Source organism: Dreissena polymorpha, chromosome 6 (assembly GCF_020536995.1).
Source record: "Dreissena polymorpha isolate Duluth1 chromosome 6, UMN_Dpol_1.0, whole genome shotgun sequence".
Lineage (NCBI taxonomy): Eukaryota > Metazoa > Mollusca > Bivalvia > Myida > Dreissenidae > Dreissena > Dreissena polymorpha.
The window spans coordinates 99,345,026-99,414,234 of record NC_068360.1 but is presented as its reverse complement, the minus strand read 5'-3'; the positions used below and the strand labels follow the sequence as shown (position 1 = coordinate 99,414,234).

The window sequence follows — 69,209 nt, the reverse complement described above, 5'->3', positions numbered from 1 at the left end:
TTCGGCTGAATATGAATTTTAATTCACGAATTATCGTAGAAAATGATATTTTCACGAGTGGCGCAGCCAATATATTTTCACGAGTGGCGCAGCCAATATAATTCTCCGTTGGGCGACCGAGATTTTATTACATGTTCAAGGGAAGCTTTTTCGTATGTTTTGATAAACATTCAATGCAAAGTAATCACCTTTGGTAACATTTGGGGGTCACTATCGGAAAACCAAAAATATCTTCAAATAGTTCCGGTCAAACAATGAAAAGTATAGATAATTTTTGCTGTTCTTTATTTATTATCCCAACGCTTTATGAAAATCCACCGTCTGTCCGTCCGTCCCGGTCACTATCTCCTCCTACACTATTAGCACTAGAACCTAGAAGATATGAGCATATGTGCGACCCTGCACTATTTGGAATTTTGATCTGACTCCTGGGTCAAAAGTTATGAGGGTTGTAGTCAGAGATGTTCACTCATTCTTATGCCCCTAGTATGGTGCATTGGCCATAACGTTTGCAATATTGAAGATAACAACTTGATATTTGGCATGCATGTGTATCTCATGGAGCTGCACATTTTTAAAAGTGAAAGGTCAAGGTCAAGGTTATCCTTCAAGGTCAAAGGTCACAAAAACAAATCAACGGGAAGTAATAAGCTTTAAAGGGAGGTAAGTAATGAACCTGCCAAATGAAATATTTTTTTTTAATAAATCAAAGCGGTGCAGGAAGGGGCATTGTGTTTCTGACAAACACATCTCTTCTTTTATGTTACTTTATCCAAGGGAAGTAATACGCTTTTAAGATAGGAAAGTAATGAACCTGCAAAATGATTTCTGACAAACACATCTCTTGTTTTATGTTATTTTACATTAACATTTTCATTTCTACACCGATTCACTTTCAATTGATACTGAACATCTCTTATCTCTTAGGACAAATTATATTTTTTTCACAAAGACAGTAAGCTTATACGTGTTGTAATTATTCAACTAAATGTTTACATTATGTATAAAACTCATCCATATGACATCCTCACTAAAACATGCTGTATTTCATTCCTTATTAAATTTATATTTCTTCGAAAAGATGTATGTTTTGTATTTAATTAAAACTCATGCTGTAATTGCATATTTATGTTTATGGCGATGAGTTATATATATGCTTAAGTCGAAATAAACTATTCTGTTCAGTTCTGTTATTATGACACTAGGTCCCCTGGGTCAAACATGCGGCGTGGGGATACGGCCTCTGCTGCGCCATTTCTAGTTACTGTTCGAAACAGTTTTTATTCACTGATATTTCTCTAAACCCTATCGGAAAGCATAACATAAATGCATATATGAATAAAAACATTAAAAAAGAATGAAAGAAAGAACATAAATTCAATATGCAATGATTATGCAGAACCCGCCATGGCTGATCGTCCTTTTCCATAATATCGCCGTCTTCTTTTATCAATTTTATTTTTTTTTTTCACAAAAAGGTAGTTCTGTGCATTTGTTAGTTCACATATTTAGGTCATTCTTTGTATAATGTTTTGTTTTCAGGTAAAACATATGTTGACTTATATGCAGGTGTTAAATCGTATTTCTCTTTTTACCTATTGCGTTTGCCTGACAGGAGTTAAATGCAAGAACGTTTAAAACATCCTAAACACGATTACTGTTTCATTTCGATATTTTCTGAAGATTAGCACATCGTTTGATTGTTCAAAGCATGCGCAAGAGTCCTATGTACATGATTTATATTCAGCGTTTTATTTCGTTGTCATTAATTCAGGGACACAACCGTATGAAGCGTTACACATTTTACCAGATATACGTTTTTAATGGCATTTAAAACTCTAGAAGCTTTAAAACATGCGTTATGTATATATGTTCTAATCAGGGTGCATGCCAGTTTGATATCATTTAAGAGAACTGATTATTTTAAAACATAACAAATATACTGAAATATAGGGTCCAGTTAATATACATTATCATTTAGACATAAAGCTTCGTTTTATAAGTTGTTATAAGGCTTCCTTTTTAGGTTATTTAATAATCCGACAGTTGCGTTTGTTGCAATTCTAATATTCTATTGCACGATAACCACATTTTGTTCAAGGTCAGGCATACGCGTCAAGGTTCAGTCCATAGTTATTGTTTTAAAACTGAATTATGTTGATTTTTCCAAGGTCAAGGTCACACTTTGAGTTCGAAGGTAAAATGGCCATAAATGAGCTTATCCGAGCCATAACTATGTCGTTCATTGTGAGATTTTTAAATCATTTTGCATATTTGTTCACCATCAATGGACGGTGTGTCGTGCAAAAGAATAACGTCGATATCTCCAAGGTCAAGGTCACACTTTGAGTTCAAAGGTCAAAAATGGCTATATATATGAGCTTGTCCGGGCCATAACTATGTCGTTCATTGTGAGATTTTAAAATTATTTGGCACATTTGTTCACCAACATTGGATGGGCAGTGTGTTGCGCGAAAGAATAACGTCGATATCTCCAAGGTCAAGGTCATACTTTGAGTTCAATGGTCAAAAATGGCTATAAATGAGCTTGTCCGGGCCATAACTATGTCGTTCATTGTGAGATTTTAAAATCATTTGGCATATTTGTTCACCATTATTTGACGGTGTGTCACCCGAAAGAATTACGTCGATATCTCCAAGGTCAATGTCACATTTAGTTCAAAAGTCCAAAACGCCATAAATGAGTTTGTCCGGGCCATAACTATGTCGTTCATTGTGAGATTTTTAAATCATTTGTCACATGTTTTCACCATCATTGGACGGTATGTTGCGCGAAAGAATTACGTTGATTTCTCCAAAGTCAAGCTCACACTTTGAGTTCAAAGGTCAAAAATGGCCATACAAAATCTTGTCCGGGCCATAACTATGTCATTCATCGTGAGATTTTAAAATGACTTTGTACATTTATTTTGTTCGCATTCATTGGATGGCGTGTCATGCAAAAGAATTCAATAGTTCGAAGATAAAAATGGCCATAAATGATAATGGCATAATAATTCTTAAAAATCGCCATAAATTAGCTTCTCTTGTTTTGTGAAGACAGAATGCAAAATAGTCTGTGTCAATGCAGCATGTGGGGGTATACGTCACGTCTGTGACAAAGCTCTAGTTTGTACAGAGCTTGTACACTTCTATATGTGTTTTGATTTTATAAAGAACGATTTAAAATAGCTATTTTCGCTTTAAGCAGAAAAAATAATGTTACTTTTGTTTAAACGGAAGATTGTTGGTCTCTACGCCGTTTATATAACCATAATTCAAATTAAGGTCGAACGCTTGTCTCAGAATTTTCTGTTTGTCGTTATATTTCAATAAATACGAAAATGCAGAAGTTTACCTGTTTTCAAAGCAGAAGCGCTCATACGAGATTTCGTCGAGCCAACAGCTTGTGGAAGGCATTAGCGTTTAAAGGTTGTGGTTTGAAATGAACACACGCCATTCAAATTTATAAAGAGTGTGTCATAGCACACGGGTCGAGACTTGTGTGCACGTTGTATCATCCTATTTGCGATCACCATCATATTAAATGAATATTGTTGGAATATTAAATGAATATTGTTGGATTATTGAATACCTATCTCAATAAGAATATAATTTCATGATGAAAATTCCCTGTACAAAACTTTTGATTTTTGGCACCATATACAAATTTAAAGTAAACAATAAGATACTTGATGAAAATTAAATAAAAAATAAATATGCGAGCAATACTTTTTACTCACGCTTTAGGTCGTCATAAAGACAACCCTGTTAATCCGTACTTTGTTTATGCATTACTTGTATCCCTAGCAGTTCACACGGTGTCAACAACTCTGACCTTAACATAGAGTACTAATGCGCTTTTTCAGCGTAGCTGTTTTACGCTGCTTTTCACCATGAATATTTACGAATATTTCATAGGCTAATTTGAGATAAAACCACTGAAATTTGGCTACATCACTGTGTCTGTGCTCTGCGCAAAGGATGTAGCACTGTTCAGTGTAAAGAATTCCGGACTATTCTCTGTGTGTTAAAAAGACATAAATTTTGGCCCAGTTACATTTACGCATTACAATCCACCTCGAAGAATTTCAGGGTCATAACTCGATCACTAAATCGTCAGGGGAATATATAATTGACTATCGATAAACACAGTTTTGCTTTCAAGATGAGAAAACAAACATTACGGAAATTGTTTAGTGTCACGATCAGAAAAAATCGTTAATTATCTAGCCAAAACTGTTTACCGTGCTCGGTCAGCATGTTTGGAAATTGTTCCTGAACGCCTGGATAGTTACCTCCCTCTTTTAATATTACACTCTGAAAATATAATCGTTTACCAAAATATATTAACGCTAACATTGTATTGAATGTGTGTGTATGCGTGCGCGTGTGTGAGTGTGCGCGTGTGTTTGTGTGTTCGCATATGATTGTGCGCATGTGTACCTGCGTACGTCCCTTTGTGTGTTTGCATGCTTGAGTATGGAAAAGCTAGCGTAAGCATGTGTGCGCCATGCGTATGTTTTTATGTTTGTGTGTGTGTATATGTGTTTCTTTCGATAGTGTACGTGTATGTGTGTCGTATTGTATAAGTCCCTTCGCAATTGAAATTGTAATGGAATTGTTTTGTACTGGAGGTTTATTTTTCCTATATTTAATATTACACAATTTTGACATTGGATGTGCAGATGCAGGAAAATGTATCTGTGTGCAAAACAGTTAATCACATGTCTAACGTTTTTCATACTTCCTCGATTGATCATCAATCTTTAGTAAAACATTGAAAGACATAAAATTGTTTTTGAAATAATCAACGATTCCACAGTAAGTCATCCGTCAAGCAATATCACTCTAAAATATAAATAATGTCATAAGATTAATCAATCTAGAAATATAAATTTTCGTTAAAAGTAGTGCACTTTAATCCCGTATAATTTTAAACTTGCTGTAAATATATTGCTGCTCCGTGTGCTAAGTACGTACCATGAATGCCAAGTTATTGCTCTGATGACAGGTCGTCACTAATACCTAAACATAAAACTTTATGATAATATTAATTTAATTAAATTCTTTGAACATAATTAAACACTAATCCGTTATGTTTGAGTTGTCGCCGATTTTAATCAAAATTTGCCAATTCTAATATTTCGTAAATTACCATACTGTATTTTCTACATTTAGCAGGTTGGACCAAAGTACATATCGCAACAATCCCAATCCTAATCCTAATAATCGCATTCGTCGTCTTGGGGATTGTGCTGCATCGACGTCGTGCACAAGGGCAATACGGAAAACCTGGTAAGTAACGAGCAGCTTATATGAATAACTAAATAAACTAACATAAATTTACCTTCTGTATCTTTCTAGTTCACTACCGACTTTACAGGATAGGACTTTAGGTTAAGCCTCTCATCTCCGAATACGTCTGAGCGTCCTTCCGTCAGTACGCCGGAATTTCTCATTCCTGCAATTTCGCAAACTTTTGGAACTTTGTGTACTTATAAACTGTGGCAATTATGCGCTAGATGATTCTTGTTTGCGTGCAATCAAAGCCTTGTTTAAATGTGTGCATAGATATAGAATCTGGCACGATTTCTCATATCATACCATATTTATATTAAACGAGTTCAGAATTTCGGCGAGCTTACTTACGAAATTCCTGGACGAGTTTAATAAAATATGGTATGAAATGACAACGAGTGTCCGATTTTTTTATCACATGCTTTTCAATGAGCAAATTAAATAAATATTTACGCAAACACAATTATAAATCCCGAATGTTGTTTACATTTCGTGACGTCTTTTGACGTTGCAACGTCATTTAAAGCAAAATAACAAAATGTGATTGGTCAATCGAACGAAAATAAGCAAATGAAAACGCTTTAAAAGCATATTACACAGTGTAAGATAAAAATATTTGTAATGGTTATATAACATGGGAAACAGGGTATGACATGTAATCAATTAAGCTTTTATTGTAGGCTGTTGAAATATTTATATTAAAAGCATTCTTTCAGATCAATTTCAAAAGTGTCTCAATATGCTGTGCTGGTACAAAGTAAAATGTCTTTGGTCTTGAAAAGGATATACCACGTTGGTATAGCTATTCAATTAATATAAGATTCGGTGTCATCCTGCTGACAAACAATAAGTTTAATTTTGCGAATTACCCTTAAATAAGCATTATCGAAAGTGGCCTGGTTACAGGTTTTACTTCTCAATATCAATTATACGATCAATTTCTTAAGTCGCATAAGAGTTTATAAATGCGAAACATATATTAATATTAATCATCATCATTAATGTAATCATTATCATCATCATCATCATCATCATCATCATCATCATCATCATCATCATCATCATCATCATCATCATCATCATCATCATCATCATCATCATCATCATCATCATCATCATCATTAGCAGCAGCAGCAGCAGCAGCAGCAGCGGTGGTAGCAGCAGTATTATCAGTAACATTAGCATAAGCAGTGACAGTAGCAGTAGAGTGATTCTACTCCTTTTATTAACGTTTCGATATGCGCCTTTATTAAAACATTGCAAAAAATGGTTTTCCTATATTTGAATATTTTGACAACACATTTTGAATAGTAAAGTTAATGTTTTTGAACGTCAATTTCGCTGTAAATGATTACGTTGTATCAACTATCATTATTATTATTTCCAGCGACAGCAAAAGCAGCGGCAGCAGCGGTATCAGCGGTAGGAGTAAAGTAGCGGTATAAGTAGCGGTACTAGTAGCGGGAGTGGTGGCGGAAGAAATAGTATTAGTAGCAGTAGTAGTAGTAGCAGCAGTTGAAGTAGTAGTAGTAGTAGCAGAAGTAGTTACGTTGAGGTAATCTTCGCCTTTAATAATATTGACAAAGTAAAACAACTTGGCAGTTATTATGTAAAATACTTTTGTATAGATCATTTAAACTTTTTTTTAATCAAACACATTATTAAGCTGCAATGACCCGCGTCATGCGAACATGTGCGTTATCATATACGGCCAGCGTAGCTCTATTTTAGCTTGTGCAGTTTAGTCAGGAGCTACGTTGTGCGCTTTTAAGTCATGCACTGTTTTCTGGTCTCATGAGCGGACGTGGTAGCTCCTGACCATACCATGCGGATGCGCCGGATGGTCTAGAGCTACACTTTTTATACACAACCATCAAGTCGATACAATTGATATGATTGATATGATTTTTCGAAGACCTGTTTCTGTTTGTGTAAATTAGCTACGGTTTAGATAAATGCGGTAACTGGTTTACAAAATCACAACTAAATGGCATACCCGGTAACTACTGTCGCATAAATGTGACATATTACAGATTTTATTTATCGGGCTCTATGACTTGTTCACGCGATACCAATTTAGTACGCAGTCGAAAGCTATAACGTTCTCACACTATATATATTACGTGTGCATGCAATTGCTATGACGCACGCACACACTATATATGACGTGCGCACGCGATTGCTATGACGTTCGCATGCGCTAGCTATACAGTGCGAACGGATATCTATGACGTGCAAATGCGATATCTATGACGTGCGCTGCTGCGTGCGCAGCGCACGTCATAGCTATGACGTGCGCACGCGATAACTATGACACCAACACAATGTTCTTTTACTGACTACGGTATTATTAATTGGGGATAACAGCTGAATGCGATTACACTGTGCAATTGGCATAACACTGAAGATAATACGTGTTTACCAAATATCAGCAGTTTTTGAAGAATAGCATGCGGCGACGCATTTCTAAAAATCAAACTTGGAAATCGAACGCAAATGCTAGATATATATGTATGTAATCATCCCAAATCATCTTAAGAGCGGGACTAAAAGTGTGTGTTTTTAAATAGTTTTATTTATATTTTAATGAAGTGATGTGTGAATATATTAGTCGTTAAAGTCAATTTTACTTACATTCGTACTTAATTACATTGAAATTTGAATTTGAGCTAGGATACACGCAATAATATGCCCATTCATCCATCGTAAAATGTTTTTCTTACGAAGTACTTACTTGAACTATGTCTGTTTGATAGCCTAAGGTACTGCTGTACATCCATGGTCATCCATTACTAGCTTGACTCAGCTGATAATGTTTTCTTAGATCTGATACGTTTTGTAATTGGCCATTGGTAATTGTTCCCGTGCGTACGTCATAATTATCCGGTGTTGCACCTCATATAAACCGCTAAACAAAATATTTCATATGCCCATTTTATGCTATCGTACACAACCTTTCATGATGGAACATATGAAATGCAGGCGCCTCCAATATGTGAAATTGTGGGACTTCGCGCGGTTCTATCTGAAAATTATATCGCTATATTTTCATTGAATGATTAAAATTGCAATCATACTCATTTTTATTGTGCGAAAATGCAATTATATATTTAAGCACTAAACATACTGTCTCAACAATTATTTATGGTTAATATTTCGAAAACAAAATACAACAAGCGTGCCATAACGTTATTTGATTCTTGATTCTTGAAAAAAAATGCATAAAACAAGAAAACACAAAGTTCTTCAAAGGCGAGTTTCAATCTCAAAAACACATTATCGACAGTCATTCCAGTCAATGATAATATTTCAGTCAGCACACTCGCGATCAAGATTGCGGATATAACCATTTAATTCAGGAATGTAGATTGTCTCCAACGGGTATAAAAGGTAGACCCCCTCCCAAGTCGAAGCCTATAGTTTGTGCCTATGTGTTTCTAGTTGCAATTCCTGGTGAGTACAGTTCGAAGTATTGTAAACCAGACCATCCGTAACACCGCATCTGCACTATAAAAAATGTAATAAAAAACGTCGAAAATAAATTCAATCGACGAACCATAATCGAAAAATGCATGTCCGAAAACATATTGAGGTACTTCTTTTGAACATGAAATGAAATATGCATATCGTTCGATTGCATAAAATTAAAACCAGTCACCAGTAATCTAGCAAATGAGCAATCAATATATAATTTGGTTAACATAGTGGTTTACAATACACTATTGCAGTGCTTTAACTTGCTAATCGATCATTTAAACTTTCAAGATGGCGGATATTTGCAACATTTCGCAGACTTGTAAGATTTTCGGAAAGTAGCGAAGAGATTTCGTCAGTTACGCTTGATTGGTCATTGTCGGCTCGGGTACTACTTACATGTACCCCGTGTACTCTTAAGTACATTTTTACATGTACCCCGGGTACTGTAAATATACTAAAACGTACCCGGGAATTGTTTACGCTAAATTGGTGGTTGTCTGCTTTTTAAAAATTAATTATGTTCACATTTATGTCATTTGTCTTTTAAATGGCCTCTATATTATCGAAGCTCATACTCTCTCATGTTGATGCAGTTTACAAAAAAAGAAGTTTGTTTAAGATAAACAATATCGTTTAACGGTAATCGGTAGCGCGTTTTACGACAATGGATTTTGAGCTGGAATACAACTCGGGTACAGGCTAATATAAACGGTGTACGTTTAAGTATATTTACCGTACCCTGGGTACATTTAAGTATAATTAATATTACACGGGGTACATGTAAGTTGTACCCGAGCCGACAATGACCAATCGTGGAAAAAGTAGTTCTTTCAAAAAGTTTAGTAATACTCGACGTTTATGTTTAAGGAATATTTTGTTTAAGAAATAATTCGTGTATGTTATTGTTTGTTGTCGAATAACCCGCGGCCGGAAGTTTAGATGCAAAGGGGCCGAGTGCGAAGCACGCGTGATTTAAAACCACGCATATTAACTTCCGGCTGGGGTTATTCGACAACAAACTATAACGTACACGAATTATTTCGATTCTAACAAGGTTTTTACTAAAGATTTATTTAGTGTATCTTATTTTTCTTGTGTACTATTAATTGTTATATCTCTCTCATAAATACGCCCAAAGTGTGTTGTCCAATAACACACGGTCGGAAGTTCTTCTTTGTTTATATGAAATTAGGCACGTAACGTGTTAGAATTGGGTGTCTCATATACATATGGTGCTTGTTATCTGATTTTGGCTCCTTTGTAGAGGGTATATATTGCATAACCTTAACAGCGGTTTAGCTCAGATATATGCGCTAAGTAACTTGGAACATAACTGGGATTATGTCGAGTGCCGCATACCTATCAAATGTACTAAGTGATGGCAACATCGACATTTGCGGTCTATCAGAACACTGGTTACTGCCGTGTAATGTTCATTTTATGGAAACTATTTTAACTGATTATAACCATTTCACTATTTGCAGTAATACAGAATATTCAACTGGACATCGACTCCCAGGCATTGGATAACCTGTCACCGTTTCAAGATGTTTTTGTTTCACCTGAAATGGTTGAGTCTAGTATAAATCAGCTATCTAAAGGAAAGGCCTTTGGTCCCGATGAAATTTACCATGAACACATGCTGTATGGCAAGAACATTATCGCTGAACCCTTATCACGCATATAAACAGTTTTTCTGCGCAGCGGAACTGACCTGACAAACTGGAGGAAGGCGAGATTATTACACTGTTTAAAGGCGGGCGAAAGCGGCGAGACGAGCCTAGTAATTACAGAGCAATTACACTATCGTCATCGCTGCTAAAGCTGTATGAATCGATTTTATTAAGCCGGTGCAAGGACGGTATACTCGCTTCTATCAGAAAGTTACAAGGTGGATTTCAGGACGGGCTTGGGTGCATAATGACTTAAGCTTAAGTCCCCGCGAATGTCTATACTATACTAAGGAACTGGGATCAAGTGTATATCTATGTTTCCTGGACGCTCGTCGGGCCTTTGAACGGGTATGGCACGATGGACTATTTCACAAATTTTTATTAATTTCCGGTGTTTATGATCCTGATCCAGTCATTGATACTAACACCCTTCTCGCACTTCGTGAAATGTATCGCAACTCAACAATATATAAAGAAGTGAAAGCCGCGTTCGCCATCGAGGATTTATCTGGGAACCACTTCAGATCGGGCAAGGAACCCGACAGGGAGGCAAAAGTTCGCCGCTGTTGTATCTCGCTTACATAAATGGCCTTATACTTGAGAAACTTGAAGAGAGTGGTGTTGGCTTGTGCATTTATGACATAAATATGGCTTCGCTTACAGTGGCCGATGACATGGTTCTAGTTTTATACTCTAAAAATGGTCTGGAGAGAATGCTTAAGATTTGCTATGAATATGCAAACAGGTCGAGGTTTCTTTATAATGCATCGAATTGTTCCGTACTAGTATATAATAAGAAGACAGAAGAGACTTCAACCTTCTATCTAGGGCATGAACGTCTGCCCGCTAGCGACAAGTATACTCATCTTGGTATTGAATGCAACTCTTTTCTGACCACTAATAATGCGATTCATGGTGCATGCGTACGACTGCGAGGAACATACATGAACTTGTGTTCTAAAGGGGTAGCGCCTGAAAGACTGAGTCCACCAACTCTCTCAACAATATTCAACTCCTCTGTTATTCCCAAGGCCTTATATGGCTGTGAGCTATGGAACAACAACTCGCAAAGTGATCTTGTACAACTCTCTATTGCACAGAACATTTGACTGAAAAACATGCAAGGGTATGGCATCTCAACAGATTATTGCCTGTCAATCGTTAATACCGTTCCGATAGTGAATGAACTGGAAATAAAAACACTAACATTCTTCGGCCAAATATGCAGACTAAATCCTAAATACTTAGCGAAATATATCTTTAATAATAGACTAATACGACGCATTGTAATAGAAGGCCAATATCACGGATATATCCCGGATGCTTCGTTCCGGAAATCTACAGACTGCTGTATAAATACCAACTGCAATCATGTTTAGACGGGTATTTGCAATCAGGTTTGTTCCCGGCTAAGCAAGCGTGGAAACAGATGCTCCAACGATCGGTATCCGCTCCGGAACATCACAGACAGTTGGAAAGTATCCGGGACGTTTGTCCCACATTGAACAGTGATGATGTTCTACGCGTAGATAAGCCCTCGTCCCTCTGGAAAACATCCCGGATTTCGCCTAAGCTATCGCCCTTAATAGCCACCATGATGGCACAACTGGGAGGATTCCTCTCTAGATCGTACCCAACAGTGTGCTCTTTGTTTGGGATACACACGAAAAACAAACTACTTCATTCAGTGTGTTTTTGTTCGAAAAGGGAACTATTACGTGAATCACTTTGGGATGCTGTCATTTACCAAAAGGGGTTTCAGTGTTTTATAAAATTAACACAAAATACACCATTAGAACAAATCGTAACGTTGTTTGAAATGACGCTATCAACTACAGATGACAATCGCCTGAATAATCAATTAGCAATCCTATTGCTGAGACTAGTTTGTTAGTTTGTGAGTTTGCTAAGTATAAAATTGTCTCTCTATTGTTGTTTATATGCATGTACATATATTAATATACATATATTATTATCTATTGTATATATTAATGATGTAAATACTTGTTGTAAATGTGTTAAGCTCTCCATGCATGGAAGAAATAAAGAATCTATACATGATACTACAAAAGTACGACTTAATGAACGTCTTACGCTCATACGTCCAGGATGGAAATTTCCCCACAAAGCAACAATGGAAGAAAATAGTTGAGCAAAAAGTCGTAATGAACATAAAAAACGAAATACAGAGTCACATCAAAGGCTATGATCAATGGGGAGTAAATGCGCTTGTAATAGACTCCAATAATTACTCCCCTCTATGGAGAGAAGCAAAAAACAATCCAAAAATAATTAACGTGTGTAAAACAATATTGATTAGCAAAGGTGTTAAGAGTTGGCCATTTCAATACGAAGGCACGAGATATGCGTCATTATTTTTATTTGCTGACGATTCTCTAAAAATAAATACAATGCATTTATAATATATACAGTCAAACATACCAAATTATTAACATAGTATTTAAATAAATCAAACGATTGCGCGTATGTAATAATAATGATAATACATACAGAAATACATATACAATATAAGTACCAACAATATATTTACCGATATTAATTCTTCCATACACAAAATGCCACACAAACGCCACACTCTTAAAAAAATTTAAACTTAACAGATATTTACGTAGAATAACAATGGATAAATGACGTCGGATGCGTATATATATATATTTCTCGCCAACGTATGACGTCGGATGCGTATATATATATATTTCGCGCCAGCGTTATAATTAAATTTCCCGAACGGCGTTAACAGATACATAAGAGCGTAGGTTCTTATACTCCCCACAATGAAATATCTCAGTATTTCATAACATATCATGCATTGTGAGCTGTATGGTCTTTTAAACCAGAGACATCTAAATGTCAATTAAATATCAATTAAAAATTCAATTAGCCATACTAATTGAAACACATATATATACATTCTGCATAAAGCAGATAAGCATTACTCACTATGACACTGACAAGGTAAACAGTATTTTACCTGGGGAAACCCAAAACAGTCATGCGTACGATAAGCCGAGTAAACTTGAAATCTGTAAATAATGTCATTAACTTAATATACTTATCATCAAAAAATATTTAATAAGTGACAAGAATAAGTACAAACAGATGCAATAATAGGCAATTACATTCTTCACGAAATACTTATGCTAGTATAATAGATCCTTTCTTTTCACCATTAATGATCTGAATAAAGAACATAGTTTCATGTAACATCATTTACTATAAATAACATGTATGAAATCATCACATATGCACTTATAACATTCATACCGCATCATTAGAACTGGACAGGTGAGTATTATATACTTAATGTTTATTATTAATGATACACATTGTCACATTCATGCATATTATGTGTCAATTGTAACATTTGCAAAATAAACATAACTGTGACAAACAATTCCATCATCGTTGAAAGAAATTACATGTGTATACACATTTGACATTCTATATCAGATGATAAAATTTAAAAAGTTTTTAATACAACAATTGTATATAACGATTCAATCAATTTTAAAGTGACTTGAATAAGTATAATCAATTTAATGTGTCAATATAAAAATTGTTGTATACAAACTACATAAGTTACATGAATTACATAACCATTTATAACTATTATTCAGTCGAGGGTTCAATAACCGCGAGTTATGAGTCATTCAAAAAATACATACATAAGAACCTTAGTTCAGGATTGTAAAATTCTATGGAGTCCTAGATCTCAGCCTCTAACAAGCACAGTTTAGTAATAGGTTTCACTGATTGGGAACCCCGAGTTTGAACTACACAGCTACGCACGTGCCCATCCCTTCCAGGAATGACCTTGACAAATCGTCCCAAAGGCAAGTGTCCCCTCCGTACGTTGTCTTCGGCGCTGTACTTCTCCTCCCTGTATGTATCTTTTCTCTCCACACTTCTGCTTTTACTCCTACTGTATAAGCGATCTTTTCTTTTCTTCTTCTTTCTTTCGCGTGCCCTTGACATTGACCTTAAACGACTTCTACTGAGGGACTTTTTCTTCTTTTTTCTTGTAGTTGATCTGCTCCTTCTGCGACTGTCCCTGGCTTTGTGTTTGCTATCCATGGTCTTCTTTGCCTTCTTTCCGGCCTTTTTGGGTGCCTTCCTCCTACGTGCACCGCGCTTGCTGGCCTTCCTGGCACGCCTCTTCCCCATTGCGGCTTTCTTAAGCTTGAAGCCTGAACCACTCTTGGTCAACATGCCGTTCTTCACACCAGCGGCGATGACACGCCTCACCACGAAGTTCAGGAACCCGCCTGCCAGATTGCTGGTGCAGCCACGTACTTGCGGATTGCCTGCGGGGAAGCGCCCTTCTTGGTACCGTTTGCTGCGATGGCATGTGCCACCATCTTCATTACGGAAGCCACCTTACCAGTTAGACGCCTTCTGGACCTGGGCCTGCTCCTGCGTTTTCCAGACTTGCTGCGCTTCTGGCTCTTCCTGCGCCTGGATCTGCTCTTCCTTTTCTTTGAGCCAGACCTCTTCTTGGACTTGCTGAGTTTTTTTGAAGCCTTCTTGGTCTTGCTTCTCCTACGCCTAGACTTGCTGCGTTTCTTTGAAACCGACCTCTTCTTGGACTCACTGCGTTTCTTTGAAGCCGACCTCTTCCTGGACTTACTGCGTTTCTTTGAAGCGGACCTCTACCTGGACTTACTGCGCTTTCTGGATTTGCTCGCAGGCTTGGGAGATTTACTCCTCGAGTTCGACTTCCGCTTCGGAGACGCTGCCTTTGCCGCAGTCGCAGGAGACTAGCTCTGTGTCGACCGTAAGTCACGCATGCCATGGTCCTCGGATGTAGACGCTTTTGCATTCGGGTTCTTCACACTCGTGTGCGTAACACTCGTGCGCGCAAATAAGTCCGAAACACCAACACTTCCGGTCGATGAAACGCCCGCCCGTCCACCGTCCGCGTGCACATCAGGCCCCGGATACTCGGTTGCAGATCTCGGTGCCAGATTGGAAACGTTAATCGCGACACAGTCCTCATCATCGTTCTTAGTCCCGGACTTGTCGCAGTCTGCCTCCCTCCACACGGATTCCTCTAGGACCGCTTCCTTCAGCTCGCACTGCGTGTCAAACAGCTGTTGCTTTAATTTAAGGTCATGCCTCTCCTTGATTCTCTTTAGTCTATGCTCGAGTACTAAGCGTTTAGCCTTTGCTTTCCGGAGTTTCTTTATGGCTGACCCTGACGACGCCGAACTTATCCGGCTTGCCACGGAACACGCGTCAACCTCTTCCGGTGTTTTCTCGTCAGTTGCTGTCCACTGGGAAACCGCTCCCGGAATTCAACAAAGTTCTCTAGGCAATTTCCATACGTCAGTTCCAAATTTTCAGCCACATCCGGCGCTGAGCACAATTCTAAACACTGGAGATGAGCATTTTTGAACTGTTTAAATCTCTCGCAAAGTTTCTGGTATAAAACTTTCACGTGATCGATGTTTTCACGCGACCTCTTTTTTTTCTCCAGTTCATTGTACAATTTCGTCATCAACGCCTTTTGCGTCGACCGTTTCCTTTTGCTGTTTACAAAGTCCATTGTGGTTTTTGTTTCTTCCATGTTGCACGGACAAATATCTTGAATTTTTAAGAGTTGGCCATTTCAAAACGAAGGCACGAGATATGCGTCATTATTTTTATTTGCTGACGATTCTCTTAAAATAAATACAATACATTTATAATATATACAGTCAAACATACTAAATTATTAACATAGTATTTAAATAAATAATTCAAACGATTTCGCGTATGTAATAATGATGATAATACATACAGAAATACATATACAATATAAGTACCAACAATATATTTACCGATATTAATTCTTCCATACACAAAATGCCACACAAATGCCACACTATTAAAAAATTTAAACTTAACAGATATTTACGTAGAATAACAATGGATAAATGACGTCGGATGCGTATATATATATTTCGCGCCAACGTATGACGTCGGATGCGTATATATATATTTCGCGCCAACGTTATAATTAAATTTCCCGAACGGCGTTAACATTAACATTAACATAAGAGCGTAGGTTCTTATAATAGGTATGTTTGTATCTAGACAGTATGTACGAGAATGCAGACATTGTTGCGTGTAAACCGTTAATCTCGTAGTTCATAAAATGTGTTATTGTCACTTGCTAGAGGATAAGCAAAAAACATATATGGACAATTTTAATTGAATGCATCGGAATTACGGAACTTTCGCGCTTCATTCACTTAAATGGCTTAGAACAAAGTGCATCGACGCTGAAAATGATACCGGAAAATGTTGAGCCATCTTTTGTGCATTTTAGATTGTGCAAACTAGTGTTGGACGCTCTGAGTCAGTTTTTATGTGGTTGTTGTTGCTTTTTTTACACATATGTTGACATGTCGATACAATCTATGTTAGTGTATCTTAACACTATATAGCAGTCTTCCGGAAGGCAAAACCTGTGACAAATATTAAGTATATTCGTATATTATGTCTTTATTTTCGTTTTCGCTTCAAGACATATTCTCGGCGAATAAGATAAACTGGAAAAGGGTGATTAGTATTACGCCAATGTGATTATATTCCTTAGGAATTAACGATTATTTATCATCTATCTATAATCTAGTATGTTATACTTATAATCTAATGGCTGTATTGAGTTGTTTCAGTTTGATCTTTTGTATGTGTATATACGCGATTGTACTTCCTTGCTTTATTATATGATATGCTCTCCATGAATGGAGGAAAAATAAATGTCTATCCATCTAGCCGCTAGATAGAAACATCTTTTCGCATTAATTTAATGCAAATCTCTTGTATACAAAAAGTAATTTCATCATAGTCGTCATCATCATCATCATCATCATCATCATCATCATCATCATCATCATCATCATCATCATCATCATCATCATCATCATCATTATCATCATCATCATCATCATCATCATCATCATCATCATCATCATCATCATCATCATCATCATCATCATCATCATCATCATACATCAATATCAACATTGATATCATCATATAATCATCATTATCACCATCATTACTATCACCATCATCCCCACCATCATCAGCATCATCATAAGCAGCAGCAGCAGCGGTAGCAGCTTCATCAGCAGCGGTCGCATCGGAAGCATATGCATAATCCTCCCCATTATCACAATCATCATAAAATCACCAATATCACCGCTACCATAATAACTATTGTAAATATTGTACATTCTTCTTCATGATCAGTATAAATAACCATCATCATTTATTTTCGTCGTCATCATTATCTTCATTATTAACATCATCGCTCTCATAAACATCCTCCTCCTGATGTTCATCTCATACCACAGCGAAAACGCAACGACTCAATTTGATTAAAAATATCTACAGTTTTCATAACTATAAAGACAAAGCATAATCCCATTCTAAACTATAAAATTGATTTTCATACTTTGTTAAAAGGCAATTTTCTAAAAGTACACATAATAAAATCGACAGAGATCGAATAGAACGCGTTCCAGAGACGTGTGTGCTTATTTTCTGTAAAAAAGATGTTTGTATAGGCATTCAGTTTATACATTTAAAAACCTTTAATTGATACATAGTTCGGAAAGGAAATATTTTCCCTCTGTATTTTCCGTCGGAAAAATCTTCTTACACATATATAATTAATTAATAAACATTACCATAAGCGGAGATTTTCCCGTGCAAACTACCTAAAAAATAAATAAATAGAAAATTATGAAAATATGGACAAAAGCTTGAATGGTAATGCCGTTTTGTTGGTACTATGAATATGTTAGATTTTATCACGATTTCAATTATAATGACGACCATAATGTGATGAGATAAGGAGAATATACAAATTAATGACCCCTAGCTTAAATATAGCTTACAGACATAATTCATATGTGATGTAGGCAATAAAATCGACACCTTTCCCATATAACCGATAAGACAAGTTGAGGTTCTGAAATGTTTGAGTTACAAGTTATTTCGGTGACTTGACTTGACTACACACACGATATATGATAAAACACATTTTGTAAACATTTTTAAGTTTACTATACAAATCAATGTTGCGTGATTGTTTGTTATTTGAAGGACTACTTTAACCCTTTAAAAAAATAATTCAAGCAAATAACAATAAACATCAGTAGTATACATTGTTCTTTAGCTACCATGCATAATGGTATGCGTTAAAATAGAACAGTGTGACGGATAGCTTTATTTGTTTACAATTCTATGTTTACTATTCAATAATTGTTTCGTTAGTTTTTGATATTTGAAGGAATTCTATAAAAGTCCCCCTCTACCCCCAAAAAACATCGCAAGTGTACACTGTGCTTTAGCAACCCTTCATAACGAATGTTTATGACTGCCGACCACTATGATTGAATTCAATTCTATATAAATAATCAATTTTGTATTTATGCGACACACACTCAATATATAATTATAGTTTAATACTTAAAACGTAGTTAATCAAAATAAAGATAAGTTATGATCTTTGAAATACTTAACTTATGTTTGTGCATGTTTGTCCAAATTTTGTGAAATGTGATTCGTGAGCCAACTATAACTTTATCATTCGGACCCTTCTCCCCACCTAACAAACGAGATGAAACTCCTGATGAGATCCCCATCTTATCAGATGAATAAACGGGTTCAGTGCTGAAAACTATGCTTGCGTCAAAACAATGTGTATGACTAAGACTAAAACTCAAACTTAAAATTAAACTTAAACGATGAACAAGAAGAAAATATGAAGACGATGAGCAAAGAAGACAACTTAATTGTAACATTTGTTTTCTTACTGTTAAACTATAGAAACTAGCATTTATCGCCACTCAAAAAGGGATCTTTATTACACGTTGTGCTCCACCAAGATAAAATTGTGGTACGTCAAACGGACAACAATAACATCGCTAAAGTTTTACACATAAAGTCCAATCAGAGGTTGACTTCCAAGAATACTACGGCATTACACGTTGTGCTCCATCAAGATAAAATTGTGGTACGTCAAACGGACAACAATAACATCGCTAAAGTTTTACACATACAGTCCAATCAGAGGTTGACTTCCAAGAATACTACGGCATGTTTAAACTGTTGATTATGGCAAAATGCTGTTTTAGTACTAATTAGTACAATAGCGTCGGTTATAAAATAAAAAGTGTATGGCCTTTGATGATCCCGTTCAATGAAACAGTAATCGAATCGACGGACAAATTTGATAGCTAGCATTGTAACATTAACAAAGAAAATATGAAAAAGCAGAAGCAATAGTAGTAAAAGTAGTTGACAAAGCATTGTTGATATAATTATTATTATTAGTAGCAGTAGCAGTCGCGGAAGCAGTAGCAGATGAGCAGAAGCATAAGCAGCAGCAGCAGCAGTAGCAACAGCAGTAGCAGTAGCAGAAGCAGTACTAGTACTAGAAGCAGTAGCAGTAGCAGAATAATAGCAGTAGCAGCAGCAGTAGAAGTAGCATAGCAGTAGCAGTAGCAGCAGCAGCAGCAGAAGAGCAGACGAAGTAGAAATAGCAGTAGCAGTAGCAGTAGAAGCGGCAGTAACAGTAGCAGAATCAGTAGTAGTAGTATCAATAGCAGTAGCAGTAGCATAGCATAGCAGCAGCAGTAGAAGCAGTAGCAGAAGAGCAGAAACAGAAGCAGTAGCAGTAGCAGTCGCATAGAAGTAGCAGTAGCAGTAACAGAAGCAGCAGCAGCAGCAGTAGCATCAGAAGCAGCAGTATAAGCAGTAACTGTAGCAGTTCAATGAAACAGTAATCGAATCGCAGGACAAATTTGATAGCTAACATTGTCACATTAACAAAGAAAATATGAAAAAGCAGAAACAATAGTAGTAAAAGTAGAAGACACAGCATTGTTGATATAATTATTATAATTGGTAGCAGTAGCAGTAGCAGAAGCAGTAGCAGATAAGCAGAAGCATAAGCAAAAGCAGCAGCAGCAGCAGTAGCAGCAGCAGTAGCAGTAGCAGAAGCAGTAGTATTACTAGAAGCAGTAGCAGTAGCAGAATAATAGCAGTAGCATAGCAGTAGCAGTAGCATAGCGGTAGCAGTAGCAGCAGCAGCAGCAGAACAGCAGAAGAAGTAGAAATTGCAATAGCAGTAGCAGAATCAGTAGTAGTAGTAGCAGTAGCAAAGCAGTAGCACTAGCAGTAGCATAGCAGTAGCAGTTGCAGAAGCAGTAGCATAGCAGCAGCCTCAGAAGCAGTAGCAGAAACAGAAGCAGAAGCAGTAGCAGTCGCATAGAAGTAACAGTTGCAGTAGCAGCAGCAGCAGTAGCAGCAGAAGCAGCGGTATTAGCAGTAACTGTAGCAGTAGAAGTAGCAGCAGAAGTAGCAGTAGCAATAGCTTAGAAGAAAGTAAAGAAGACACATATATTGTAACATTTGTTTTCTTAGTCTTTGTTGTAGGAGTATTTGTTACATAAATAATACATACAAAAGATGTCTATATACTACTGAAATAAAATAAATCAATATTGATTTCCTACACAGCCATTGTTCAATCACCTGAGAGACATGTTTTTATTGTGGCCCAATATATCGTGTATTACTACCAGTATACCGACTGGAACACCACATGGGGCGAGGATTAACAGATAAACTAGACCGTTAATTAATTTTGCACTTAGAGGCAAACGACACTTTAACTAACTGACAATTTGGGGATTGTGATATGTGTGTATCTTATCTGAAATTATCTAACCTAATTCAAAACCTAATATATAACATCAGCATTATCATGGACAACAACATCATCATATATCCTTTTCGTTATAATGGTATCATCCTCACAATAAAAAAGGTAAAGGTGAAGGTCTTTTTTATTATAGTGTCACCACTATTGAAAGGGCCAGCCAATTTAGCTTATGAGACACCTATGCGTGTATACCATGTACCTCCCTATGTTCAATATTCGTTAACAATAAATGTGTTTTATCTGACGATCGTATACTATGATCGAAATTCAACTGAGCCAAACGTGCTCATAGTGACATTAAGTTATCAATTTTCGTCCGTGGTGCGTCTCTTTCGTGCGTCGTCAACTGTGAACATTAAGAACATTCATGTCTGGAAGAAAATGTATTTTTATTTTTAATGTAACACAACTAAATCAATATGGAAAGTCTAAATATACAATACAAGTAACGATTGCACTATATTGTACAAAATGATTAATAACGCGTAATTGTTCAAGTTTACAGGTTAAAACCTTTATTAAAACAATGCATGCCGAGTAACACAAAAGGTAAACAATATTTGTTGTCGCCTATTGCATCTTGGTACCTATTGTCAATATACACATTGTACACACAGTGTGTTCTAATGTATTGCGAATTATTCTTCAAAGGACGGTGTAATTTGTACAACGATTTAAAATACATTATGTTTCACTTCAATGGATAACCCGTTTTTTTGTGATGCCATCATAATATATGCGTATATTGTTGAATGATTTTAAAAACAATGTTTAATACATACAAAATAAATATGCTATCTTACATTTAACATTAATATAAAATGTCGACCGATTTAATCCGTAAACTACGGCTTTGCCTATAGACTGCATGCTATTCAAAGCATTACACTGGTGTTCTCTTTTGATCTGTCAACCCGATGTTGTTTATTACAAGTGTTCCCAGTGCCCACAGTGTTTGCTCCCTTATCCATGAAAATGTTTAGGCTGGCTACGTTAAAAAAAGCGGTTTAGGTTATTTTTGATGATAACAAGTGAGCTCTCTCCACTCGACACTATTACCGTGTCTCGGAAACTTAATGTTGACAAAAGGCCCATACAATAGACCCCCCCCCAACAAAAGGTCATATTTTTAGTAAGCTTCCAATCCAAGGCATCACAGTATGCCAGACACATACAGGATATTAGAAATAATCACAAAATACATACATCATATTTTAAAATGGCTTATTTTCAAGAAGAGAACAGCAATTATTTAGAAATAGGCACTAATTCCGATACGAACTAAGTAAGTGTAATGTCACCATAAGATCGCTTATGTAATAAAGATGCATGCTTATCGACGAAAGCATTTTATAATTATTGGAGACGAGAACATTCTGTCTAGCTTTTGTATTGAAATTGCTTTCATGATATACACAAGGGTATTTTTTAAATAAAGTAACAACAAACACCAACAAATACCAACTGTTACCCGACGCATAAGACATGATGATTTTGCTATGTTCACGCTATCAATTGAACAAATGCGGATGAATTTAGGAATAGTACGTTCTTTGTATTCTAGTAGTATTTCCAGTATAATATTTTCCAGTATTGAGCCTTAATCATACCGACGGGTGGCTGGTTTAGTTTACAATAAACCTGCACTGTTAATAAGACTTGATTCCTCTTGTTGTTTTATGTATAAGTAAACAATACAATCACGATTACTATCACCGATGTCTCACAACATTGAGCATTATGGTGTGCGTTTGCTATTTATCGTGTGTTATTAAGTAAAGTATATTCGTTAAAAAGATGTTTATTGGCTCAAATGACAAGATTGGGAAGATTTATATATAATATTATTTTATTTGATGTGTATAGATTTTATGTTATGATATCCTACTTCTCAAAGACGGTTGTTCACTATCACAAATTAATATAATTCCAAAGTATTATAGATTTCGTCCAAATTTGTTTAAGTTTATCGAACTACTTATTAGTTCAAAGAAAAAAAAACGTTTGGAAAACTAGCCATGTTGTGTGTAAAAGGCTTTGCAATGCGAGAAAATGTCTTATATATGTAGTATACATTATATATCTAAATCATTAAACAACATTTTTACATTATGTGGTCATTGAGTATTTGCCTCTTCCATGTGACATTCTCACTTAAACATGTTGTATTTAATTTATTATTGAAAAGATCTTTCTTTGAAATGATGTATGTTTTGTATTTAATTGAAACGCTTGCTGTTATTGTATATGTATGTTTATTACGATGAGCTTTATATATGCTTTAGTCAAAATAAACTATTATTTTCTGTTATGTTCTATAACGGTCGTATCAACTACTACTCCTAAAGCAATTTTACAGAATGGCAATTTATTGTATCAACTTATTCGCACATAACCTATTCCAAGATAGCAAACAGAGACACGAAAGGTTTGAACGATAAATTGCGATAAACAAGTAAACGTAAATACACTTAAAATTAAAAGTCGCGAATGTAAAGTACAATTAACTATAACACTTGAGGTTCAATTTTGCCATAATTAAAATAACAATCTTATTGAATTCAATTGAAGTATGATCTGAATAAATCGTTTCCACTTAATGTGTTTACGTTGATTAAACCTAACAACAATTACACTTAGTAATTTAGGTCATAACATTCTAAGTTCAAATAAGTATGTTCAATATTTTTTTTGAATGTCTTTAATCAACATTAAATTCATCCAAAAAAAACAATGTTTTATACCATATAAAAACATTGCAAAATACTTTTTTATTAAACCATTTACTAGCGCTTGTTATTGATAATTAAACATGACGAACACTTTATTATTTTATAGTGCCTTATATGGGCTAATATTTAATATACTATTATATACATATCCGAAATACATTTGCATTTATCTCCACGCATATGAGTTGCTTATTTTGACTTATAGTATAAGTTCTCTTTAAAGTGAAAGAACAGCATAGTAGCAAACCTAAGCTCCCACCAATGTCTCAAAACTGGCAGATTTACGGTTTGCATTGGATGTGATCGTGTGTTAATCAGAACATAGTATTTCATTGCAGTTGTAACTATCCTATTGAAACACAGCAAAATTGGATACATATGTTTATTTACACACGGGTTTAAATAGACTGTTAAAAGCGATTCTTAACTACAGCTAGTTCAACATAACCATTACGGCCGTTAATTTTACCCCCTCTGATATGATTTTTATCAATTCGATATGAAGTTCAAAGCACTCGACCGACGTACAAGATGTGCACGTCACGCACACATTTAGTGGCATCTTGGCTTTTGATATTTACAACAAGTCCTATGTTCAACTTGTTAACATTAATTTAGGTGCATGTTTAAATTAATATTAAAGTGTTTGACATAAAATCCTGATTATAAATTACTTAATATGCGTATACACATTATAATACACCACTTAACAAGTGACAAAGACTACAATGGAAGAGTAATAATTCATTAAGTTTTAAAATACTTAAAATTGAATCGATGATTCTTGAATTGTAAATGACACCAAACTTTGTAAGGACTTTGAAGTCGGACACACTATGACACATTGGGCGTTCCTTTCCAATTGCAACTAAAACAATAATGGTGATGGTGACAATAAACGTATATTTCGTTCCTAAATGCATGCGCACTTTTATAAAAATTACACGTTACGTGTTGTTGATCTAATTGACATCTCGCCTGGACGAAGATCGCTCCACACACTTAGTCACGTGGCTAAGCGGTTAGAAAACCTAGGCAAGCTAATATCAAAATGGGTCTTTACCTATAGATTGATTACGCGATTGTTCGGATGGTTTGTATGGACTTTTTTCACACCTTATAACATTGGTAAATGAGATTTGCGTCACATATTTATGATGCAAATGTAAACCAATGTTAGTTTATAAAGAACATTAACTGTATATAATACCTCTGCACTGGTATTTACCCATTTGAATTTGCGAAAATACTAACGAAACATTTTGTCCACAGGTATTTGACGCGAACAGTGCTTTATAACTGAAATTTAATTTTACACGCTTTCTGACACCGAAATCCCCCATGTATAAAAGTGCAGATCAACAAAACGGTGGAATCGATTCGTTTTTATAAAAATAGTAACATATAATTGTTTGCGCTTATTTCTGACATAAAACGCAATTTATAACGTTTATTACGTTAAGTTACGCAAATACCAATACTCCCTATTAGTTTACACATGCATGTGATATAATTCATAATTAATATTGCTTATGACATTTCAGTTTCTGGAATAAATTAATTTTCTATAAGGAGGATTTTGGTAATTTTGGTTATTCTACATATTGAAGCTTCCATTCGCACTTGTCAATACCACATTTCGGCGTTGGAAATTGTAGACATCAAATTCCTCTAAATTATCTCGCTGGCGCTGCATGTACCACTGTGTTAGAAATACACATATTTGTAATAAAAAAACTTTATAAAGCTTTATAATTATCTATTTTAATTGATGATAAATCCATAACTGAAACCCTTACACCTGTTACATTTATTTTTTCTGATGTTTTTATTTTTTGGATATGAGAGAAAGATGATAACCTATATGTTGTGTATTTAAAGGAGCAGTGCATCTTTGCAGATTTCAGTTTCTTATTGTTCGCATATTATAACTTCAAGTATAATAACTGAAACCAGACACGGACTATAAATTAATTCTTTTGCAGTAAATATGTCACATACATGTAGTGTATGGAGTTGATGGAAAACTACTTGTACATGAACAATTAAGACAGATATAGCCCGGGGGCAAACACACATCGTTGTGTGTTAGTGATCACCGATTTCACCTTAAATTTGGCGTCTTTAAAACCCACTGTGGTATAGGGTCGAATTTGAAATTTAGCCCTTCACCACTTAGATACGTTTTAATGCCCTCGAAGGACGGAATATAGTGGTCGTCTGTTCGTCTGTCTGTCATTCCGTCATACTTTGCGTTAAGGTTTCGAAAAATGCTAATAACTTCTATATCCCTTGAGATATAACCTTCATAGTTGGTATGCATGTGTATATGGACAAGGCCTTTCCATAAGAACACAAAGTTTGACCCATTTGACCTCGATCTTGAACTTAGGGTCCGCGTTTAGGTTTCGAAATCTGCGATTAGGTTTCGAAAAATGCTCATAACTTCTATCGAAGCGTTTAAAGGGGGCATATGTCATCCTATGGTGACATTTCTTGTTTGAAATGCTTTTAGTCCCGTAGAAAGTTACATTAAATTAAATATATTTCATACTTATTATACAATTTAAGTGTTTAAGGCTTCATTTCGAATCCTGAGATACTGATGAGCAGCAAACAGCATACAACCTGAACATAATGCCAGTTACTCTTAGGCTGTTCTGGTGTTATGCTGTTTACACAAAGCCATCACTTTGCTTCTGATTGTGGTATAGGGTCGAATTTTACATTTAAGCTTCTCAGACAATAAATTAATTGAACAGTTGCTGCTTGAAAAGACATCACAGACTATGTTTACCGATTATTGGTTTATACTTTTGTTGTAATATTAGCATATTGTTATATAGTCAGATTAATTTCAAATGTATACAAGCAGAAAGGTTGACTAAAGTATGTGAATGTGTTTAAATTTTAAATATAACCCTAACATTTTTAAGAACTGTATGCATAATAAGACAACATTTTTTTAATTGAATAGTAATAGTTATATTTGTTGATTCAACATTCACCAAAAATTTAAATTTCATACTACATGTACTGTGATGTGATTTCAAATTTTGAAACAGAGTATAAGACACAGTTTCTCAATTGATAATAATGTTTTGAAATTTTGAACACTCATCTTTGAACAAAAAACAAGAGGAAAAATATCATTAAGAAAGTAAGGAATTTAAATCGACTTAATAAAAGTGCAAAGCCATTTTTATTGACTTTTCTCATTGTATAGTCCAATTACTCATAAACGCCTGACAAGGAAATTATATTTCATTGTATATTCCAATTATTCATAAGCACCGGACAGGGAAAGTATATTTATAACAACAATTAACACAACCCCCATTGTGTGTGCTACATATGTACTTGTCAATAGGCCGGTACAAAAAAAACGGGGAGAAAGAATTCAAAATTCTAGATTGCTGCAGCAATACTTATGGTGTTTAATAATTAATGCATTACTAAAACTAATTTACAAGGAGTATAAAGGGGCGAAAACTTCCTATGACCAACTAGTCTGAAACGGGTAATTTTACAATTGTACAAGTCACAATTTCCTGTTAATCAGTCTGCAGACAACTTCAATTTTGATCTTACAAAACGATCAAAATTTTTGTTATAACCTGTTCTATTTTTTAATTTTATCACTAGATTACCACAAATCAATTTTGTACAGAATGACTGACCAAGTGACTTCAATAAACATCCTTTACATCTTTGCTTTCTGAGGTGTAACTAAAGACGAAACAAATTCATTTCAAACTAGAGTGTTTCAAATTTACAAGAAAATAAAACAAATGCAAATATGTAAAGTAGTGTTAGTTTTATTTTGACTGTAGCATAGAAACATTGAAATATATGGTGGCATATAGATTACATCCAAATTATATATTATGTACACACATGAAGACCTAAACATGAGACCTCATATGCCAACATGAAGAACATTATAATTATATTGGATTCCTCATCAATGCAACAGTAGAGATATTTACAATTGGTTAACAGACTTGTAGTTCATGTTACAAAACTTCTTCTTGTATGATTCGAAATGGATTTTTTTTCTTCATAAAATACTAATCACTTTCTTTATATCTATCTACATGGACGTAAATCTTATTTACACATTTTTTTTAAATTTCATGTCCTATTTTGTGAACAAAATAAAAGAAACCCGTTAAATAAACAAGAACTAGGCATTCGGCTTGTCTAGAAAATGGCGGACATGTCGTTAGCAACCGGCGTGCACGATTTATTGATCGCAGATTGGTCGATCGATAATTAGATAAGAATCTGATTGACAGTTTGCGAGATGTCAGTTCGATGACCGTAACGTTTAGCTATGATTTCAGACCGTAAATAATTCATAACCTTATCTAGAACTCGTAAATGGGGAATAAACACAAGGACATCCCAATTTTCCAATTGAGTGTCAGCTCTTTTTTTAACAACGGTTTTGTGTTGGATATTACACAATGTATGCTTATTTATTATATGGTCGCTTATGTATGCGACCATATATTTGCATGTATATATTGTTCAAACATGTATTGAGTATTATTTACTGAAGCTATTGCATCTACCTAGGAACTTTGCGCTTAACATATTTGTAGAGCTCCAATTGTTAAAGAAAATGTATTTGCGTTTGTAAAAGCAACGGTTTGCTTTTTGTTTTTTGTGACTGTAGATTTATTTGTTAAAGAGGCTGGCCCTTTCTTGTCTATGTGCACTTTAACCTGTTACCCAAACATTTAAAAAGAATACAAACCGACCCATGTTTCCTAATTCTTTGCTTACGATGTTTCGCAACTATGACATTCAATGTTCAGTTAACATGTTTTTATTAACCAGTACATTTAAGTTTATTGTGTTTTTACGTTCTTTTCTTATGGATTTGATACTTTGTAAAATAAACTAGGCGCTTATGACAAGATATAAGAACATATCTTTAAAAGGAATTAACTCGTTTTTTTCATATGCAAAATATCACATATTACTAAGATAAAGATAGTAGAGATTGCGTTTGAATAATCTTGAATGCCGTTGTGGTGTTCAAATGATGGTATGTCTCTTTAAGTAATTGAATGTTACACTTACGCAGTTGAGCGCGAGTTTGATGATTAAGACGATTGTGTAAATGTAAACAACAAAACCGCCACATTATATTAAGCACTACAACAAACATGAATTATATTATCCAGAGGTTCTGGCAAAATACAACGTTCACTATAAGTAGTAAATACAAATAAATGTATATATGTATAGCTTCATATGAAACTGATTGAAAAAAGTGTGCGTATAGTTCCGTCTGACATAATCATTCTTTTATTTGACCGTGATTTGTTTTAAAATATAAAAAAATAAAAACAATAAGTGTGTTATATATATAAAAAAACATTATAAGAGCAGAAATCAACGTGGTCATTTGCATATATAATTTAGAAAAATACTGAGGACATAATAGAACAGAATATTACATATATAGGCAGTATGTCAATTCGATTTTTCATCATAAAACTGAAATGTAAATACATAAATATATATGTAAACAATTACCAAACGCGACAGTCAATTAGTGAACAACTGTAAATTTACGTATTCCGGATCGGTCGTTGAAACATCAGTTTGCCCCGATGCAGATATCTTTGCAGATGTAGTATTGTCTCTTTGAGCATTACACGTCGACAAAATCGAGTTATCACGACTTTCAAGCTCCACAAGTGTTTTGTTCTGATTGGCATTGCGGGATTGTGATGGGTCTGGTAGAACAACACACGATTATTTAAGTGGATATCTAGGTTAATATAGCCTGAATTGTTCTCTTTCTATTTCAAACAACACGTGCAAACATTCAACGCTAATATGTATACGTTGTCCTATAAGTACTACTTATTCCAAACGTGAAGTATTTAAATCAATCAGTAATTTATATTATTAAGCCTTACCGATTATACAGGTTGCATAACTTCCATCTGTTGTTGAGGCGTCGTTGTTGCCCCTGAATGCAAACATAGTGTTGACATCTCATCAACTTTGTATCATTAGAAGCATAGTGTTTTTATAAAACCAGTCATCCTAATAGAACGGAAATACATTGTTCAGGTCAAAGCATTCGCAAACACCTACTGAATATGGTAACCACCTGGTGTCTTACGCAAGGATACAACTAGTATTTTGGCGCTTTTAAAGCATAATGATCGTAATGTTTATGTTCACACTTTTAAGCAAAAACTAACATGAACTAATGAGTTGAAAGCGTGCTTTCACTTACTGCCCTCGGATAAGATCCTCATACTTGGTCAACGAGGTCCTTTTCGTTCGGCAATGTTTTGTTGTGATTAGTCCTGTAATGACGTAGACGACAATATATCAAGTATTATTTAGAATAAGTATTGTCCAGGTCATACGGCTTGTTAATCATTTATTTAATATTTACAAGCTTTAACAAAAATAAATGTCATTATACGGGTTTCGATTTAATTGAAGTATAAAGCTATTTAATGAACGGTTGAACATACAAGTATGCATTGCAGTAAAGTTTTACCATGTGATCTGCATCTCCAGATAAGGGCGGACACGACTATGATAACAACGACTCCTAATATTTCACCTGATCTTAGAGCAATTTACCTCGTGTCCTGTGTTTCCATATAACAACTAGAACGGCGACGATTATGACCACTCCTGCAGCACCACCTATCGAGCCCCAAATAGCAGATGAAGTCGGTCCCTTACCAACTATAACTGTACATATATATATATATATATCATTAATAACGTTTGTAAATATACATAAAATATAATGGTGTTATTCAAGCTGTCGATATTCAGACACAAATTTCGATACATATACATTATATAAGAAGTTTTCAATACCTGCACCAAACAGTGTAGTTATGTTTATTTCTTGTGTCCAATCCGACTGTCCTATTGTGTTCAGCGCCATCATCTGAATTTGGTATGTCGTTCCAGACTTTAACCCATCAATTGTCCAAATATAGTGAGAAATGTTTAAGGGAAAAAACATCCAGCTTCCATCGCTTAATGCTTTGTACCTTATAGTAAATGTTTGACTTTCTCCGCCATTGAAACCAGGGATCCATTCGATAATCAGTTCCGTTTGTCCTGTTCTGCTTACTTGTATTTCTTTCGGAACTTCCGGTTTTGCTTTGAAATACGGTAAATGTGATAAATGAATATGATATTTTAAACGATGCCTTATGTAACACGATGTTAAACACATATTTAATGTAGTTAATTTGAGATGAATGTGAAATAAAAAAATGAGGAGTTACGGGTACATACATAGCGCTTTTAAAGTGAACACTCTCACTGTTGAACCCCATTTGTTAGAAACGTTCACCATGTAGTCGGTATAATCTTTAAGTTGCACATGGAATATTTTCAGCTGTGTCTGCATGCTATCATCAGAGATTGCGACCACAGAGTTGGCGTCATCGGATAACAACCTCCAACTATCAGCATTCCGCTTGTACCAAACGATATCTTGTGAAGTCGGCTTAGGATAGGCAATTATTGTGAATGTGAACAACACAGTGTCGTTAGGCGCTCTGTACAATGTTGTAACCGGGGGAGAAAATGGCGATGTTCTAGGCGAGCCTGTTAAAACAGTTTGTGCTAATTTATATTCTTTACCACTGATTGAAAAACAAATATTTATATTGATATAATATACTTACAGTAAACAAAAAGTGCCAGCCACTGTCTCCCTTCGTTATAATGATTTTTTGCCGAACATGTATAGTTTCCAATATCATATTCACAGTTTGCTTGTTGAATGTGATATTTAGCTTCGTTTCCTTTTATTTCAACTAAGATTCTTTCATTCCCACGGGTAGTATTCATTAAACGAACCACAGGCTCGGGGTCACCATCTGCATCACATACCAGATCTACTGTCTCACCCTGGTTAACAACGATGCTATTGTTTGATTGATTTGCTTTGAATACCCGTACATATGCTTCGTCTGGAAAAAATGTGTTTTAATTTTACTTTTAATACCAAGAAATCAGTAGGCAAATTGCAGATATACAAACAGTGGATATTGTATGATTAACAACAATTTAGATAAATATTTCCGCAATTATGACATATTTAATTGTATTTTGCACAGTGATAAATATCGAGTACGTGTTCAATTCAAAAGTAAAAACACGTGGGATAAACACTATATTATGAGTTACAAACAAGCTAAATACGAGTTTTGTTTACCAATGTCATCATGTTTTGTCAATATATGCATTATTTCTCAAATTCTTCTTCCAACGACGGAAAAATTATACAAATATACTGAACCTTTTTTTCGCTTGATTTGTATATAAAGTCAGCATTATTATATAGCTATATTTATTCTTAAATGATTGAACACCTGTGTACTAAATAATTGTTTTATCTTACATTCAACATTTATATAGACTGTCGACTGACTTAATCCGTATAGCACTTCATTAGTTATTGGTTGCATAATGTTCGAAGCATTACACTGGTATTCCCCTTCATCTGTCAATCTAATGTTTTTTATTGTAAGTTTTTGCCCAGTACTCATCACTTTGCCAGTGTCCTTCCTTATCCATGAAAAGTTGGAGGCTGGTGGATTGCCAACATTGGTCAAATTGCACAAAACTGTGAGAGAAGTGTTGAGTAGCACGGTTTGGTTCTGTAGACGTTGTACCTCAGGCGAGTCTGTAAAATCAAATAAGCCTATTACTGTGTACTTTATTAAAGTACGCGATCTTATTTTGACAAAATCTGCTGATGATCGTTATTAGATTATTCATATTATGTAGTGCATACATTGGCTTGACGAAACAACTGTTCAATATATAGAATAACAGTTGATGATCAATATATAATCAGAGATGTTCAGCAATTGTAAATGTTAATTACTATATGCACTTACATAACACTTCCATTAAAACGGTAACATGTGACTTTGATTTGATCATTAAATGCATTTCAAAGTGCATTTGAGTTTGTTGGAATTGTATACGTGATTTTAGGAACACCAGGGCCATCTACAGACATTAAATTATGTATGAATGATTCAGCAAATAAAAACAATTATATAAAATTAGCAACGAACTTTAAATATGTGCACCGATTCTTACATAATACTATCGCGGAAATGTTTCTTGTTGCAGAAGACGTTGATGTTTCTCCATCAAATTCAGTCATAGAGTTTGTAGCTTGGCAAGTCCATACAGCGTCATGCTGTACACTTGTGACGCTCAATGTAGATACAACACTCAGTTGTCCATTCCAGAATACCGTAGCCGGGGGATTGGCGTCACTAGTACAGACTATGCTGATGTTGTCACCTCTCTGTACTCTTATCGTGCTATTATTTATGTCTACGTTCTTGTCATTGCTTGATAACTTCGTAATGACTGGTGGATCTGTAATTGCAGAGTTAACTATTTTTAATGGTATTACTACGTTAACATTGAAGTGCAATGCCAAATTCTAAAAGAAGTAACTTTAAAGCTTTATTTACATTCTGACATCCATTTCATTATTTTAAAGCGATTATCTTACAAGAGATATTTGCCTTTAGTTGTACCAAGAATGTTAACTTATCTAAATGGTTTTATTCCAACTTACACAATACGTTAATTTGTAATGCGATATTCTTCTCTTTAGCCTCTGCGCTATTTGTACCATCCAATGTGCGCATAACATTATATGCTTTGCATGACACGTTTCCGTTATTGCGAGTGAATGCACACTTCAGAAGAGCACCGGTCGACCGTCCGCCCGGGTAAGTCCAGTTATATAAAGGTTGTGGATATCCGGTGGAGAAACAATTCAAATGAACGAGTCTATCCTCTCGTATTGCGAAACCAGTTGATATACTTCGATTGTTGACAGTCACTATTGGGTTCGAAACTGGGTCTGCAAACAAAATATCAAACGAGTTAGTTTTAAATACGTCGAATAAAAAAATCATTCAGCTATCGTTTTCTGAATGTCGGAAAGACATTTTGAAACAAGATGCAATAGACATAACGTAGCAAAAGTAACAAAAAAATCATTAAATATTTAAAATGAAAACACACCATACATTTTAAAACTTGTTTAGTACTTACACTGTACTTGAATGCTCATGTTAGCTGTTAGAACTTTACTTATGTGTTCGAACTCATATTTTGCAACGCAGGATATATTTCCACTACTGTACCCGTTTGCGTTTGGTTTATATTGCAAATCACTCCTTGCTACATCATCATTGTTCGAATGTATAGCTAGGTGTGTTATGTTTCTGTTGTCAATGAACCACTGAATACTAGCTGCAGGCCGGCTCAATGAAGTGATGCATGTAAAGTTCGATACGACATTGAAAGCAGGGTACGCAACCGACGTCCGTGGTAGAATGGTCAAGGAAGTCAGAGGCACTGGAAATACAACAATGTGTGTTAACACTTTAATTAAGTTTTGTTATTTGACAACATTTAATAGTGTCGATCTAAATTACGGAGCTTTAAGTTTCAAACGATTTTGAAATCTTTGACAAACTTTAAGTTTGATTTAATGAAATGAAATCAATAGCATGTCTTTATTCAAATTCATGTACGATACAGGGCAGCTCGTTAACATTATACAATTCCTTCGGTGGCACTCCGATCTGGAAACCACGTTCGTGTAAGGCCACCGGAGCCAAAAATATACACAGGAAATAACACAGAATGCGGTGCAAAACTGTTTTTGGCGGTGAGCGTCATGTACCTACATCGCAAAGTTTCGTGGCGATTGCATCGCGACCTTATCTAGATTACCTGTCATGAAAACTTCAATTTCAAAGTACTTTTTCATGCACACGTTTACTAAACAATGTGTGAGCATGTATGTAACAAAAACCAAATGAATGAATTATTTAAAAAAATTAAAATATAGATTCGCAATTTAACTTTGCATTAATTTGTATTATATATATATATATATATTATATATATATATATATATATATATATATATATATATATATATATATATATATATATATATATATATATATATATATACATATTTACATATCACTGCGCCTATTTAAGTCGCTTCAATTACTGAAGACTTTATGAAGGTAGAAAAAAGAATTATGAACCAAATCCATTATATACATTATTTGTAGAATGGCCAGTGAACATGTTTGAACTAAGATGTATATGAACAGTTTTATATAATGTTATCCGAAAGTATATCGATTATATTCTGGGACAACATTATTACCTAAAATAGTTCATTTATCGTTTGAGAAACTGTACTATAATACACAAATTACTAGATTTTTTTAATCGTTTGTTGTTTTCTAGTGGATAACAACCCTGAAAGTAATATGAGCAAATGTGTTACCACCCACTAGTAAAAGAACCCACGGCAATTCTACATGAGTATCCTGTTAATTGTACATGTTTAGCCTCCAATTAATTATTGTGTAATGTGCAGTCTTACACCTAACACGATTTTGGTTAATGCTGAACCGACACATCAAATGCGCCCTTCCATTTTATATAAAACGAAAACTATAATTTACAATATATTAAAGCGTATTAATAAAGTATCCCTTTATGTTGTTAATGTTTCAAATAAACTTTATGTTTTGTGTTTGCATGAACACAAACATGTTATCGGATTCAACGCATATAAATCGCCGCAGACCACATTGCTGCCACCACGTAACTGTCATTGCTTGCAATGGACATTTTAACAAACACTTTTTCTTGACCAATACATTCCCATGATCATATTCCTCGACAAATTTCCTCATATGTTTATGAATTGTGTCAAGATATTTAAATGCAAAAGCTGGAAGTTATAATTATAACGATATATATATATAATTACATCGTGTGTCAATGTTGGTATTGAAATTTCTACAACGTATGAAGTCGAAGAGCTCATAAAATGTTCGTCATATATAAACTAAGCTCTTTATGTTCGACACGCACATTTTGAAACAGTTTGTTTTTAAAGATCATCATTCTGTAGTGTGTTCTTTATTAAGATTTATATATCGATAATTGTGTAAGATGGAATCTTTAGTGATTCAAATTATTGCGCGTTCGCATATGAGTTGTTTACTGGTTACTGGTTCACATTCTTAGCGTTAGGCTATATTCTGACGCAATATAACGATAACATGATTTAATTCATTAAACCATAAAAATACCATACAATGTTCTTCTAAATAAGCCTTTACCGACTCGAATATCTGATCATTGACGTAGCTTAACGTAAATGTATTTCGTCCAGTTTTCACACAACTAGTATTTCAATTGGTAGCATCAATCTGAATGAATATCGTAACATATTGTGTGATAACAGTATACACATCTATAGTGGATTTAACACACGATGTTTTAAAACCTATATCCCTTATGCAATATCAATGTTGACCTCTTTATTATAATACAACTCGTACGACACAAGCATAACGTAGCAAATGGGTAAATGCAATATAATTGTGTTTTGTAACAAAGTTGACAACTAATAAATCCAGTTGAAGTATTTGCCGCAATAAGCATCTATCAAGGTGGTGGTATTGGGCAAAGACGTTTTGTGCATATATAACATTAAAGCAAAATATTAAATAAACTCTCTTCACTTTTCCTACATTTGCTATGAACAGTTTCTTTTGTTACCACCAAATAACTTTAATTCACTTTACAACTAAAAGAGAAGTAGTTTTTGATCCGAACCTTGTAAGAGACGTAGGAATATTATTATTAATACTAAAATAGAAAGTCGACACGATTAAGTAATAGTTTGATTGATAAAAATAATATTAACATATTGATTACTTACATACTAATCTGATTGTGTAGATGTTACTTTCAAGATTCACATTCGAAATTACAGCTTTGCACAGCCAGCGTTGACCGTCATTTGATACATTCGCCGACTTTATAGAACATGAATAGGCCTGTGATGAAGAGCAGGAACACTCCATAGCATTGTTGTTTGTTATACACGAGTTAGTTTCTTTCACCCACTTTTGAAAAATGACCGTTTCTATACTTTCTGATCCTTTTTCTCTTTTTAACCAGGTAACAGTTTTCGGCGTAGATGGCGTTGAACATCTTAACGTGATGCTGCTGTTGACGAAGATATCATTTACATCCGTGGTCAACGTTAACGTTAATTGCGTTGTGTTAAACCCTGTATTGAATAATGATTGTTATCTCTTGATGACAATAAGTACGAACACATTATATGAAAACGTCATATAAACATCAAAATTATGTATGCATTTCGAATCAAATTTCGTATTTTTCAAATGTAATTACCAATAGCGTGCGCATTATCTGTACATAACTTAAAATAGTGTGCATTATAATATACCTTTTAATAGAAATATCCAAATCATATAAAATATACAATTAAATACGGAGCAACCCATTGCTCACCGAGTTCCGTAATAACACAATCCTTCATGCAAACGGGCTATTGTCGGTATATGCTAGTCGGAAGTTATAGACAATTGTAGTTACGGCTGTGTAAAGGCCTAGTGTATCATGCTTTGCAAGGTTTGATAATGAAAAAGCATATATATATATGTATATGTACGAAATAAAATATCCTCGTTTATTATCCGTTGATTGCCTAACGTTTAACAGCAACATAGTAAAAAGCTGTGCGATTATTTATGGAAAACCTTGTCTATCCCTTAAGACATAAACAAAACCTTTCAAAATCAAATTAAGTGCGCATTTGTTACAGCAAAATACTTTTGTATAAACGATGGTCCGCTAATATGTGATATCTGCTGAAGTTGTGAACCAGACAATTGATGCTTGTGATTCTCATGCCGGCGTAATCAATACCAAATTTATGATTTTCTGCATCACTGCGGGTTCCGATCGTTTCTTAAATTACATTACTTTTGCGATCCGGGCTCTTCCAAACCAGATAAACAGTGTTGATACGTTTCGGGTCTGGAAACAAAAAAATAATAAAAAACTGCCACGAAAACTGTACTAAAGAAAAACGCGTTAGAGAGTTTCGCCGTTTGTAGTAAGCCTCACCATATATATATATATATATATATATATATATATATATATATATATATATATATATATATATATATATATATATATATATATATATACAAAACGATAGGACAATAAACTGTTATTTCGTTCATGTATGCAATTTGTTATGATGATTTTATGTTATGGAATGCAATAACAAGATGTAAGAGAAGACACGCCAAAACATTAACATGTCCCTTACTCCGGTGGCAAAGATCTTCTTCACGTAAATACATGTTGATAATGATTATTGTTACATCTTGTATTGGTTTTGTTATTCACTGTATCATAATTCGATGAATACAAACAATTTTGCAATAAATAACAGGTAAATACAGTGCATGTATTTGAAACACAAAAGTTTTTTCTTAAGTATTGTGTCTGCATTAAATTCAAGTGAACCAAACCATTATTAAAGGGGCCTTTTCGCAGAGTTTGGCATTTTTTAACTTATTCATTAAATGCTTTATATTGATAAATGTTAACATTGGATCGTAAAAGCTTCAGTAAAAAATCAAGAATAATATTAAAAAAAGGAAAAGAACATTGCCCGGAGCAGGTTTCGAACCAGTGACCCCTGGAGTCCTGCCAGAGTCCTGAAGTAAAAACGCTTTAGCCTACTGAGCTATTCCGCCGAGTACACATACTTGACGTATTTTATACCTTATATAATCAATCTTCGTAGTTTCACAAAATTTAACGACAAAAACAGAACTCTCCAAATTATTCAATCGTTTCGCGTTGCAACGCTTTATAATTTTTAGGTTTTAAAATCGTCAAAAGATGCATATAATGGCTATATTAGACCATGGTAAATGTTCAGTATTACTGTTTCCTCACAAATATCATAACTTAAACGAAAATTTGCGAATCTGAAACTACTTTTTTCAATTTTGTCAATTTACCAAAGCGTGAAAAGATCCCTTTAATATATTCGAGAAATATTAACCCTCCATTTAATGTTTATAGAAATTGAAACGATATATGAAGTTTTAAATCGCTATTTGCACAATAATGTTTGTCTCTATCACATTAGGGTACATTGCTGTCTTACAATCTTAACGCGACGTAGATAAACTACCGACAATAGCTCCGTGCACGATGAAAACATTCAGAGCTTTCATTTCCGTTAACGTAGCAATACACGACAGCGGTGTGTGTGAGTGTGCTTGATACGCATAGTAAACCGTGACAATGGCGTCTTCGATCATACTTTGGGTGTTAATAATTCTCCTGGAAACCAACACCATATCAGGCAATAAGTTTTGATGTATTAATTAAATGTTTCTCTTTTCATATTAAAAGCATAGTAACACTTGAATTTAAATTTGATGTTTAACCATGTCACAATTAATGTGTTGTAATTTACATTCCAGGAACATGCACAGAATTCGTTGATGGGCCTATAAACCGTGTTTGGATGGAATATAAATTCACATGGGCAAATACCGAAACAAAACACGTATACTGTTTTAATGGATCCGAACACTCTCCGATAGGAGAGTGCTATGAATTTGATAGATTTGAATGCCCCATTGATCAAGCGAGCAGCGGTGTGTACACTATGTCTTCGAATGCAGATTTAACGGTAGTGTACGTTGTCATAATAACATCAAATAACATAACGTCGGGAAACTTCAGTTGTTCTAAAACCGATGGTGCAGGGAAAATCACAAAATGTGTACAACATTCAGGTACTACTATTTCTTTCTTGCATAGAAAACCGTTTTCTTTAAAAGTAATGATTTATTTCATACAAATTCACTGATAACAGCGTTTGAATGTTAGTTAATTTAAAATAAATAAATTAATTACATAGATAGCTCGGTAAAATTAAAAAACAACAACAACTTACTGTACCATTTTATTACAAGATTCATTCACATTTCCGAATAACACAAAAGAACAATTGTGAGGGGAAACAAATTTACAGGACAGTTTTGAAAACCATTTGATTACAAAGCTATGCTTAAACGATTATAATGAATCGTTGATTTATGTGTCTCCTTTTATTTAAGTTTCAACAACTCCTGCACCTACGACAAGTATGACAACTCCAAAACCTGGAGGTATTGTGTGTTATTTATTTTGTTGTTGTCGTTTTATTTGTTGTTGTTGTTGTTACGAACTAATATGCGATTTTGGTTGTTTAAAACATGCAGAATAGTGTACACACATGATACTGGAACAGAATACGGTGGTTAGAGATACGGATTTTGAGATCCGAAAACCCTATTTACAATGTTAAAAGTGTTCTATTTATTAAGGAAACGCTTGTAAAAATACTGTTCAGAATCATGCATTTACAATCAAGTGTTCATATTGGTCTATGATTGTAGTCTAAATGATATAAAAACCGCAACTATTCGGGGAATCACATCATAAAACATGTTTAATTGGTTTCATCATACCCTCCTCTTCATGTATTAGTCAATATATCAAGCGTTTCAAGATCGGCAACTCTTCATAACTAGCAACGAAATGACTAGAGTTATCTCCCTCCTTCAAGATGACACTCTTAAACGTATTCCTTTAACGTTTAAACGGATAAAACGCTTTTCACTATCATTGACTTTTTAGCGTAACATACAGGTGAAAGCTCTGTAAGGGCTACATTTGTAAGAAAACTTATTACATATTCAAGTTGACAAAATATACTCAGAAACAATAGTGGGTAAATAATAGGGATTGTATCATAACATAAATATTAAGTTTTATAAATATTTTGAAAAAATTAAACAGTGTGTGTGTGTATGTGTGTGCGTGCGTGCGCGCGTGTGCGTGTGTATGCGGGTATATGTATGCGTGTGGGCGTATGCGTGTGCGCGTATGATCACGCGCATGTGTGTCCCTGTGTGTGTATGTGTGCTTAAAAGCATTAGCGTTTGTGCGCCATGCCTGCGTGTGTATGTGTGTGTGTGTGTGTGTGTGTGTGTGTGTGTGGATTTGTTTGTGAGTGTTCCACTTTCGCAATTTTACGTCTATGTGATTCGAAGCGCTTTATATGATTTTCAGATCATTGAGGAGGTTTCTAGCTTTCGCTTAAATCCACCGTCTGTCTTATATGTTGACCACCTACTGAGCATAATCGTAATTTAAATATTTGAAGGCAGCTTGATAGTCCTTGACAAGTTTCATAACTTTGATATAATTCCACGTATGATGTTCAGAAAGTGACTGACACACGATGATATTACAGATTAACCCAACACTTCACAATAAGGAACATCTTTTCTTCAGTAAGGACAGCGATAATGCATATCTTTCGCTTAAATACACCGTCTGTCTTATATGTTGACCACCTACTGAGCATAATCGTAATTTAAATATTTGAAGGCAGCTTGATATTCCTTGACAAGTTTCATAACTTTGATATAATTCCACGTATGATGTTCAGAAAGTGACTGATACACGATGGTTTTACAAATTAACCCAACACTTCACAATAAGGAACATCTTTTCTTCAGTATTCGCAGCGATAATGCATATTTAGACAAATACTTGTAGCCAGTATCATGCGAAGTCAACAGGTACCTTCAGGTTTAATAATTTACTACAGTTGTATGAAAAGTGTCTGAAGTAATTGAAACATGCTTACAATGAAATGATCAGTCATATTTGGTTATTTGTGTTTTCCGCATTGATGCACGTTTCATGTAATGCCATGAAAATGATTATTTGGATTAATCACATTCAGAAAGTGAAATGTCATAATTAAAAGACATTGTATTAACTTGAAATATGCATTGGTATTATTCACATTACAAATGTACGGTTTACACATGTCTGTTAGAATTGGACAAATGCTGACAGACGCCTTCAGGCTATTGTCTGATTATAAATAATTGCGTAATGCAACTAACAATTATCATTTAGCATCATGAACGTATAAGCGGATCCGTTCTTTTCAAAAATCGCCTTCTGCATTTTATTAATTTAAAGAACTGTTGTAAAGGTAGTTATGCTATATTTGTATAATTGCAATTGCTATGTTGAAATAAAGTTTTTTTTTTAAACTATGTTTTGTAAAGTTTAAAGCATGTGTTCCATCATAAGCGCATGTAAAATTATATTTCCCACATTACCCATTGCTTTTTCATGACTGAAAACATAATACTGGAAAATTTACAACCCGAACACTCTTACATTTTCAGTAGAATATTGTCTTATGATAAAACAAGTACAGTGTTTAGATATTTAATTACTGTGCATTGATGCCAAATACAGATTCTTAAATGAAGCTAGCAAAACAACCGTATTGACAAACGTGCTGCAACTGATTACCCAATTACTTGAAGAAATCGAATTCATCCGATCATCTGAGAGTACGGTTCCACTACCTCCGTATTCGGAATTAGTTCGGATCCGACTTTCTGCTTAAAAAAAATCTCAGTTATGTGTAACAGTATTCTGGAATTTTGTTGAGGCGAAGTAAATATGTTGGATGATTTTCTGATTGGTGATTTTTTCATATATAATATCAAGTAATATATTTATATAGTATTGGTAAAAGATGCATGCTATTAAAACGTGTTTTTGCCGATATGGTCTGACAGTCTGGTTGATTGTATACACCGCGTTCGTAAGGAATTTAGTTGACGCATTATCAGGTCAAGATTAACCGGTGTGGTCACATTTTGGATTTTATTATGATGCGTGTGCACCAATTAGTGACAAAACGTTTTGAATTGACATTTGTTTTTTTTTATTTTGTTGAGGGACGGTAACGAATATCCGGATATCTGGATATCCGAATTCTGGTCAAGGTTTCGGATGGTAAAAGAAGATCCGAATACTTGATTAAACTATATTAACTTTCAGAGCCGGATCCAAAGAGGACATAACTGGGGGGGGATACACAATTTGTTCCATAAAACAAATGCGGGGGGGGGGGGGGGGGACGGCCGCCACAAGAAGTCAGTGTACAATGAACGGTCATATATCAATACGTTTACACTTAATATAGGTGATTTCAACATAAAGACGTAAATATTAAACGCTGTCTGTTAAAGATGTTTAATTTTTAGCGAGGCTGTTTTCGGAGAAAACCCGAGCTACTGTCATAGCCTGCTCGTCGTCCGCCGTCCGCCGTCCGACGTCCGACGTCCGCCTTCCGCCGTAGGCGTCGTGCTAAAACCTTAACATTGGCTCTAAAATCAAAGTGCTTCCACCTACAACTTTGAAACTTCATATGTAGATGCACCTTGATGAGTTCTACACGCCACACCCATTTTTGGGTCACTAGGTCAAAGGTCAAGGTCACTGTGACCTCTGATATAAAACTTAAATAAAAACCTTAATATTGCCTCTAAAATCAAAGGGCTTCCACCTACAACTTTGAAACTACATATGTAGATGCACCTTGATGAGTTCTACACGCCACAACCATTTTGGGTAACTAAGTTAAAGGTCAAGGTCACTGTGACCTCTAAAAAAAAATTCTGTCAAGCTTTCGAAGCCGAGCGTGGCACCCGTTATGCGGTGCTCTTGTTATTTAAAATTGCAATTGACATTCAACAGTACAACTAACAAATACACTGTGGCTCCAAATGGTAGGAGGCTGGCAGCTTAATTTAACCACACTGAGCTGGTAGGTGGACTCTTACAGTCATCTTCATGACGAGTTCTGAAAATAAAAAAGAGAGAGTATATAGAAATGTAAAATTCAGTTGAATTAACTATGCAAACATTTTATTTCAAAATATACATAAATACTGTTGGTCTGATCAATATTTTAATTACCATATATTATCAGAGCATGATAAAATGTGAATGGTATTAGTTCAAAATGCAAAAGTTGTAAAAAGTGCACATAACATTTGATAAAATTCAATTTTATTGAAATTAATTTCTACAGGGTGTATACAGAACGGAACAGGCATACAATGTATATCATTGTATGGGCTTTATTTATTGTACTATTAATATAAAGAAATGTGTTAATAAATTTACCCGCAATCGTTTTGTTCCTATATATCAATACTTTAGAGTTAAACAATTAAAACATTCTGAATAAACTTAGCGCAATAAACGCATTATAATACATTTTAAAAAATAAATTCTTACCTTAGACTCGACAACTGTGGCTCAGAATCAGACTGCTTTTTGGTTTGTTGAATAGACCAAAAAAGCGATCCAATGTTGTTGCCTTTCGCTTCATTTCTATGGAGAAAATGCCGTGATACGCTGTATTATATACCGCAATAAAAGTCTGCATATCTAATGTTCCCATGTTTATTACATCTGACAATACAGTGTTAATTGGTATACTTGACATCAAAACAAGGTTCAAGATCATCCAGACGCTTATTTAGTGTACATGACAGACGCTTAATGTTACCCAGACGCTTAAAATATCTGCCGAAAAGAGAGCATATCGCACTAAAGAGATCCTTGCGACAGTGATAATCGAGTGTTAACGTTGAACAGGTGACCCCTGTGGATAGTAGGCAGTAAGGTTGGTAGGGGCACGTCTTCTGTCGGAAATTGGGTAAATCGGAACATCTGGCAAACTTTGTTACAAAAAACACTTACAAGAAAAAAGAAGGCTTTAACGACTGGGGGGGGGGAGGCACGTGCCCCTCGTGTCCCCCCCTCCCGGTAAATTCGTGCCTGACTTTTGGTATGCACATTGAGCTCTTTATCGTATATTTCGACGTTTAATCTGAATACCAGACACCGTTTACAGATTGTCAAAAACCTTAAACTGAGATGTGCTCAGAAGGTGGCCTTGACCAAACTCTTGGTGATAATGGCCTTGATGACTAATTGCATACCTTCACCCCCGTGTTTTGATGTATGGTCCTTTCTGCCCGATAATAAATCCCCTTTTCCGGCGCATGTGAGTTGGGTATGTGGTCACCATACCGGACCATTCGGTTACTGCGGTTTACCCCCACATCATAAGACAACACCAACATTGAATATCTATTAGTAAAATTATTATAGCTGGAGATTTCAGATCCCATTCAAAATTCTTCCCAACTTTCGTGAGTCGAATAAGCAACTAAGGTTTGAGTGCTGGGATACATACCGAGTCTACACATAATGCGGCCTTTGACCCGGATGGACCTCATAAAGTTCAAAATATACACACGCACTTGCAAACAATCGACATCAAATGGCTTCTTTGCTTCAATTTACGGGTGCAACAGTGTGATTTTTTTTAAATGTAAACAGATTTGTATTTAAATCATTTCCAGTAAGTCTGCATGCCATTGTGATTGAGTTTTGTTAGGTTCTGTGAATCAGAGACAAACGCTTATAAAGCGTAAAACGTTACAGGTAAAATGTGTTATTGTTAATGAAAGCTGGCTACAGATGATATTAGAGTTCACATTTTCTTGTTAGCGTCAATATCATTGTGATGTGTTTTTATTTTTTAGAAATCTTGAACGAATATTTAAAAAAACAGAAACAATCATCTTTAAATTATTTGTATTTATACATTTTCGTTTTCAAACAGATCTAATTCTTACAGAAAAGTGGATTACATCCTTAGTATTTAATTAAAAGATATCTACGTTATATGTTTGTTTGAACTCGGCACCAACCCACAATAAAGAATGACATGACATACACGATGACATGTTTCGCTGTAGTAGTAGAACTTAATGAATAAATATTTTTTATTATATTTATTACTACAGCATTTTGACCTCTGCTGCGCAGATGCAAGATCATCATCATCCGCATTCCCTTGGCAAGGATTTGCCGTTGGGACGAAAGGAAGGAGTATGATACATAATTATTTCGCCAATTAGGTCTACTGTGAGCTGATGAGAGTTATTTATCCATGGGGAGTGATATGCACTCTTTCACGTTGTCCATCTAGCTTCTCCTCCGACTGCCTCGATCTTGCTCTAGTGTGCCCTGATGCACCGTCATGCACAGAGAGTCGTGCCTGGTGACGTGTCCAAACTAAACCAGCTTTCGTCGTTTGACGGTCGCCATTAGTTGATCTTGTGGGCCAATAAGTGTGGTAGTCATGTTCCGTTGGTCTTGTGCTATATTTAGGAGTTGTGGAGCAGTCTTCGGGTACACTCGTGTTCAATGGTCTGAATTATGCGTTCTGTGTCCGCGTGAAGCACCCAAGTCTAGCAGCTGTACAGAAGGATGGAGATTAAGAGATACATGCAGAGTGTGTAATTTGTGGACAAACTTTAGGAGCTGCTTGTCCGAAACCTCTTACGTCTTGCCATAACTGCGTTAGCCATGATAGTTCTTATCGGGACATCAGTGGTCCAGGTACCATCTTTAGACAGGTTTTTTCTCATGTATTTGAAACAGATAATTGTTTCCATCTTCTCGCCGTTCAGTGGGATGTCTGCACGGGGGCTGGTCGTGCTGTTCACCATGATCTTCTACTTCTCCATTCTGACCTCCAATTGTTTCATAGAACCTGTTGGTGAGACCTTGACTTTCACTGATTGGGCTTCCAATGAGGTCATTTTATCAGCGAATTTCAACATGAAGTTAGGTCTTCCAACGTTTGAGATTGAGGAGTAGTGGTCTTTGAGAGACTCTTGCACTACCTTCTCAAGGAAAAGGTTTAACATGAAAGGACAGAGCAGACATCACTGACGGACGCCCACTGATGTCCTGAAAACGTACACCTTCTGTCCATTTAGAAATACTTCGCTGCTGACGTTTCCGATGACTTCACCAGCCCTTCGTCAATGTTAAATCTTCTCATAACATGTCACATGCCATCATGTCACACTCTGGCGGAAGCTTTCTTACAGTCGATAAAGTTTTCGTAAAGGTCACGTGGTTATTGTAGGTATCTATGAGTGATAACTCTGTAGCTGAATATCTGTTCCGCTGTGCTTCGCCCAGCTCTTAATCAAGCCTGCTGTTTGGCAAGCAGTTCCCAGGCTTAAATTGTCAATCGATTGAGGACGATGCGTAGCATGCGTAGCTTTGCTGGGATGACTGATTAGGCTGATGGTGCGGTGATGATCTAACCACTTAAGGTTGCCCTTTTTCGGTAGGGGGATGCCCTGAGACTGGGTCCACTCTTTTGTTCACATTTGTTCCTCCCAGATATTATGGCATAGTGCCGTCATTGCTAAAGTCGTTGCCTCTCTTCCGTGATTAATCAGCTCGGACGGACGTTGTCCACTCCAATAGATTATCCTACCCAAAGACTACGCATCGCCTCCTACACATTACTATGGACTGACTTTTGTAATCAGCTTCTTGTCTGGGGTCGTTCTGAAGGAGACTGGGGTATGGGTGAAGCAGGTATTTATAGCGTTAGAATAGCGACACTCTCGGTCAGGAAATTCACTTAAGCGTCTGCGATAACACTTGCCTTGAGCTGACTAGTCTTTGTGAGGGTCTTAAGGGTGATTTTGGCCATTCTTAGTGCTTCCTGGAATAATCTCTTGTCAATGTTGTTATAGTGCTCCTCAATCCACCCTTTCTTGGCCTCTTTCATCTTCTTACTTATCTCCATTTTGCTTTCTGGTATTCTACCATTAAATCCAAGCTGATATTTTTCTAATGCCTGAGCTCTCTTCGTTTTCACAGAGGTTTTTGATTTCGGCCGTCACCCATCTTTTTTTTCTTTCCCAAGAACTTGTTTGGTCGATTACAGAAAGATATCCGTGATGTTGTTGGTGATTGTGTTGTTGTCATTGTCTATGATGTTCAGAGATGAAAACTTGCCGCCTAACTGTGCTTGAAATGCCTCTGCTATCTCTGGATCGTTCAGCGATCTTTAAAGTCAGCTTTATGGTAATGAGCACTAAGGCACGATAATTGCTGATGTCTGCACACAAAAAACGTTCCAATTGTTTATGCTTGACTTCCACCGTTGCGGCGTCATTCTGAAATTGATCTATATGTTTGCGTGCCTGTTTGAAGCATGCCATGTCGCTGTTTTGGGCGATGTTAGAAGGGTGTGTTGGTGGCTTCTGGCGAACTAAAGAAACCTAAACCATCTGTCGTTGGTCTCTCTTAAGCCAGACTCTCATTGACTAATCTGTGATCCAACGTTGACGTTTCCGTAACCCTTGACAATGAGAATGTCCTCTTAGGGTCATCGACTATGTTGCGTTCTAATTTTGAATAGAATTGGGTAATCTCCTCGTCGTAGTCAACTGTCGATGATTGTGATTTTGTGAGAGGCACTCTTGGTGATCTCGATCTCCTGTCCAAGAATTTACAATCTGTCGTACGAAACGTGTCAGCCCCTCACTTTGATTCGCCCGCCAGCTGAAGCGGTTAAAAATGGTGAAGTTGGGTCAAATTGTCAGAAGCCAGAATTAAGTGTTCAGTGTGTTGTTCTTTACTTCCCGATGGAGCTGCTGCAAAGCAACAAAGTACTATCTCTACGCTGAGCACCCCATATACCACTGGTATTTTAAAGCTGTAAATTGCAATATCATTATCACTGAACAATACTTCAGCGGCGAAATATGAACAATAAATAAATAAAATAAAATAATAAATAAAAAGATTACACAATACAAATAAACGAATACATAAAAACTAAATAAATTAATGATCATACCGTCGTAAAACAATAACCGGAGCACCCCCACCCCCTCACCCCCCTTCCTTGTACATATCAACATTCTCTCGGTCAGTGGATTTTAGCTTTTTCTAAAGGGATTCACTTACCTAGATATATAAATTCTATGAATGCTATACTACTGCTATCACTAAATTACGAATAATCGTTTATACATAAAGACATATGTTGCTTTATTTTTCTACATATACTTGAATAAATTAATAATATTTAGAAGTAAGTATACACAAACAACCGGACGTGACGTCATTTACAAGCAATATCACTCTAAAAAATATATATGTCGCAAATGACTCAATATATATGAATATTAATTTTCAGTGAAAATTTTTAATAATTTTTTATCAAATATTATTTTAAAATAAGTGTAAAAAATGTTTTGTAAGCTAATTGTCATTTTATGTAATTCATATTACTTTCTTAATTAATAGCTCTATTGTAAATAATAGTTTTCCAGATGCTATAAAAAGTGCCAAAGTAAAGCCACTTTTTAAGAAGAATGATATTCTGATGTTTGTAATTATAGGCCAGTTAGTATTTGACGATAGTGTCAAAAAATTTTGAGCGCGCCGTATACAACCAGCTAGAGTCTTTTTTCGTCAAAAACAACATTTTGTACGAATATCAAAGTGGGAGGTACTCTACAGACTCCTGCCTTATCCATCTTACGGATCACATTCGTGCACAGATCGCTAGGGGTATGGTCACGGGAATGATTATGCTTGACCTCAAAAAGGCTTTCGATACTGTGGACCATGATATCATGTGTCGAAACATATAACCAGACAGTAGTGAAATCTCACATGTAAAGGGATCTAGCTTTCGGTTTAAACCTTCTCTGTTCGGTAGGGTGAATACAATTTGAACCATGTCCCTAAATAAACCTGCTTAAAGTATGCTGTATATCTTTTACACATTTTCATATCTCTGTTATAATTCTTTATTTGTATAATGGTATTAAATTGACTAACGTATAATCGTTATGACAGGTCAAACCAACATTGCCGAGCTTTTGCAAAATACTGGTATGCAGTATCCTAAGAAGTCAACTGGTAACTTAATATGTTTGAACTATCTGCATATTTAACGATCAATGCTTATTTGATTAATTGTGAATTTCGCTTGGATGAACTTTAAACTTAAAATGTAATGCTTGAATTGGAATAAGTTAGTTATTATCATTTAGGAATTGAAATGTAAGAGAAATTCTACATTGTTTAAACTTATTTGACGAATTGAATTATTCACAATAACAAATGCTGTTTTCATATGTAACTTATTGATGAACAATTTCTAAAATCGATTGTATATGCTCGTACGGAATTTAGTGTACGTGCAATCAGGTCAAGAGCCGCCTGTGTGTTAAAAATTTATTTTTATTTTGATAATTGTGTTACAATCATTGACAACAGATGTTGAATCTTAAACGAAACGAAATAACTGTGTTAATTATTTGTTTTACAACATTAGAGTACTTTTGATTTAAACTATATCTAGTCAGTATCCATGCCACTGTGATTTCGTTATATACTTGTCAGTGGCAAAGGCTTATGGAGCTTAACATGTTACAGTTAAAATATTAATAGATTCCTAAGAAAGCTGTTATATAAGTACACATGTGATTGTCAGTGTTCATATCAATGTTATGTATTGTTTAATATCTTGAAAGACAATTTTTAAACAGAAAACATATCATAACATTATTTTTTATGTTTTGTACTAAATCCTTTAGATACTTGTGGTAAAAATATATTAATATGTACTATATTTATAGATCCGTACTAAGATTTGAAAGAATACATTTCTTTTTCGAAAAGACCTGAAACCAGATACACAGTGGGTTCTTTGTAGCCTTAGTATATGATACGAGGATACCCACGTTTTAATTTTGTTTAAACTTGGCATCCACCATAATGGATAAAATCATTGTGTAGAATGTCAGTCCTTACACGATGACATGTTTCAAACTTATCGTCGAACAACATGGTCAAGCCTTAATTCATTTTTTTTTTAATGGAATTGTTTTGTACTGGAGGTTCATTTTTCCTATATTTAATATGACACAATTTTGACATTGGATGTGCAGATGCAGGAAAATGTATATGTGTGCAAAACAGTTAATCACATTTCTAACGTTTTTCATAATTCCTCGATTGATCATCAATCTTTAGTTAAACATTGAAAGGCATTAAATTGTTTTTGAAATAATCAACGATTCCACAGTAAGACATCTGTCAAGCAATATCACTCTAAAATATAAATAATGTCATAAGATTAATCAATCTAGAAATATAAATTTTCGTTAAAAGTAGTGCACTTTAATCCCGTGTATTTTTAAACTTGCTGTAAATATATTCTGCTCCGTGTGCGTACCATGAATGCCATTCTTTGAACATAATTAAACACTAATCCGTTATGTTTGAGTTGTCGCCGATTTTAATCAAAATTTGCCAATTCTAATATTTCGCAAATTACCATACTGTATTTTCTACATTTGGCAGGTTGGAATATCTTCCTATTCGCAATAATCGCAATACTCGCAATCGTCGTCTTGGTCTTGGCGATTGTGCTCCATCGACTTCGTGCACAAGGGCAATACGGAAAACCTGGTAAGTAACGAGCAGCTTATATGAATAACTAAATAAACTAACATAAATTTACCTTCTGTATCTTTCTAGTTCACTACCGAATTTACAGGATAGGACTTTAGGTTAAGCCCCTCATCTCCAAATACGCCTGAGCGTCCTTCCGTCAGTACGCCGGAATTTCTCATTCCTGCAATTTCGCAAACTTTTGGAACTTGGTGTACGTATAAAGGGAACTGTGGCAATTATGCGCTAGATGATTCTTGTTTTGCGTGCACTACAATCAAAGCCTTGTTTAAATGTATGCATAAATAAAGGATCTGGCACGATTTCTCATATCATATCATATTTTATTAAACGAGTTCTGAATTTCGAAATTCCTGGACGAGTTTAATAAAATATGGTATGAAATGACAACGAGTGTCCGATCTTTTTTATCACATGCTTTTCAATGAGCAAATTAAATAAATATTTACGCAAACACAATTATAAATCCCGAATGTTGTTTACATTTCGTGACGTCATTTGACGTTGCAACGTCATTTTAAGCAAAATAAGAAAATGTGATTGGTCAATCGAACGAAAATAAGCAAATGAAAACGCTTTAAAAGTATATTACACAGTGTAAGATAAAAATATTTGTAATGGTTATATAATACGGGAAACAGGGTATGACATGTATTCAATTAAGCTTTTATTGTAGGCTGTTGAAATATTTATATTAAAATCATTCTTTCAGATCAATTTCAAAAGTGCCTCAATATGCTTTGCTGGTACAAAGTAAAATGTCTTTGGTCTTGAAAAGGATATACCACGTTGGTATAGCTATTCAATTAATATAAGATTCGATGTCATCCTGCTGACAAACAATACGTTTAATTTTGCGAATTACCCTTAAATAAGCATTATCGAAAGTGGCCTGGTTACAGGTTTTACTTCTCAATATCAATTATATGATATTATCAATTTCTTAAGTCGCATAAGAGTTTATAAATGCGAAACATATATTAATATTAATCATCATCATTAATGTAATCATCATCATCATCATCATCATCAGCAGCAGCAGCAGCATCATCATCATCATCAGCAGCAGCAGCAGCAGTAGCAGCGGTGGTAGCAGCAGTAGTATTATCAGTAACATTAGCATGAGCAGTAACAGTAGCAGTAGAGTGATTCTACTCCTTTTATTCACGTTTCGATATGCGCCTTTATTAAAACAATGCCAAAAATGGTTTTCCTATATTTGAATATTTTGACAACACATTTTGAATGATAAAGATAATGTTTTTGAACGTCAATTTCGCTGTAAATGATTACGTTGTATCAACTATCATTATTATTATTACCAGCGACAGCAGCGGTAGCCGCAAAAGCAGCGGCAGCAGCGGTATCAGCGGTAGGAGTAAAGTAGCGGTATTAGTAGCGGTACTAGTAGCGGGAGTGGTGGCGGAAGAAATAGTATAAGTAGCAGTAGTAGTGGCAGCAGCAGTTGTAGTAGTAGTAGTAGTAGTAGTAGCAGAAGTAGTAATTTTGAGGTAATCTTCGCCTTTAATAATATTGACAAAGTACAACAACTTGGCAGTTATCATGTAAAATACTTTTGTATAGATCATTTAAACTTTTTTTTAATCAAACACATTATTAAGCTGCAATGACCCGCGTCATGCGAACATGTGTGTTATCATATACGGCCAGCGTAGCTCTATTTTAGCTTGTGCAGTTTAGTCAGGAGCTACGCTGTGCGCTTTTAAGTCATGCACTGTTTTCTGGTCTCATGAGCGGACGTGGTAGCTCCTGACCATACCATGCGGATGCGCCAGATTGTCTAGAGCTACACTTTTTTACACAACCATCAAGTCGATACAATTGATATGATTGGTATGATTTTTCGAAGACCTGTTTCTGTTTGTGTAAATTAGCTACGGTTTAGAAAATGCGGTAAATGGTTTACAAAATCACAACTAAATGGCATACCCGGTAACTACTGTCGCATAAATGTGACATATTACAGATTTTATTTAGCGGGCTCTATGACTTGTTTAAGCGATGCCAATTTAGTACGCAGTCGAAAGCTATGACGTTCTCACACTATATATATTACGTGTGCATGCAATTGCTATGACGCACGCACACACTATATATGACGTGCGCACGCGATTACTATGACGTTCGCACGCGCTAGCTATACAGTGCGAACGGATATCTCTGACGTGCAAATGCGATATCTATGACGTGCGCACGCGATAACTGTGACACCAACACAATGTTCTTTTACTGACTACGGTATTATTAATTGGGGATAACAGCTGAATGCGATTACACTGTGCAATTGGCATAACACTGAAGATAATACGTGTTTACCAAATATCAGCAGTTTTTGAAGAATAGCGTGCGGCGACGCATTTCTAAAAATCAAACTTGGAAATCGAACGCAAATGCTAGATATATATGGATGTAATCATCCCAAATCATCACTAAAAGTGTGTTTTTTTTAAATAGTTTTATTTATATTTTAATGAAGTGATGTGTGAATATATTAGTCCTTAAAGTCAATTTTACTTACATTCGTTCTTAATTACATTGAAAATTAAATTTGAGCTAGGATAAACGCAAGACTATGCCCATTCATATATCGTAAAATGTTTTTCTTACGAATTATTTACGTGAACTATGTCTGTTTGATCGCCTAAGATACCGTTGTACACCCATGGTCATCCATCACTAGCTTGACCCAGCTGATAATATTTTCTTACATCTGATACGTTTTTTAATTGGCCATTGGTAATTGGTCGCGTGCGCGCGTCATTGTTATCGCGATTTAACACAATAAATATCCCTTGCGTACGTCATAATTATCCGGTATTGCACCTCATATAAACCGCTAAACAAAATATTTGCTATGCCCCTTTTATGCTATAGTACACAACCTTTCATGACGGAACATATGAAATGCAGGCGCCTCCAATATGTGAAATTGTGGGACTCCGCTCGGTTCTATCTGAAAATTATATCGCTATATTTTCATTGAATTCTTAAAATTGAAATCATACTCATTTTTATCGTGCGAAAATGCAATTATATATTAAAGCACTAAACATACTGTCTCAGCAATAATTTATTATTAATTTTTCGAAAACAAAATACAACAAGCGTGCCATAACGTTATTTGATTCTTGATTCTTGAAAACAATGCATAAAACAAGAAAACACAAAGATCTTCAAAGGCGTGTTTCGATCTCCAAAACACGTTATCGACAGTCATTAGAGTCAATGATAATAGTTCAGTCAGCACACTCGCGATCAAGATTGCGGATATAACCATTTAATTCAAGAATGTAGATTTTCTGCAACGGGTATAAAAGGTAGACCCCCTCCCGAGCCGAAGCTTATTGTTTTTGTCTGTCTGTTTCTAGTTGCATTTCCTGGTGAGTATAATGCGAAATATTATAAACCAGACCATCCGTAACACCGCATTTTCACTATAAAAATGTAATAAAAAACGTCGAAAATACATTAAATTGACGAACCATTATCGAAAAATGCATGTCCGAAAACATATTGAGATACGTCTTTTGCACATGAAATGAAATATGCATATCGTTCGATTGCATAAAATTAAAACCAGTCACCAGTAATCTAGCAAATGAGTGATCAATATATAATTTGGTTAACATAGTGTTTTACAATACGCTATTGCAGTGCTTTAATTTGCTAATCGATCAAGATGACGGATATTTGCAACATTTCGCAGACTTGTAAGTTTTTCGGAAAGTAGCGAAGAGGTTTCGTCAGTTAAGCTCGATTGGTCATTGTCGGCTCGGGAACTACTTTCATGTACCCCGGGTACTCTTAAGTACATTTGTTTACATGTACCCCGGGTATTGTAAATATACTAAAACGTACCAGGAAATTTTTAACGCTAAATCGGTCGTTGTCGGCTATGTTTTTTTAATTAATTATGCACACATTTATGTCATTTGTCTGTTAAATGGCCTCTATATTATCGAAACTCATACTCTCTCATGTTGATGCAGTTCACAAAACAAGAAGTTTGTTTAAGATAAACAATATCGTTTAACTGTAATCGGTAGCGCGTTTTATGACATTGGATTTTGAGCGGGAATACAACTCGGGTACAGGCTAATATCAACGGGGTACGTTTAAGCATATTTACCGTACCCTGGGTACATGTAAGTATAATTAAGAGTACCCGGGGTACATGTAAGTTGTACCCGAGCCGACTATGACCAATCGTGGAAAAAGTAGTTCTTTCAAAAAGTTTAGTAATACTCGACGTTTTTGTTAAAAGATCAAGTGCCGCGATTTTAAAAACCGTAAAACACCTTTATTTATCGAATTTAGTGCATATCTAAACCATTTCACACCTCACTGCATTTCAATTACGGTGTTATTAGCGAGACGAATAGAACAAAGTCGCGATTTTTCACACATTCCGATGTACTCGCCATTTTCATTCAAACCGGAAGTGACGTCACTATTCTTCCATTTTTCATGCTCTCAATAACGAACCGGCGTTATAAAGCTTTGGATGAATTATCTCTCGAAACTTTAGTTAGAAAAATTGATGGAAAATGGAATATGATAAAGATTATGCTGCGTTTTCCGTTCAACCGTACATGTATGAGTCAGAATTTAGCGACTGTCTGTCAGATTTTTTATGATTCTAACTCGGACAGCGAGGTTAATTTTGTCGATGCTCAAGAAAACCATCGTGTTGGGAACACGGATTAGTAAATACATAACTGTGTTTCATGCACTTGTCGGGGGAAAATACTTTTTTGATTGTTATTCTACAGTACAAGCTTGTTGAATATGACTTGGTTACACAAAACACTGGGTAATAACAGAACATTAGAACGGATACTTGTACCGCTTCTGATTAGGAAGGAATGTTAATATGTCTTATTACATGAATTTTAATTTAAAACATTGTTACCAGGAATAATAAAAGTGTTTCAGTGTGAACACTTATATAAATTTATTGTGAAATACAACTTCCGTTATAACCACATGATAATCAAAACAATAGCATTGTGAAGGTCCAAGTGGGCAGAGTGGGCCATTTGTGGGACATGGAGCTGCACCCCTTGGTTAGCTAAGCCGTAGCACTGGTCTGATACACAGGTGGTTAGCGTGTGGCTATGAAACATTTATCACTATCAAATATATATATATATAACAGTGTTCTTTTTTCAGAAAAGTTAATGTTTCGTTATAATATGATTAGTTATCATTCACAATGATATTTTCACTAATTAATATCATAGCCACACGCTAACCACCCGTGATCTGATAGTAAAACATTTTATGATTGTTTGTCATGTATTTGTACTTTACAGCTTTACACTTACATCTGTTCTTTACAGCTGCCTGAGACATTGCAATGCATATCATTGCAGAAAGTTGAATGTTCATCTGAGTGTCTGTGCAGCTTGTTGATCGCGCTTTCTTCATTTGATACCTGATACATTACAATGCATATCATTGGATGGAGTTGAATGTTCAGCTGAGTGGCTGTACAGCTTGTTGATCGCGCTTTCTTCATTAGATCATCCAGTCGAATGTGAGCTGTGATTTGTTGTATTGCAGCCACGTGAATACTCATGCGGAGGGGAATCACAAACACATGAATCTGATTTACGGTCTGAAATACTGACATGGAAAAGGGAAGTGTTGAACTGTTTTAAATCTTACGTGATGCAAATATAGGGATCCTGAGTACGGCAGATTGAGCCTAATTAGCATCAGTGATTCTGTTTACTCTCAAGAAATTAACAAAGCTTTATTTGAAGGGGATTTTATAGTGGGGGATGTACTTTTCAGCTGCCCGATGCATTACAATGTATATCATTGCATGAAGTTGAATATTCAGCTGAATGGCTCTGCAGCGTGTTGATTGCGTTTTTCTTCAGTAGATCATGCTGTAGAGTGTGAGCTGTGGGATGTTGCATTGCAGCTATGTGAAGACAACTATGGAGACGATTCCCTAACACGTGAATCTGATTTGCGATCTGCAATACTGTCACGTGATATGTACAATTTTGAATTATTTGCTGAAAATGGCAGTGTTGAGCTGTTTGAACATTTTCGTGGTACAACAATTGAGATCCTGTCTAATGTCACTTTATATGTCATATATCGATTTATTTGCGAAGGATGTTAAATTGTTTGAAATATTCCGTGATACACATACAGAAATCCTGAACCTTGGGGACGGATACGTGTGCCTTAATAACACTAAAGATACTGTACACGCTAAACATGTTAACAAAAGTTATTTTGTGGCATACGCATAGTGATTGATGAAATATTAAGCTGCCTTATATATTGAAATACATTTCATTGGAGAAATTCGAGTGTATAGCTGAGTGGCTGTGTGTGCAGCTTGACCACGCTTGCTTCATTAGAGCATCCTGTTCAGGGTTCGCCGTTGCGATCTTATATAGTGTCACTTGTTAGGCCCAAAATATAGATATTGATGAAACATGGCAGTGTTTAACTTTATGAAATCTGTCCTCAAACACGTATAGGGATATTGAGCTTGAGAACGGCTGCTTGTGCCTTATAAGCATCAAGCATCCTTTCCATGATCAACGTGTTAGTAAAGCTAATTTTGCGGAGGTATTATTGTAATCCATTTACGTCGCAGCGGCCTGCTGGTTATAAATGCACATGTTGAAAGTGTTAGGAGAACTTTAAACATGTTGTCAGTTGGATAATAAATACAAACGGTTTGGTGCATGATGCAGGTTAACCTATGTATTCATGTTTCTGTTTTGTATCGATGGGAATAATGACAACATACGATACTAAAATACGCCATTGTGATTTGAATTAGTTGATGTGCAACTTTTTGAATATGTGAACAAACGACATTCTGTTGTTGGTATATTGGATGATATTGGTGGTTATGCTGCTACTACTTCTCCTTTTACCGCTGATGATGCTGATCACGACATTGTCATCGGAAGTGGAACATGAGGAATTAACACCATGGTTGCATGTTTGCATAATTCGACTCCAAATTTCGTATTCATTTTACGATCAAGATGCTACATAAATCTGTGCAATTTTATGAACCAATATTATTAACAAATACAAATCTTCTCAATTGTGAAGATTATTTTGCAACTAGCTGTAGAAGAAATTTCTCAAAGCGCTATTTGATCTTGATTTTTTTTTATTTTGAAAGAATAAACTTAACAGCATTGAACTAAACTGAAAAACAAGAACAACTGGTACGTATTTCCAGAGGATAGGCCGCGATCCCGCTAAATGAGCTTTAGGACCAAACAAGCAGGATCTTTGACCGAGATGGGGATGGCTACTTACTTCCTTGATAAGGCATCATTGCAAGTCTAAACATATGTTGTGTTTTGTATGTACGTCTTTATTTACTGAAAAGCATTTAGTGACTTTGACATATTCTTAGCGATGAAAAGGCACGCAATATGTAACGGTTAAGAAACTGATGACCCATGTAAACACTGTGGTGCATGCATTTAAAACTGCTGGTTTCACTTAAAAGGAATAAAGAGCCATGGACGAAAACGGAAAATGAGCCATTGGTAAACATGCTTCCGTTCCTATTACGGATTGACGTTACGGTTTTTGTGATGTGGTTAGTGATGTGAATGTTTTTATTGTATACAGCGGTGCTTTTTCGATTGACGTGCATATTTCTAATACCTGTTTCAATGTATATGTATAGTTTATAGTTTGTTCAGTTTTGTTTGTATTAATGTTTGTATATATGTAGAAAATATTGTTCATCTTAATTTGCACAGAAATCACAAAAGTATCGATTTTGATAACGATTCCTAAGTTAGTACTATGTAAAATATGTACATAAATAATATTTGGTAACATAACATATATGTTTCATTTTGACTGATTATTTAAACAATATCGCCCAAATGTGAATTATTGTTTACCTACACAAGGCTTATGTGAATGCATAAAAATTCTTATTTGGTTTGGACGTACGAGTAGTGCATGCATATTATGTAATTGTTTGTATGTAACCTACATTATGTTATTGAAGAATGATAAAGATATATAAATAAAACGATGTGTACATAGCAGTTATATAAATATAAATATAAATATATATATATATATATATATATATATATATATATATATATATATATATATATCTATATATATATATATATATATATATATATATATATATATATATATATATATATATATATATATATGTATATATATAATGTATGTTATTCACTGAACTGAAAGTCGTCATTTTTAGTATGTTAATGTATTGTAAATAGTTTGTATGTTATGAACATATAAAACAAACGCCTTCATTATTAATATTTAATATTAATATTTAAATTGATTGCTAAAATGTTAATGTTACTATATTTATATATATATATATATATATATATATATATATATATATATATATATATATATATATATGCATTATTTTAACTTTAAAGTCTCGCCTTCCTCATGTAGTCGATTGATGGTAACAGTAATATTTATTTAATGATTAAAATGTTCGGAATTCGTCAAATATCCATGAACTCAGCAGTAGCTTCCAGTCACATTATTTTATTAATACATGCTCCGTACTATTTGATTATGCAGTTTCAGTTTATTGGCAGAATAAACATATAAATGCCTTTGGACACATACAAAAATATACAAAAAAAAATCTGACAAATCAATACTAAACTACAATCATGGCACAAAATAAGAAGTACTGTACTTATAGTTCTGAAATGATTCTCTTGCCTATCTATAAGTATTGCTTAAGCAATTATGTACTTAAATAAATCAATTCTCTGTGTGCGTAAGTTGAATTGGTTTCACATTTTAATTAGTTTAAGGATAGTGTACCTATTACATGTATATATGTGTGCACAATATAAAATGCGTTATTTAAATGTATTTATTGCATATGAAATAAGGCTGAGTGCTACTTTTCAAACATAGACTTTTGATACATGGTCTACAAATGTGGGTTTGTCTTAATTGTTTTGTTATGTTACATGTCCCATGCCATGACATGGTTAATCATTTACAATGTCATTTTCAAACATGACGAATGCATAGCTTGTACTGGCAAGCATTCAATGTGCAATTGATAAATTTCAAGTTAGTTATACTATCAAATAGTACCTGTCATTTAATTGTGAATTGTAGTAACATAAACTGCTGTCAGTTTATCATATAAACTGTCTCATGTACGATTAATACTTCTATTGCGTTTTAAATATCGTTGCATCGAGTGATGTTTAGATTGCTTATTCAATCAAATGTATGTGTACTCCTAATTCTTATTGATCGCACTTTTATGCATATGCAGCTTAAATTTCTTTTGGAATTCTGTAACTGCAAACGTTTATGTAGTACAATGTGTAAATATGTGAATAGTTTTGGTAGAAATAACATTCAACGGTGTACTGAATATCTGTTGTAAATGCGTTGGTCTTTTAATTATTCAATTTAATTAAAGTGATATTATGGGCATCATACAGTATATGCTATGTTGATAGGTGTCTATCGCAAACCTTGTTTAGTTTTGGTGTTTTCACTTCATATACACTTATATTTGTTAATGCAGCATCAACATACTAAAACAATATCCAGGAAATAGAAAAATAATGCATTTGAATATCAACCGTACTTTCGTTTTGACATCTGACGTCAGAAATGAGTCGATGTACGATGTGAGTCTAAATGTAGTGTTCATGCAGATTCGTTAATACGACACAAAGACACAATTTTGTTTTACGGATCTTTTCGGTCTAGAGGACTGCGTTAGTCATGTAAAATATCGATTATCATATATATTTTTTATAAACAACTGGTAGCAAGATGAGTTGTAGATAATTGGTCAGTTACCACATTTTAACTAACTATTTTGACCTGTTAATTCTTTTCAGCTCAATCCAACAGTGAAAACTGCGCATAATATCACTTTAAGATACAAGATTTGACTGTTATGCTTTTCATAAGGTTTATGATACAAATATGTAAAGCGAATATTTATATTTGTATGAAATCGTGCGCTTGTATATATTTGTGTTACGCTAGATCGTAAATTACTATAAAATATGCGTTGGTATAATATCAATAATATGCTGTTTGCACAAGTATTGAACTGTCTGAATTACATAAGGCCATTCACAACTCCATATTTCACAATTGTATCCCACGGTTAGCATAACTGACTTCTTGACTTTGGTAGAATATGGCATTAATGAGAATGACAGGGAATTTTTGTAAATATTATATTAATGTAAATGACTATGTCGGTAGATTACCGTGTACTCCAAATCACAAATCAAGTATATGCATTCGAATATTATTTATATTTTAAACTTTAACATCATAGTTTTCTATGAAAGTACAAAAATTATGTCGAAATGACAACTTAAACGTAATACTTGTGTAGCAGTTATATTTGTTTAATTTTAATTTACACGTTGCTATTGAATACAACCAAGAATATAACAGCCATGTTTTATTCTAACATTTTCTTTCTTTTGTGCATGTCGAATGTATTTTATAAGTATATAATCTTTATTTTCTTACGCAACGTTTTTCGTATTTATTTGTAGAGATTTATGTTAATAATTAGAACAACATTGCTCATTATAAATGAATTTTGCTGATGTGTCGCGCTGTACGTCTCTGTCTGGACGTCCGTTTGAAAATTGTGTAACACCCGTCTCTATACCTAAGGGTGAAGGTCAACTTAGGAGAAACATTAAACCATAAAACAGCTATTCAATTCCTTTCTCAGCAACACATTCACAATAAATAGATGTTTTGTTTTTGTTTCAAATCCTTGGCACAAATTTGACCCATTTACGAATGTCTTGTCTCCTGTAACATTGATTTCCATACCTCAAAGGTGTCAAAGGTTCACAATGGCCTTTAACATCGAAATTAGACCTGTCTAAGCAAATTACTTTGCGAATATTTTAGGATTTTCAAGATATTTGGCATAAATGTATACCATCATTCTTTCAACGTGTCCCTTATAATGCAAATGCATATGTAATACTTGAGATCAACAGTCAACTTTTCTAATACCTTGTTTTGGCACCCAGACCTATAACCATGCAATACAAAAACACTGACCGCAATGAGGAGACAGAGTGTCGCCTTTATAAACCTTCTCCATACATCAACGCTCAATTCACAATTAAATGTAAAAATGCAAATTTTGCCATAAAACAGAATATTTTTTTTATAAGTGTTGAGTTTTGAGACCAAAGCGGAATGTTGTAAGATCCGTAAATTTGAAAATATTCCTCGTTGTGTATGTTTTACTGCATTTAAGTTTTTGTTCTTCATTTCATGCGTGGCTTTTTGCTGTAGTTTCAATAGTTATGCTTGAAGGGTATGTTACTGGCAAATAGTCCTAAATACATATACATTCACTATGTGCTATAAGGTCAAGTAGCAAAATCCACTTAGAGATTCGACTGATTCAGCGCCCCTAAATAACACAGCATTAATATTTTAATATAATTTGTTTAACTATGTATATTTTGAAGGGACTGATACCCATTGTATAAAAAATGTTTGAAATAAAATAATACTGCTTTCCGGAAACGAAATCCGTCCGAATTTCTTTCATTTACAAAAAACAGGGTTCAAAATCAACGGGGTTTACATACGGGCTGGAATGTAAACACAGCGTTGAGAACTTTATTTTTTCAAATATGCCAAGTTATTGCAATACATTCGCAAAAATCTTACGTGCATGAAAGACAGATGTTCTTGCAGTATGTGCCGATATCTTAAGGTATAAGAATAAATCCTTGATTACATCTGAACTCGGTTACAAAATTTCACGTTGCGTGAAGCAAAGCCGTGCAGTACAAAGGGGATTTTTTTTACAAAAACACATGCTTATTAAATACAATAATTTTGATGTTTTTCACATTGTCATAAACAGCATAAATATTTTATGCACTAGTTGAAGTTCTCAAGAAAAAAAAGTTATTTGAAACAAACACCACTTACCAGTGTTTGTACATCCATTAACGTTTAAATAGGAACCCCACAAAGTCTTGTGATCTTGAACCCTGATAATGAAGAGATGTCCCATATTTGAGGATTTGTTTACCCCGTAATTACTCTAAGTTTTCGGACACTTAAAAATAATTAATTTTTTCCGTGTCCAAAATTTAGATACGCAAAATATTCAAAAATTACGTGAGTCCGAAAATTAAGAGACATGTTATGGTAGTTTGTAAATTATTATTATGAAATAAAACCAATTATAAATGTACAATAATTGTGTTGTGTTGTTCTCTCCTTTTGCTGCTTTAAATAAAGTACAACTTCACTTATTTGCAATCACTTACCTAAAATGGTATGTAAAAGACGTCTTAAAAACAACCATACTGCTTCCTGAATACGATATCATTTCAAACGCTGTTGGGTGAGCAATATTTAACATGTATACATGGAAATTAACCCAATAACGCAAGAGTTATGGTCCATTGCCCCCATGACATTCTATGCCAGGGTTTCTTTACGTTAATCTGTTGTAAAACTTCATGATCGAAGGGTCCCAGATAAGCGAAAATAGGGCAAAAATCTAGTCAACTAGCGCTGTAAAATATATTGTCCGAAAATGTGGAGTCATTAATTATTGACGAAAATACGTATGGCCGAAAATATAGAGTCACGAAAAATGGTTATTTTGGCTAAATAAGAGGGTATCCGAAAACTTAGAGTGTCCGAAAACTTATAGTAATTACGGTAACCATTTATATGGTATTAAAAATAAATTTTATACACAATAACGTCCTCTTTGTTCTTGATTAACTGAATTGTAGTTTGATAGGCGAACTCGATTAATAAATATATATTATTATTTTTTTTTTTTTATTCATATATCGATTTTATCGAAACTGAAAGCGAACTAAATTAAGGGTTGATCGGTCAGTGGTTTGTAGAAAAGACGTTTATCACCTATGCCTCCCGCGCTCAAACCGCGCTCTGTGCACAGTTGAGCTTGTTTGATGGTAACCCTCCCGGACAAGTAGGGGTTTTCCCTTGGTACTCCGGATTCTCCGCAGTAATGGACCACGCCAGTATTGAAATATTTCAGTGAACCTGAAAAAGCTGGAAATTGTGTCTATATTTCCAAGATTGTATGGACACATTTTATAGGGGTCAAGTATTTATTTAGTGCAATTAGTGCCATATAACTGTTGACCGGACATCCGATGTGGCTTAGAAAAAGAAGATAGGGCAAGCTTTAGCACACAACTTTTTACACTAAAAAACACGTTTAAATTGTTGTCCCTAAAATGTAACGTTATAGAAATGACGTCGAATATATTATATAAACGATAACACACGTCAGAGCGTTGTGACATTCATGATGCGTCTCAACTTTCATAATGTCATGTTTTAAAGGTCAAATACTAGAACAGGATAATCGGCGCGTAGGAATACGTATTGATGGTAGATCACGGTCACGTGATCCACTGCTGGAGATCAACTAGTTTATGCGGCCACTGCTTTATAGGGTCACTGTTTGCAATAGAGGCAGGATAAACACTATTAGGAGTTCAGTTATTCTGTAAATGCAGTATAAAAACACATTAACGTTTGCTGATCAATAGGGGTCGATTTTTCTTTTCAAAGAACATGCATTTTACCGAATAAGAATCCTGTGAAGGCTGTCATTACGCAGAATAGTAGGGTATCAATAGTTCTCCATCGCAATCGCATTTAAAATCGTTAATGAACTTGTGATGAATGTATGGACGCACACGCCCCCAGTTGGAGCTTGTCCTGGTGTATATTTGTAAGGGCTCATAACTGCTCTCCGGAAATCAACACCATCTACCGGTGAACGTATGGCGGTTTTCTGGACTCATAAAATATATAATGCAATTTAGACAAACTATATTAAACTTAAACTTGATGGTACATTCTAACAAAATGAGGACTATTGCATCAACATTGGGCGCATTTTACCTTAGCATGTGACGTTGACATTAACTCAAGAACCTGAGTCTTACCTATCACACATACAAAGAAAAACAAGGAGAACAATTCCAAAAAAAAAATATTACAGAAATCCTTGATTTATAGTGAAGTATTGGCTAAATTATGAATTATTCATCAAATATGTGAACTTTTACTTCATTATGTGACCTTGACCTTACCTCTAGGATGATATTTCTTGCATGTGACTGAGCCCCGAATGTTTAAGAGCAACTTTGCTTAGTTTTATAGCTGTGGCTCATATGCTATGTGAGAAAAAGATCAAGACAGACAACATCCAATATAAACAGGGTATTTTAGAGTCAAAAGGGGCCATAATTCAGTTATTGACAAAAGGTTTGCGTCGCAATTTTATAGGCATCATCCTCTTACCCACATATACACTCAAATCAAGTTTAAATTACATCGGTTGAAGCAGTGCCGATGTATGGATCCGGACACTAACGTTTTCGGACGGAAGGAAAAATGGACGGACAACGCTAACACAATATCCATCCGCCTATGGCGGGGGATACTTACACATGTGCAACTGTCAGTATTGAAACTGACCAACGCCATAAGAGCTCGGCCTTTTTAAAAAAACAACAACATGTAGTTCCTTCAATACAGATTTATGACAGTTAATTTTATTTATTTGAATATATCCGTACCTTATGCAATAGCCACGACAATAACGCAATAGTCCAATTATAATACATTAGTAGCAATGATAATGCTATAGCAAAAATTATAATGCAATGTTCACAATGATATTCGTTACACTTTAGTCCAATCAAGTTATTTTGGCGTATATTTAAAGCAAATAGCAGTTGCATTTTCTTATTAAAACTTCTGTGTTAGTATAGTTCGTTTTATTTTGGAAATCGTAATAACAACTTTTACATATTTCTGAAAATATTTATCTGGTGAATAAATAGCTCTCCTATGGCAACAAGACAAGGCAGTTTAGACAGCAAATCCAACAACTGTTGTCATGGAAACGATCACGTGACTGGCGCTGTTAGAAAGATTGGTGTCACAGTAGCAGGAATGTGAAGACAGCAAATCCAGCAGCCTTTGTAATGGAGACGATCACGTGCCCAACGCTGTTACAGAGGTCGGTGGTACAGTAGCAGGAGGCAACGGCCGAACACAGACATCTTCGTACACCCGCTTGACTGAACCGTATTCACACATTCCCTTTCAACACCAACTGAAAAGATGAGGTATTTACTTTTTTGACCTTTATTGTATGTACATATGTGCATTTGTTTATAAACCCGTAATTGGGCAAAAAGGTGCACACACGGTGACAATAGTCACAACATAGATCTCGTACAGCGTCTGCAGGAGGGTATGTATAGTACCCTTAAGGCTCCCGTACATTCAAAAGTGGCTACATGGCGTCCGTACAATGAACTCTAGATGGTCATAAAGTAACCGCTTGCTTTATTGTCGTGCAATGACCACATCATAGATGCGCGTCAATACTTCGTCCGGTTTCGCAAAACGCATTCCTCCCATGTGATGTTGATAAAAACGAACACATTGCGACTTTTTCTTATTACGAACACCACAGTACTTCGGAAAGTGAAGCTTCATATATTAATAAATACGAATGTAGCGCCGTTAAATGTCGTATTGCCGTTATATGTCGCAGGCTACGAGATTTGTCGCAACGTTTGCGATAAATGTCGCAAGGGACGATAAATGTCGCAAATCCTACTGACGATATATGTCGCAACTTTAACGATAAATGTCTCAAAAATTTCAACTGCCGATATATGTCGCAACATTAACGATAAATGTCGCACACCTATGTAAGTCATGTTAAAAACGAAAACTTGAAGTAAAATGACTAAAATTTTAAGGTTAGATTTAGATTACCCGACGAAGTTCTTTGAGCCGACTTCCACCAGAATGGTCAGTTTTTAGTTAGTATTGTCCGAAATGGTAAATTGTGGTCAGTATTTTCCATAATTGTCAGTTGCGGTCAGTATTGTCCGAAATGGTCAGTTGTGGTCAATATTGACCCAATCAATTCTTATAATTCTTGGCTCGAGTAGCCAGTTGTTGATTACCCTGTGCTAAATGGACTGCTGTTATCAAGATTGGCCAAATGTTGTAAGATGTGATAAAACTGTAACGGGTTCAATCAAAGACTCATTTCGGGCATAACGCGAGTGATTTAGTTTCTTATCTATAGTGTTTACGTTTTTATAATGCAGAACTGTTTGATAGAATTAAGAACATGATATTGGAGCAATAGATGCGGAATGTTATGTCCGTAACATTTGAAACATAACCTTGTTAAAAAAAAACTTTTAAATTAAAAAAAAAGATGTTTTAATCAATATGCCTTCATGTCGCTGATCACGAATTCATTGGAAATTTTAAGATATCTAAAGCCGTTCAAAAGTTATAAGTTTAAAAAAAATAAATAATAATAAAATACATATGTATCATATAATAAAAAAATCAATTTTCTTTTTTTTTTAATAGCATAAACAGTTTATAGTGTTGTTTAAAAGTTTAAAAAAAATTGAAACAAAAATAAAAATTAAAAAATTATAATCAATAAATATTTTGCATTAAGCACCCTTTTCATATAACTACGTCAAAAAACGAAATACGCTAGCTCGCTTGCTCGTTCGCTCCATCGAAACAAACAATAAGATAGTCAAATCTATAAGAATTCGTCTCGCTGATTCCGAATCCGGTGTTAATTTTCCGATATATTGATCCGTTAAAGAATTATTGATTTTAAATGGTAAAATTCGATAAAAAATGCAGCACAGTTTTAACAGAAGCTCAATATCCAGCATTTACCTTAAATTCCAGTGAAATAAAACAATAAGATAGTCCAATCTATGTGATTGTGTCACCCTGAACCCGAATCCGATAATAATTTTGCGACCCCTTCAAGAATCATACTGCACGTAGCTATCAGCACCGGGTTCGGTAGACAAGATACAGGTTATATTAGTCTTTGACTGTTTTGTCCCTAATTTCCTACATGTATATTTATCCTGATTACATATTTACTGTGGTTGAAGTTAGTCGAGATGTGTGTAGATAGTTTGAGTTTTATTTAGTAAGTAATTGGAGAACGAGTGCCACGGGCTCACGGTTTATTATCACGCTTTGCGGGCGACACGTTTTGTCCATATACGTATTTCTGATATGCCGATGGGTTTAAGGGCGGTAATTTATTCAAGTAGACCGGGGATTTTTAGAATGCCTTTTTATATCGCTTTTTCCTTGATTAAATGCGGATATACTACTAATTTCAAATGGTATTCAACCAGAAAAAGTTTCGGAGAAAGATATATTGAGGTTTTAAATTTTTTTTTTAGAGGTTTTGATGGAGTTTTCTCATAGATTTTCTATTGCAGGGGATGTAATTATAAAACATTGAAGGCTTCAAATTAGTCTAAGTTTATATATATTAATGGATCTTTTGCAAGATTAAGAAATGAGTTATTAGTGGTATGTAATCTAAGAGATATTAGAGATATTGGTTCGGATATATGGGGGCCATATAATACATCAGAAATGTGGAAACGTATTTTGATTATATTAATCACTCCTCATAGTACTTATTGTCGCTTATTTTTATAACAGAGCGTCTATCTTTTCCGTATATTAATTTTTACATCAAATGATTCATCATAAGCTGTTCACAGTGTTATCCTCATTATTTATAAATCTTATATCATTTAATGTATTTTGTCGATGTGAATTATCATCTAATTTAACACTGTCATACTCGACATTCTCGCGTATAGTGTCGTCCAAGATTAGCATAGGCAATCCGCACAGGGGTCGACACTTCGCTTTTACAGTTTTTTGTTGTTGTTTAAATACGTAAATCTAGTCCGGTCGGAAAGTGTCGTCCCCGATCAGCATACGCTAATATGAGATAAGACACTTGAGGCCATGCTTTAAGGCCCGTCTACTCAGAGCAAGCCTCAATCATTTTCTTTGGTTTTCATGCCACTGGTGAAACTATATTTTTATCACCACTCGTGATATAAAATTCGACATACATATGTACACTGAATGATCGTGACATAACAAAACAACTTT

General features: G+C 34.9%; 1 protein-coding gene, 1 long non-coding RNA gene and 1 pseudogene across 4 annotated transcripts; 1 reads left to right on the top strand and 2 right to left on the bottom strand.

Moving 5' to 3' along the window:
- Positions 1–14,725: 14,725 nt before the first annotated feature.
- On the bottom strand, positions 14,726–17,602 carry LOC127835939 (serine/arginine repetitive matrix protein 2-like; annotated as a pseudogene).
- Positions 17,603–27,729: 10,127 nt separating this feature from the next.
- On the bottom strand, positions 27,730–37,409 carry LOC127836612 (hemicentin-1-like). Of its 3 annotated transcripts, none has more exons than XM_052363279.1 (13): positions 37,279–37,409; positions 36,742–37,095; positions 34,029–34,334; positions 33,544–33,834; positions 33,051–33,338; positions 32,341–32,625; positions 31,622–31,909; positions 31,227–31,541; positions 30,798–31,088; positions 30,552–30,665; positions 30,193–30,265; positions 29,867–29,919; positions 27,730–29,680 (listed from the first exon to the last, which is right to left on the bottom strand). In XM_052363279.1, exons 1-13 carry the CDS (start codon positions 37,334–37,336, stop codon positions 29,490–29,492), a joined length of 2,907 nt encoding a protein of 968 aa, XP_052219239.1. In that variant the 5' UTR covers positions 37,337–37,409; the 3' UTR covers positions 27,730–29,489. The 3 variants fall into 3 exon arrangements, with proteins under 3 accessions (XP_052219239.1, XP_052219240.1, XP_052219241.1); XM_052363280.1 differs by having other exon boundaries at positions 30,552–30,617; XM_052363281.1 differs by lacking the exon at positions 37,279–37,409 and having other exon boundaries at positions 36,746–36,870.
- Positions 37,410–39,068: 1,659 nt separating this feature from the next.
- Positions 39,069–51,232, top strand: LOC127836619 (uncharacterized). The gene is made up of 3 exons (XR_008028848.1): positions 39,069–39,664; positions 39,989–40,039; positions 51,012–51,232. It is a non-coding gene; the product is annotated as an uncharacterized LOC127836619 (long non-coding RNA).
- Positions 51,233–69,209: the final 17,977 nt, after the last annotated feature.

Bases quoted from the DNA above. Each gene is read 5' to 3' on its own strand.
- LOC127836612 (XM_052363279.1), bottom strand. From the start codon at position 37,336: ATGGGTTGCTCCGTATTTAATTGTATATTTTATATGATTTGGATATTT. The intron at 31,542-31,621 runs GTAAGTATATTA...CTGTTTTAACAG, and splicing joins GCTGGCACTTTTTGTTTACT to GCTCGCCTAGAACATCGCCA. The intron at 30,266-30,551 runs GTAAATTGCTCT...ACGTCATTACAG, and splicing joins ATGGAAACACAGGACACGAG to GACTAATCACAACAAAACAT.